The 67,798-nt window shown below is 42.3% G+C and overlaps 9 protein-coding genes across 13 annotated transcripts in view; 5 read left to right on the forward strand and 4 right to left on the reverse strand.

Annotated features, from left to right (window-relative positions):
• Positions 1-423: 423 nt before the first annotated feature.
• On the reverse strand, positions 424-12,011 carry larp4aa (La ribonucleoprotein 4Aa). Of its 3 annotated transcripts, none has more exons than XM_079171353.1 (17): positions 11,479-12,011; positions 9,033-9,150; positions 8,751-8,909; positions 7,817-7,904; positions 7,560-7,696; positions 7,364-7,467; positions 7,151-7,261; positions 7,003-7,056; positions 6,689-6,898; positions 6,237-6,340; positions 5,970-6,011; positions 4,327-4,542; positions 4,164-4,218; positions 3,904-4,062; positions 3,656-3,795; positions 3,290-3,542; positions 424-2,943 (listed from the first exon to the last, which is right to left on the reverse strand). In XM_079171353.1, exons 1-17 carry the CDS (start codon positions 11,593-11,595, stop codon positions 2,551-2,553), a joined length of 2,460 nt encoding a protein of 819 aa, XP_079027479.1. In that variant the 5' UTR covers positions 11,596-12,011; the 3' UTR covers positions 424-2,550. The 3 variants fall into 3 exon arrangements, with proteins under 3 accessions (XP_079027479.1, XP_079027481.1, XP_079027480.1); XM_079171355.1 differs by having other exon boundaries at positions 11,945-12,007; XM_079171354.1 differs by lacking the exon at positions 5,970-6,011.
• A 2,275-nt stretch (positions 12,012-14,286) lies between these two features.
• Positions 14,287-23,181, reverse strand: LOC306709186 (ATP-dependent 6-phosphofructokinase, muscle type-like). Its single transcript, XM_079177249.1, has 22 exons — positions 22,969-23,181; positions 21,898-21,971; positions 21,085-21,162; positions 19,943-20,132; positions 19,474-19,639; positions 19,164-19,208; positions 18,742-18,850; positions 18,543-18,638; positions 18,359-18,451; positions 18,129-18,254; positions 17,964-18,028; positions 17,464-17,527; positions 17,187-17,333; positions 16,909-16,979; positions 16,459-16,546; positions 16,205-16,357; positions 15,952-16,116; positions 15,792-15,853; positions 15,328-15,439; positions 15,135-15,234; positions 14,747-14,852; positions 14,287-14,656 (listed from the first exon to the last, which is right to left on the reverse strand). Exons 1-22 carry the CDS (start codon positions 23,057-23,059, stop codon positions 14,521-14,523), a joined length of 2,337 nt encoding a protein of 778 aa, XP_079033375.1. The 5' UTR covers positions 23,060-23,181; the 3' UTR covers positions 14,287-14,520.
• Positions 23,182-23,392: 211 nt separating this feature from the next.
• troap (trophinin associated protein) lies at positions 23,393-31,322 on the reverse strand. 2 transcript variants are annotated; one of them, XM_079177739.1, is made up of 14 exons: positions 31,164-31,322; positions 30,744-30,830; positions 30,124-30,361; positions 29,508-30,033; positions 28,784-28,887; positions 28,557-28,608; positions 27,649-27,794; positions 27,501-27,555; positions 27,312-27,388; positions 27,129-27,215; positions 26,213-26,311; positions 25,809-26,100; positions 25,497-25,699; positions 23,393-24,370 (listed from the first exon to the last, which is right to left on the reverse strand). In XM_079177739.1, the coding sequence occupies exons 2-14, from the start codon at positions 30,803-30,805 to the stop codon at positions 24,296-24,298; spliced, it is 2,016 nt and encodes a 671-aa protein (XP_079033865.1). In that variant the 5' UTR covers positions 30,806-30,830; positions 31,164-31,322; the 3' UTR covers positions 23,393-24,295. The 2 variants fall into 2 exon arrangements, with proteins under 2 accessions (XP_079033865.1, XP_079033864.1); XM_079177738.1 differs by having other exon boundaries at positions 26,213-26,314.
• Positions 31,323-32,878: 1,556 nt separating this feature from the next.
• Positions 32,879-41,985, forward strand: LOC306703365 (differentially expressed in FDCP 6 homolog). Of its 2 annotated transcripts, XM_079169312.1 has the most exons (12): positions 32,879-33,002; positions 34,481-34,621; positions 34,734-34,919; positions 35,909-36,136; positions 36,238-36,384; positions 37,637-37,696; positions 37,818-37,926; positions 38,226-38,524; positions 38,623-38,789; positions 39,255-39,453; positions 40,202-40,292; positions 41,187-41,985. In XM_079169312.1, the coding sequence occupies exons 1-12, from the start codon at positions 32,907-32,909 to the stop codon at positions 41,381-41,383; spliced, it is 1,920 nt and encodes a 639-aa protein (XP_079025438.1). In that variant the 5' UTR covers positions 32,879-32,906; the 3' UTR covers positions 41,384-41,985. The 2 variants fall into 2 exon arrangements, with proteins under 2 accessions (XP_079025438.1, XP_079025439.1); XM_079169313.1 differs by lacking the exon at positions 37,637-37,696.
• A 1,310-nt stretch (positions 41,986-43,295) lies between these two features.
• On the forward strand, positions 43,296-51,453 carry ppardb (peroxisome proliferator-activated receptor delta b). The gene is made up of 8 exons (XM_079179965.1): positions 43,296-43,644; positions 45,234-45,599; positions 46,161-46,312; positions 46,443-46,581; positions 47,129-47,331; positions 47,572-47,778; positions 47,882-48,125; positions 48,778-51,453. Exons 2-8 carry the CDS (start codon positions 45,293-45,295, stop codon positions 49,023-49,025), a joined length of 1,500 nt encoding a protein of 499 aa, XP_079036091.1. The 5' UTR covers positions 43,296-43,644; positions 45,234-45,292; the 3' UTR covers positions 49,026-51,453.
• A 591-nt stretch (positions 51,454-52,044) lies between these two features.
• On the forward strand, positions 52,045-54,166 carry mkrn4 (makorin, ring finger protein, 4; the record flags this gene model as incomplete). The annotated part of the gene is made up of 8 exons (XM_079176142.1): positions 52,045-52,064; positions 52,119-52,247; positions 52,351-52,592; positions 52,668-52,756; positions 52,858-53,108; positions 53,198-53,305; positions 53,807-53,906; positions 54,005-54,166. 8 exons carry the CDS (start codon positions 52,045-52,047, stop codon positions 54,164-54,166), a joined length of 1,101 nt encoding a protein of 366 aa, XP_079032268.1.
• A 903-nt stretch (positions 54,167-55,069) lies between these two features.
• On the forward strand, positions 55,070-58,655 carry fance (FA complementation group E). The gene is made up of 10 exons (XM_079167563.1): positions 55,070-55,303; positions 55,659-56,217; positions 56,348-56,392; positions 56,478-56,534; positions 56,936-57,079; positions 57,156-57,279; positions 57,481-57,556; positions 57,675-57,741; positions 57,849-57,974; positions 58,066-58,655. Exons 1-10 carry the CDS (start codon positions 55,104-55,106, stop codon positions 58,168-58,170), a joined length of 1,503 nt encoding a protein of 500 aa, XP_079023689.1. The 5' UTR covers positions 55,070-55,103; the 3' UTR covers positions 58,171-58,655.
• A 1,772-nt stretch (positions 58,656-60,427) lies between these two features.
• rpl10a (ribosomal protein L10a) lies at positions 60,428-62,574 on the forward strand. Its single transcript, XM_079174352.1, has 6 exons — positions 60,428-60,475; positions 60,892-60,963; positions 61,047-61,127; positions 61,784-61,932; positions 62,023-62,195; positions 62,357-62,574. The coding sequence occupies exons 1-6, from the start codon at positions 60,471-60,473 to the stop codon at positions 62,525-62,527; spliced, it is 651 nt and encodes a 216-aa protein (XP_079030478.1). The 5' UTR covers positions 60,428-60,470; the 3' UTR covers positions 62,528-62,574.
• A 4,988-nt stretch (positions 62,575-67,562) lies between these two features.
• inavaa (innate immunity activator a) overlaps positions 67,563-67,798 on the reverse strand; it is a 3,574-nt gene continuing 3,338 nt past the window's right edge. The window contains exon 9 of the mRNA XM_079183035.1: positions 67,563-67,798. This exon is cut by the window's right edge and continues 124 nt beyond it. The gene's annotated coding sequence lies outside the window, so the exon portion shown is untranslated.

Raw genomic sequence — 67,798 nt, forward strand, 5'->3', positions numbered from 1 at the left:
GTTGGACAGAACAAGCAGTTGGATATCACCACTGTGGAGTTTTTCCAATATTGCCTAACATCTTATAGCCCAAATTATTGATGTGTTGGGGCCAGGTATAAAACGGAGGCCCAACCCCAACTGGTTCTTTAGATGCAAAGCTACATTTTGCTTTATGTAATCCATGTTTACCTCACTTGTCTGCAGCGTTCCTGCAGGACTCACTGGTGTTATCTTGCAACATATAACAGATATCAAAACTTTAAAGGGGGCGAAGTAGTGCGCCGACGACCTCTTTGAATCCAGAAGTCCTGGATCTGTATAACAAATGTCTTCAAATACTTGTAACAGACTACACTGCTGACTAATTGGTATGTTACTCGTCAACCGTTGATGTGCACGTACGAAACACAAGACAGCAGAAAGAAGAGAGACACTAGAAAGCCAAATCAAAATAATTTATTTTTGGTGACATTTCATACAGTTGTAGGATTGTGTCTCAAACACTTGGTTGATCCATTACTATATTTCCTTTTGCCACCCCAACCCGAATTAATAGAAAATAACCCAAACATATGGAGGGGGGGGGTTTCTGAAGGTATTTGCAAGCCTGTTAACATCAACCATATTCTAAAATTATTTCACTTAAATGAGTAAGATTCTCTTTAAAAACAAGTTAGTGCATTTATTTAATTATACTAAATCACTAGCTGCTCGTACTCATTAATGAAAAAGAAACAGCCCCAGTGATTGGTTACTCGTCTTCCTGCATCACTAAACCCAAAGTCAATGCATCAAGTACTCTCCCTCAGCTGACATCTCCGACGGTTTATAAATGTCATGCGCATGATTTTATTTTGCCAATGCGATTTCACACAACTTTGGGGAAACCAGCCTACCAAGATTGGGAGAAAAGCGTTGTGCATCGGAATTTAAATAAATACAATTTAAAAAGCAATACATACAGTGAGTCAAACTTCAAATTCTAAGTCAATCTGTTTTTTCAAAAATTAAAAAAAAAGTAAAGAAAAACAAACCAGAAAACTCACCCTAAAAGCACAAAACAATCTGGTGGATACCTGCTGTCAAAAGCCTCCCTCTGTAAATTCAGAACTAGAACAATTACATTCTCCCACACACATTTCCTAGTGAAGGGTTATCACAACATAGCATAGGTAACTACACCTCTACAGCTTCTTCAAAATCCAGTTTCACTGGGCCAAAAGGTTCCCCAAGACTAAATCATTTATTTTGTGAATACAAATCAAAACTTTATTCTAGCACACTATGTTGGTAGGCAGCTGGCACATAGCACGGGAAAATGTTCAAATTTTCTTTATACCAACGACTTGGCTGCCAAATATCATGAAGCTATCATCCTCAGCTAACCGCACTCAGTCTATGTTTGACACTAAGCCATTGTTAAGAACCATTCACAGATATAAGCTTAACCTGGATATCCTGTGATGATGTAGAAAAACCAAACCTCACCTAAACTACCAGGTGCACTGAACAGTCAAATGTTATTATTAACCCTCTCTTTTCTTTTTTCTTTTCTCCCTTTTGGAAAACGGCACTCTACCAAATCAAACATGTAAACAGAGAACCTGACTGATAAACATGACAGTGTTCTGAAGCAATCAGAGTGGTTAGACCCGACACGGTTCAGATAAATGGAGATAAAACTTAACGTGAATAACTTTGGACCAGGCTAGCAGGTTCACCGTGGCCAACGGGGCCAGTGGGCGACCCAAAGTGGATTTCAGGTTCAAACTAAACCACGCGTCTGACTGCGGCGTACATCAACAGTTTCTGATATTCGACTGATAAATCTTAAGCCAATTAAGAACCAGGATCAAAATACCACCAGAGAACACATTTCATTAACATACATTAGAGGACCACACCGTCCGGTTTCAGGACAATGGTTCAGAGTCTCTGCTGTAAAAATCAAAAATCATCCATTTCATTACATCAATGCAACAGCACACTGTAGCACTTCAATCAAGTTGCTAAACAATCAATGCATACACAGACATCAGTCAACCCTTCAGTCATACTTGCAAACCTAAGCACACAAGAAAAAAACAAAAAACTGATGTCTCATTGCGTGTTAGTGATATCTTTGTATATGTACATGACATATATGCATGTTATTTTCTTCTTAGTGCATATTGTTCTTGCAGACATCTATTCTTTGAAATGAAAAAAAAAAAAGGTAGCAGGCCGATTACGCGGCCCGGCATCCCACCTCTCCCTAGCAGAGCCAAAATGAGACCGCCTCCAGATAAATCGCACTTAAATTCTTTTAAGCATAATGCTGGAGGCCAAAGCAAGATTTTTGTTTCCTTTTCAAATCAGTCATCAAAGTTCTTCACGTGTCAATTTGCCCATTTGTCCAGGACGTCCCGGTCTCATTGTCATTTTTAAAAGCTTTTCTTTGGACAAGTCCCAGCAGGGGGGGGGAAAGGCGGCTACCATAATGTTGTTGCTTTTATGTTATTCATTTTTATATAATTATATATATCCACGTATATATTCATAATCTTTTTTTCCATTCATATCAAGTTTTTACTTTGGCGATACTGGTGGGATGTTCTGCTCTTTGCCAGTGTGCCTGTAGCCTCCCTGCGGGGAGCTGCGTCGGGCCGGAGGCGGGCGCCTCTGGTCCCGGAACTTGAGGCCCCCGGCGCCTCTCGGGCCGTTGCTGCGGTAGTAGCCTTGAGAGTCGCGCTCACGTGTTGGTCGGCTCTCCTTGCACTCCCATCCCCCCTCCCTGTCGTGGCCTTTCTCTTGCTTGTCTCCAGAACCAGTGCTGGAGCCCGGCTCCTCAGCCTTGTTCACACGCAACTCACGTAACGGCTGGCCCGACGCGGTGCCCGTGGAAGCCGGGGCCGGGGCCGCAGGCGGAGGGTCCTTGGGTGGCCGTTGGCACACCTCGGCATAGCTGAGCTTACGTGGCTCCTGAACCAAGGCAGGGAGATGGCACAATATGAAAATAATTTTTAAAAAAAGGATGCAATACAGACTCGCATTTATACATTGATTTCACGATTTTCCTCGTCAAACCCTCAGATCTCATAATCTTAACGCTCATTGGGGTAGGAGTAGACGTCCTGGACATTTGGTGGGAAAGGGCAGAGAGAGAGAAAAGACAGAGACACTGAAGAAGAGCGACAGGTAGAGGAGGGAAAGAACCAAAGCCAGTCAGTCCACTACCTCACTTCCCTCTATGCGCAAAAAGATCTCATCATCGGGAAGACATCTACGCTCAAGTGCAGGCCGTCATTACAAAGAACCAGATTCTCACCTGTGCAGGGGTGGGAATAGTGGCTGTAGCAGGGGCCGGTGTGCTGGGAGTCGCTGGCGTGGAGGCGGCGGCGGCAGCAGCAGCAGCAGCAGCAGCAGCAGCAGCAGCAGCAGCAGAGGGCTGAGGCCTGGAGCTAGGCACAGGTTGTGTGGTGGTGGGCGGCGGGTTGACGGTAGTCTGAACAGGTGTGCGCGGAGCCGCTTTTGGAGCCGGAGGCTCTGCCCGTTCAACTCTCCTCTCCTGACGAGTGATACTGTCAGAACAAGAGTTTCAGACATTAAAGTTACCATTTTAGGTTTTAATACAGGTGTTCGAGTTCAAGCACCAAATATCTGGATTAAATTGTAATTGTCGAGACAGTCGTACCCAGGAGCTGAAGGTCCAACTGGTAGTGTAGCAGGTTTCGCTGCTGCCAGGGCTGGACTCGATACAGCCACAGCCTCCTCTGCGACTGGTGGTTGTCCTGAAGCTGGACTCACAGTGGGTTCTTTATTGGCTTGTTCGGTCTGTAAAAAAGAAAGGAGGCATGCACATCACACCTATGAAGTTCCCCTCTCAATGCTCTCAGTGCAGTTTATCAAAGAGATTTAGAAACTGTTAGAAACTCATCTTACCTTGTCCCTGTACAAACCGCGTACAACATCTGACATTCGGTTTTCCAGCACTGGCTCTCCCTGTGTACTGACCACGCAGCCAGGAAGAGGTGGGAAATTGGTAGCAGCCAAGTCAAACTTGGGTGGAGAAACCTTGACCTCTGCCAACGGAACAGGCCTCTGAGAAAGGAAATGGAGCAAACGAACGGAAAGATCACGAGCTGGTTCATGCTTTAAATACAACACAAGAGTTTAAAGACTAAATTAAAATTGGTATTTACAGCAATCCGGTCGTCTTCTCGCCTCCTCCGTGTTCCTCTGTAGGTTGTGCTCCGTCTGAAATGCAAATAAGTGATCTTTCAACAGGGACTCAATCGTCAAGTGTCACTGATCAAGTCATAGCCAATCAACAGCAGCCATTACAGTCAGCTAAAACTGCTTTACCTTCCACGTCCAGCCATGCCGCCGTCGTCACTGGGATCCGTAGAGGAGGAGAGATGTGAAAACGCTGAGCTCAGGTCGGAGGCCGTCTGGACTGGGGTGGTGGCGACAGGAGGTGGGGGCTGCGGACTGCGCAGTCCAGTCAAACTCTCCAAGGGGACGGGGGTTATAGTCGCTGAGGTCACCTCACCTGCCCTCACCTGGGGCTTCACGTGGTTTCTGTCGTAGAGGGGTAAAGGTGAAGGAGATCACGGTCAACATTCAAGCTAAAAACACTCTTAAGGCATACTGGTGACCAGTGTTTCCTTTACAGTTTGCAACCAGAGTGTTGAAAACCTTAAAGTACATTTATTAATGTTCAGGAATACTTAAATATGTGTGACGGTTATTAATATCTTAACGCCGTAATGAAAAATGTTCAGCAGCTCTAATTTAATGACATGTTGAACCACTGTATGGCGCTAGAATTGGAGCTTGTGTTAAGACATTAATTCTATCACATAAAGAAAACTAATCACAGTGGTTATGAGTTGGGGATTGGAACAGACAGCAATAGGCGCTATGTGTTGTGCGTCCATCAAAAACTTTTTTTAGACAACGGCCGCTGAAACATCTGAATGAGTTCAATGGAAACACTGGTGTTCAGTGTGCTGGAGGAATAAGACCGCATGCTGTGTCTTCAGGGTGGTTGTGTAGACATGCGGGGGAGGGGGGGGGGATTGAAGCTGTGGAGACTTTGATGGCAACATACTGAACGTGTGGAAATCTGCAACAAATCATAAACCTATTGAGAAGAGCTGGCAACGCCCGTGTAACCCTAACCCACCTAGACGGGCTACTAATATCTTAATGCAGCACTAATGCTTTGAGACGGATACGGTTTGAAGAAGCAGCGTGAGTCACATGGATTGTACTTCTCATGAGTCTTTGACCCTCAGATCTCATAATCTGAACGCTCATCGGGACAGGAGTGAAGCTCCCGACTTTGGAGGGGAAGGGTGAAGAGACAAGAGAACAGAAAGAGAACAGATGAAGCGGAGAAAGAGTGAACCAAAGCCAGTCACTCCACTCTCTGGTTTCCCTCTATGCGCATATTGATCTCATCATCGGGTCCGACTTGAGAAGAGTCCAGTGGAGCTGCTTTTTCTCTACATAAACAAATTTGTTGTAGATTTAAAGTGTGCGCTGTTAAAGCGCGACAGCTGCCTGACCTAGACTCAACTCCTTTCATTGTGTTTTAGCACATAACACGTGGTAATGCAATCAGTGACGGAGAAAGCAGCAGTAAAACTAAGAAAAAACAATGAGAAAGTAACACGGCTAGTTAGCTGTGATGGTGGGAAACTGCTGCATGTAATGCAAAGAGGAAATGTTGGAGCCATGGTGGCCATAACTGGAAAAGGCCAGTTTTGGAATCAGACAGCCGCTGCCATTCAGTAGGCAAGCCTACATTTAGGAAATGACACGACAAATTCTAGGACGTCTATTACCTGGCAACATCTACACACTGATGAAAAGGATCGTGGCCGTACAAATGGGACTGGCAGAAGGCATTGGCCCCGTTATGGATTTAGTAATTTGGCTGTTGCAGTATGATAAGAGATGACAGCAGCGATGAAGCTTATTGTACAGTATAACAGTGGTACCTGAAGGCATTTATTACATTCTTTCTTGAATAGAGGGGGACACTGTGGGGAAGAAGACAGGGAGTGAAGAACAGTTCCCTGGTGAGCACACACGCCATCTTTAGACAAAATGTAACTGCAGGTGATCCGACGTTCACGGTTTAACACATAATGACACAAGTGGTAAAGTATTCCAAATAGATTATGCTTATGGTAAAAACAGACTTAGGTTTAAGCCAAAACTAAAAGAAGAACATCACAGATGGCATTAGGAAAAGAAGTCCTTACCGGTTTCTGTTGAACGGGCGGGTCATATTTAGAGAGCTGGAGGCAGTTTTGTAGTGTCCGGCTGAGCCAAATCCATTCACAAAGCTACTGTTGGGAAACGGAGCCTGCACAAGGGGGAAAAACACAGTACTTAAAAACACATTCAATTTGTCCAGTTATATATTCAGTTGCTGCAAAAGGAGCTGAAAAATTGTACATTTTAACTCTTTATTACGCAAAATACTTTGTTTATGTCTACTGACAACTCAAATTGCAAGAGGGGAAAGTCTTATTTGACGTTGCAACAAAGGTGGACAACAGTTACTGCCGGCGCACAACTTGTGGCTTTCGAGGTTTATTATTTTAATCACATTTTATGATGATGACACACAAAAACAGAGTGAACATGGGGACTGAATGTTTTCCATTAAGGTGCGTGAAGGGTGAATTCCAGAGTAGTTGGCATGTCTCACCAGAGGAGTTTCAAAATACGGTGTGGGCGAAGGCGTCCAGGTGGGCGGTACGATGCCGTAGACTGGGTACTGCTGCTGGGGGTAGACGTGCTGCATGTAGAGCGGGGAGCTGTACTGCGACTGGCTCTGGGACTGCGGAGCGTACATGCTGTTGTCCACGCTACGGTAGCCATTCTTTGCAAAGAATGTGTTGATGGCCTTTATCCTGGCCTGTCAGCATGGAAAACCAGGAAAAGAGCAATGAGTGAAATAACTAAAAACAACTTCACAAAAAGGGTCTTTCCGAAATGGCAGGCAGATTTAATTTAGCTCACCATGATGGGTTTTCCCTGAAATGTTTTCACTTCCTCTCTCAAATACTTGTATGCCTAGGGGAGCATGAGGGAGAATCATGAGACAATTCAGCATGTCAACGGAATACTCCAGACACCGAAGAGAAAAGAGCCATTTGAGCTGCTTTACCTGTTGAGCATCAGTGTCTGATTGGAATGTGATGTACCAGTTGTTGTTGTGTGCGAACTCGACACTTATCACCTTTGGACAGTTGTCGTTTTTGAACAGTGCCTCTACTTCCTGTGAATTACAAACAAAGAATGGTCTCAAACTTCAGGTAAAACATCTACATCCTCACATAAAAAGAACTTCCAAAGACAGGCGGTGTATGCACAAGTTTACCTCAACGGGTGTGGTTTCAGGGACCTCCCTCAGGATGATAATGCACCGCTTGTGATTAGGACGCACTTTCTCTCCTTTCTCGTCCACTTGTACCATAGGAGAGGCTGAGGGGAAAATCAAGGTTTACAAATCTAGACACTCCACATGTATATATGCAGATCGTTTGAGCATACGTCATCTTAAAATCTCCGCTTACATCTCAACACATCCAAGATGAGTTCCATGTCAGTGGTGAGGACCTTGATGCCCTCCATGCTGGCTATAGTCCAAATAGGGACAAACTGGTCACTGTCCATCTGGGACATCAGGTACAAATCCTTTGAGAGGTTTTCTCTGAAACACAAAACAGGTCCATGTAGATGAGCCTTCTCTTGACTTAGAAATAACAAGTCCACTTTTCAAATTCTACAATATAGAAAAGGATAAACGGTGGTTTCAGTGCTCGTCTCTTACCTGGAGAAATAAAACTCGAGCTCCTTCTTCAGAGACTCTCGGAGATTCTCGGAGGAGATTTTAGATCGCTCTGCAGTTTTGGAATCCACTGAGAACCAAAAAACAAAATGTCAGCGGTAATACAATACCAGTGTTTTAACAGTCATGTTTTATAATTGACGGGGCTGTCATGTCCTGAGTCGATGCCAAGTCAGCACTTCAAACAATTATTAATGGCAGTGACGTCAAACCATCTCAAACTGATTCTGTTTCACTCAATCTCAAAAGACATGTTGAGCTACTTCATTACCTTTAATAAGTAGTGACATGCTAGTCATGTGAGTACTATTAAATAATGAGTACTGCTGAGCCTGTGAAAACAGGCATACGATGTGTTAATGGCTGTAGATATGCAACTCCAAACTCACTTTCCCATACAAGGAATGTCTAATAAAATATGTTTTGTTGCATTGTGGGTAGTGTAGGATCCAGTGTTTATAGAGTTTGACCTTTCCTAAGAACTAAAATTGTTAAAGTACCCCTTTAAGCAAATGGTCTCATGTGAGCGGTGACAACCAGTCCGAACAGGTCAAACTAGGGTTGAATGTATGTTAAACACCCCCAGAGTCAAACACATGATTTACACGTGAACATGGTGAATGAAAAACAAATAACTGCATGTTAGGTGTGGCCAAACCGCCTCTGTGTGTCAAATTTCACCTGGCTTCAAGACAAATATACCTTTGGGGACAATGAAGATAATTAAGAACCAGCAGTCTGCAGGTTTTCATTCATCTTACCCAAAGTCTATACCCACTGGTTAGCACTCAGTGACCTTATGACTTAGACCCCATCACATCCAAACTAAAAAGAGAATAAATATAATGAAAAAGGCTAACACTTGCAGTCACCGTTGGAGTATGGAGACGACTGCTAGTGATGTGACGTGACTGACCTGAGGTCCCTGTGGTGGGCTCAGCGGGGGAAAAGCCCAACTCTGGAGGGTCCATTCCATTTACTGCTATCTCAGCTGTTGCTGTGGAGCTGCCGTCATCCAGGGCCGTGAATCCCCCCGTGTACTGCTTCCCCCCAGCAGACGAGGGCTCAGAATAACCTGCGAACGAGGTAAAATGGTTTTAACCAAACAGAGCGCTATTGTTCAGGACTGCTTCCCCGCCCCCCGTCTATACATCTCCCAGTTCTGATATTTAATTAGGCTGATTGACGTGTAGCTCACCCTCACTGATGTCTGAGGGGGGCCAATGAGGGCTGTTGGTAACAGCTTCGCTGGGGGCCACAGGCATCTCCTGCCACACCTTGGCATTTGGGTTCAAACCGGCGCCCTTAGAGGTGACCTTCAAAGCAGGAATAGCAGGATCAGGCAAGTTCCATATTCATAAACATTAAAGCAGAATAAAGCGTAAGACATATTACACAGTCACAAAAACACAATGTAGACAATAGTGTGCATGCAAAGCTGACAATTATGAATATAAGACTGCTGCAATTTGACAGTTTGTTTATATTTGAACAGATTTGAATGTGACTTAGACTACGATGAGTCTGATCTAAGATTTGCCATCTTATCTGTGCTTGCTTGGCTTCATACTTTAACCGAGACTAAATCTTAGCTGTTCAAACTAACTCATCACATTTTCAGCACACTACAGTACTTAGTATGGTTTCTAACTATCCAGTCGAGCCAGTAAAACTTATTTGATTATCGATACAAACGCATTGAGTAACTTTTTATATCCGATATTGAGCATCTTCAATGCATTAAATAAACCTAATAGTGTAAGCTCCAATGTCCTTAATCTATGAGCGTCAAGGTGGAAATCTGGTGCGATGAGGATGACTTGATGGCATCATGGAAAAGATAAACGTAACAAACAATAAAACACTATTTGCCTTATGCCACCATTATGTTTCAACAGGCAAACAAAGCACTTAAGAACACCCCCAGAAAATAGATTAAAACGTGTTTGCAAGAAACTGAAATTAAAATGTACCTTTTGTTGTTTGGATAAACATTACATCTGTACTGATCTCTGACTCAAACAATTAGGCGGCAGCAACCACAAAGGAAACTTGCAGATTCAACAGAGAATCAAACTGGTCTTCATACTGGAGGACTGAGAGCATGCAGGCCACAGCCAACCATCACCACACCTGCAGTTGAGTCCACTAATTACTTTAACCTTGTTTTTGGGGGGGGGGGGGGGGGGGCAGTGCCACTAATGGAAATCACCTGGTGCAATCTTAGGATGGCGGTAACACCTGCATACCATTGGGCCTCTAATTGGGAACCAGAGAAGTGCGATGAAATATGCCACAGACGGCCTCATGATGCCCTGTAGACTAAAGAGGCTATTACCCCGTTAACCTCATGATTGCATGATGATTACCAAAGCTTTGAGTAACCACACAGAATGTGTAGAAATAAATGTTGATTAATCAACATAATGGGGAGAGTAAATTGTGTTACATTCACAAATATAATTATATTTTTGACGCACATTAAGGATTAGATGTGACTCTCCATATCAAAAGGCCTCTGGACTGGCAGGAGAAACCCTGAGCCTGCAAAAAGCTGTGGCCAAGAATAGATCCGTGCTGTACATATTAAGGCACACAGATATTGATGTGAACCAACTGTGAAATTTTGCTTTACTCCTATAAAAAAGGGGGTTGATGACACATGTACTCTGCCGTTGAAACGCCAGTGTCTGTCAAATTTACCAACTTCTTCTTTTTAACATTGTCACTTCCAAACAGACCCCCCACCCCCACCCCCCTGCAGCAAAAGCACTCGGCCTGACAAGTACAGCTGCCGGTACCATTATACATCAAGACGCTTCTCTCCAGTTTAGACGCGAATGGACGTGTCACAGGGTTTAGGCCTCCGTGTCATTTACAAGAACGCGAACATTTATGAGGCGTGCAACTTGACACATGGTTACAATGCATGCTTGTGTGTTACAGGCCGTGGCAAGCCAAAGCAATGTCAGCTGACTGAGCTGCGCAGCACGGGCCAGGTATTTGCAGCGCATGTCACCGCGCTAGCTCAGTTAGCTAGGAGCACGATTAGCTAACAGGTAACATTAGTGAAGGATCGTTTACCCTTCGTTTAATAATCGAGGCATCGATCACATAAATGACAAAAGTAACTCAATCGGTACCCTCCGCTCCCAATACCACTACCGCCACCATACAATGGTGTCGTTAACGTAACTTATAGGCTTATGATTACTCAGCAAACTACTTAATGAGCTTGCTCGTTACAGTGGCATAAGCTAGCATTAGCTAGCTAGCTACCAGTAGTGGCTGCAGTGGAGCGCAGCAGAACGATGAGTGAGTGAAATGACCCGCCTGCACCAGCTTCAAGTTAGTCACGTTAATTAGCCGTGCAAAGTGCGGCTGTATGTGTTGTGCCCGAGATTATTTTTCGCTTGATAATTATTGTAACCCTGCGATTAAACACTAAGACAGCGATCACCCAAATAGTGAGAAAGTCAAACTGAGAACGAGTATCTAAAAATGCATCTTGGTTGCGTTAATTTTAGCCGTTAATGAATGTCGCTCTTCGCACAGAGGGGGGCGTACTGGGCTAACAGGTCCCCAAAGAGCAGCAGTGTCTCAGCTAGCGTGCTAGCTCGCTAGCTAGAGAAGGCCTCACTCACCATGCCGCCTGACCCTCCCTCGCTCCCCAGCGGAGCCTCGTCCTTCCCACCAGTCTTTGGTGCGGGATCAGCCTCCTCCAGCAGCTGCGGCGGCTCTCCGCTCTGATCTGAACTCATCAGCCGCTCCTGACTCACTTCCACTCCGTCGCGTTCTCCCGGCCCCCGCCTGCCACCACCTCCTCCTTCCGAAATCTCGCCTGGGTTCAGCAGTCAGTCTGGATCTCTTCGACTGGCTTGGCAGCAGCACTCTGAAGCTAGCTTACTAGCTAGCTAGCCGGCTAGCAGGTGTGCTACAGGCTAAAGCTAGCGACCTAGCTTGATATGAATCAACGAAGCGAGCTAACGCCAGCTAGCTCAATGAATCAAACGTGCACGCTAAGATTGTAATGGAATAAGCGATGCAAAACCATGCCTCTTCTCAGACCACAGTCCCCGCTGGCGTTTCAACAAATATTTCACCACACACCGGCTTTGTGAGGCGCATTCCTAACCGGGCGACCGGAGCGGACACTGGGGACACGCACCCTTCCTCAGCTCAGGCACACAGTCCGCCGACGTCCCGGCGGCCACCGCGAGTTGTCGGTGACCTCTGCGGAAAACATTTCCTTTTCCTTTTCCGGATCCTCGCTGTAGTTTTTTTGTATTATTTTATTTTATTTTTTATTTTTACAGTATTTTGATGTAATAGAGACCTTATTATAATATGTATTTCCTGAGGAGTACCCCATTCAACAGTACATAAACGAAGACTAGCTTTATTTATTGGTCAATTCCACCTACTTTATTCTAAAATGTAATTATTAAAAGCAAAATTCAAGCCAGCCTGAGAGAAGACCACGAATGCCAACCTTTATTTAATTTCCTAATTTCAAACCACATTTGTGAAAAACAAAACTTGAAACAAGTACTTTTCCCCTTGTAGGCCTGAACATCCTTCCAAGTCAATTTCAATTAAAATTCAACAAGATCCAGTTCAAGATAATTTTCTCATGTAAAGGTCTGGAACATCACAATAATGTCTAATTTGCTATGATTTGGACCCATATTGTAGCCAACAGTTGAAATGAATGTCTGCATAGTATAGTCAACAACTGACTGTCATTACAAATATGGAGAGTTCAATTGAATAATAGCTCAACACTATTAATTATGCGTTTTCAAATTGAACTGGATTAATTATAAATAATACAACTCTAATAATAAATAAATTATCTCTAATTTCAAGTAAAATAAGGACTGGATTAAAAACAATACATAACAGAAAGCTTTTTTTAGAATGTGCATCTTAAAATAAAATATGATGCTCGAGCATCTGTATTTCTGGCTGACAGCGTCGGAGAAGCGTTGCACATTTTATGGCAAAGAATGCGTTTCATTTGTAACTGAGCTCTTGGTGTTTGGAGCTACGCTACACTAACCTGAGTTGGCTAACCAAGGCAGCAACACCACACTATAGCACGGCAGGACACTTACAACCTACGATGCTTTTTGAAAACTTTTGCTGAAACCCGAGTGGATCTACAACTCAACAAACACGTTCGCAGAAGGACCTCTGGCTGGAACTGAACCGCACCGATGTTCTGTACAACCGCGGTATTAAACTCTTCGTTATCAAAGAAAGGAGGATGGACTTTGTCTTTAAGTGAACAGCGGCTTTGGTATGTGAAGTGCTTTTGTGTTTTTACATCTGCAGTAGCGTTACTACTGTGTTAGATTTTCTATGGTGTCGTTTTTATGATATGGTTAATATTGTTCCCTCTGATGTGAATATTATTTGATTGGCCTGTGCTCTTTGGTGTGCAATGGAATAGGTGTTTTAGCGCCGCAGTCTTGTGAGTTTGTTCTTGTCAGTGTTAATTACGTTGATTTTTACTATATGCATTGTCCGTTGATGACGAAGCATCCCATCATGCGCGGGGTTAGGGTCGGACATTTGATTCTCTCTTTGGGGTTTTCTTTTCTTTTACAAAGCAAGAATTATGGTCTGGAGAAATGGGGATTGTGTGGCGATTGCTTTAGCCCAGTTTGAATCAGTAGGGAACAGCTAAACGCTGCGGGGAGAGTTTGCAGCGTGTGTGCTGCTGTTTTCCTGCTAAGCTAGTTTAGCATAGTGTGCCTCCCAGAACACACGCGCCTCACCAGAGTACGGTTTAATACGAATACGTGTATTGTTACACCCCTAGAAACAAATAATAACCGTAGCTTGCGCATCATAATGAGATTATTAGGAGGTGGTTCAACTGTAGTAGGACAGCACTAAAGGCCCAGGTATAAAATGCACAGACCGCCACTGGTTTGCACTCTGGTCAAAAGGGAACGTACGAGCACTCACATTTAGAATTTACAAATAAAAGGTTATAAATCAAATGTTAGCCATTCTGTTACTTGTTAACTAGAATCTGCCACATCCAGAGTGAGTAAACTTGAGCCAAAACATGTTTGTGTTAACCGAGTTAAATGCACACTGTTAACTCAGAAGTTATCATTCAGGCAGACTACTTGTAACACAATTCATATTTGCTGCAATGAACAGGAATAAATGGATACAAAAGATGGATTTTTGGATCGATATTCCCAGAATGTTTTCAGCTTTTGCAGAAAAACATCTGCTCTCACTGTATTTTGTCTGGTTGTTTGTCACACACATCTGTATGTGTCCTAAACACGGCAGCACGTTAAAAACCTGTATATGTGAGTAGTCTATTAGCATTCTTACTGTACATGTACTAGGATACTGTTTGAAAATTAATACGATTCTTATTTCTCCATTTCTCAGAACAATTCACATTCTGCTCCATTTATCAAAAAGGACACACAATTACATTTTTGTAACTACATCTTTAATTGGTTGCTTGATATCTGGTATCTGATTCATTGATAGTTTTGAGAGATGGGAGAGCTACAGAACATCACTGCAGATTGAGCCTTTTAACTGGACTTCAATGATGAGAAAGGATAAGACAGCAGCTCCTTTACCAAGGCATGTGGACGGGTACTGGAACATAGAAATTGCCTCGCTCTGTTTTTGGGCGCAGACTGAGTCTATTTCCCGAGAGGACTCTTGATCACATGCTCCATGTTGGCGTGTTCGGATGTGTCTAGTTCGATGTCGTACTTGGCCAGGATCTTCATGATGGGCCTAATCTTCATCCACCACTGTGTCTTGGGGATGCGGTGCCTGCAGCAGACAGAGGATTCCTCGTCATATAATAACCATTGAACATGTTACTAGCAGTACAGTAAAATATATATAAAACATGCATCTTACTCAAGATCCGTGCCTTCCTTCAGTTCAGAAAGAGGCTGGAAGGTGAGCTCCCTCTTCCTCATGCCCAGCACACAGGCAGAGTCTGGCATGTTGGCGAAGATGCGACCTAAAGGACACAGGAAGTGAAACAGTTCATTTAAATCGTGTTAATGGTGGAGACGGTATTCAGTGTTTTGTGTGTAAAAGCTTCATCTGCAAAGTAACCAGTAAGTAAAGCCGTCACATAAATGTAGTCGAGTAAAACAACAACATCTTCCGTTCAAGTAGGTACAAGTACGTTACAATTATACTTGCAGCGAATGTACTCAGTGACATTTCACCACTGCCTGTTGCGTATTATATATTCTCAAAACGTGTAACAGATACATTTGATTTTATGCTCACGTACCGTGCCTGTAACAGTCCTTGAGTTTCTCAGTGATCCACAGAACAGACTTGGCACCCATCTTTGTGCCAAAGTTTCTGTCAAAGGGTGTTGGAGTGCCCCCCTGTAAATAAAGGACAGACAGGTGTATCATCGACCATGTTGCAATTTAGCAATCTATTTCAAGTGGATCGGACGCTTTGCTGCATGAACAGACCTGCTGCATGTGTCCGAGGACATTCTTACGGCAGTCGAAGACGCCTTTGCCCTCCTCTGAGTAGAGGTTGAAGATGAAGTCAGTGGTGTAGTTGGCATTTGAGTTCTCGTTCCTATTGTAGAATGAAAAGTAGACTGTAATAGACTGTTTCCAGAATATGACATAAGTCACGAGGAGTTGTGTCTTGAAGGTACTAAATGTTTTTAAATCCTTTTAGGGAAGAAAACACCTTAGGAGGGGTTTAACTATGTGTGTAATTTGGTCAAAAGGGGAACGTGGAGGAACTCACATTTTGAATTCATGATTAAAATGTTATAAAGCAAATGTTAGCCATTCTGATGCCTGTTAAATACGCCCAGAGTGAGTAAACTGGAGTCAAAATGTGTGTTTTAAAAATATTGTTAACTCAGAATTAAGCATTCATATCTGCTGCACATTTAGTTCACACCCGACGGAAAACCAACCTGAGAATCAAACCTCTCTTCACTGTTGTCTTCATCTTGTTCAAAAGGTGCTCTACGTTCACCTACAGTCCACAGATCACAATCACAACACATCACTGTTTAAAGGTTCAGAGCGTCTTGCAACCGAAAACTGGATAAACAGGTCCGAACATCAACTCACCTCCAGGTCTTTAATGCTGAATTTCTCCTCATAGATGTAGGCGGCATCGGCCCCTGCAGCCAGACCGGCCATGGTGGCCAGGTAGCCACAGTATCCGCCCATAGTCTCAACGATGAACACGCGGCGCTTCGTCCCGGCTGCAGACTGCTTGATTCTGTCGCAAGTCTGCAGAAAAAAAAACATAGGAGGAATTAATTTAGCTGGGTTTTTACTTGTTTACATATGTGTGCATATTTGTTGTTGAGGCACTGACAGCGGTGATGGTGTTGAGGGCGGTGTCGGCGCCGATGCTGAAGTCAGAGCCGGGGACGTTGTTGGAGACGGTGGCGGGGATAACCACCATGGGAATGCACAACTCCTCGTATTTCTCTCTGGCCTGAACCAGCTCCAGGCCGCCCACATAGGCCTGCAGAGAGGGAGAAGATAAAGATGTTAGATAGATGCAGTGTATTTTTGTTGTTGATCAAACAACGCTGACATAACTTCTGGTTTTAAAAGTCTTTTTACCTCAAATCCACCGATGATCACTAAGGCGTGGATGTTGAACTTGGCAATATTCAGGCTGATTTCCTCCAATAATTTACCTGGCAGAGTTCTTTGAGAGACAGAAAGAAATTACACAGTGAAAGTGCTGTAGTGTTATTGAAAACTGTAAATGGTAAATTCTATTGTCACACAGCACAGCACTCAGTGAAATGTATTCTCTGCATTTAACCAATCCTAGTATTCAGAGCAGTGGGTAGTTTGCGGGTTTGGTGCCAAGAGCACCTCGGCAGTGCTCAGGCGACAAACTGGCTTCTCTCCCGCTAAAGTCCAAACTCCTCATTTTGGTCAGTGTGGGGACTTGAACCGGCAACCCTCCCAAGCCAAGTCTCCACCGACTGAACTACTGCTGCCTCTGCTCTGTTATGTCAAAAGCTTTACCACTTAAAGAAAGAGTAACAACTTATGTTTTACCTCTTGGTGCCCAACATTGAGCCTCCTTTTCCAGTCCAGCCAGTCACTGAAGTCCAGGTGATGGGTTCAATCTGTAGTGAGAAAGAAATACTGAGTACTGTACTTTATATAACAAATATTAAAACATGAACGTGTGTATATAAATATATATATATATATATATATATATATATATATATGACACTATTGGTAGAGTAGCATTTGTTTTAATATTTGTAAAAATTTCACCAAATCATACCACAAGGAGGTCTGGAGCAAAGAGGGAAATGTACACTGACCTGTCCGTGAGCCAGACCGTCAAAGCCGTCGTGGACAGCCAACATGTTGTGTCCCTGGATGAGGCCCATCCTCACTGCTGAACGGACGGCAGCATTCATACCGGCGCAGGGAGCGCCGATGTTCATGATGGCCACGTTGATGTTACTCTGGTCAGTAAGAAAGAGAGTGAGAGAGAGAAGAAGATGAGAAAATATGTTGGTATAAACATTCAAATAGTTAATTTTATGAACAATAAACTTTACTAAGAGTCTGGCTTAGAAAATGGACGGTCCTCACCTTAACATCTGGGGCGTTGATGTGAGCCAGCAGCTTGTATGTGTTCCAGTTGTTCTCAAAACTCCTGCACGACATAAATAAGGTTGATAGCTCAGAGAAATACACTTTTATTTTTTGAGTATTTGAATAGTGGTATCAATCAGTTATAAAAGTGACGTTTTTTAATCATTTTACTTTTTGCATGTTTTTTGTGTTTTTTTGTTTTTTGCTCGTACTTTATCCTCTACATTTTCTCTGTTCAATACATTGCTACTGCTTATATGAAGCCCAGAGTGCACCACATAATTATCATAGATTTTTACAGTATCTAATTATAATTGATTAATAAAGTCAACCAAATAAAAAAAAGTATATATTATAAATATGTTAAATATAAATGACGCATACAATTTGGTAATAATTCTGTCTGTCTACGGATTATGAATTAAAAATAACATTTAATGATGGATGAGTTGAATTGTTTATTATGATTGCAATCAATTTAAGAGCAAAATACTTACTTTCCTCTGAGCTTGATGGCATCCTCATATCTGCCCTCAGCCATGGCGTTAGTCACATCTTTGGTCTGTAGCAACGAGAGCGACAGAGAGTCAGTGAGAAATCCCTTACTGTAACGTCAGTGCACATGCACATCCTCCAAAACACAATTAGATATTTTCACTTACCACTTGCACACACTCCATGAGCGGCAGTCTGACTGCCTGGTTCCCCGACAGGCTGACGACACAAGCAGGAGTGTCTGGGGTGGCCTCCAGCAGCGCCATCACCGCCTCCACACCCATCCTGCTGCCCTGGACGACACACACACACACACACACACACACACATCATCATGAGGTGTGTGTGGGGGGGTGTACACTGATCTTTGTATTTGGTGCTTTAATGAGACACTAACCAGGATTCTGTCAAAGGCGGAGGGTGTTCCTCCTCGCTGCACGTGTCCAAGAACAGTGATGCGAGTATCAAAGCCGAGCCTGTCAGTCACCAGCTGGGGAAAAATGAGTCCATTGTTAGTATGGCCCGTTGTCTGAGCAACTTGGATTAATACTTTACTTTACATTGGGGGAAAAGGGGCTTGCCTTCTTGATCTGGTCAGATGTAATCGGCTTGCCATCTCTGGACATCGCACCTTCAGCCACAATGATCACATTCAGACGAGAACCTCTGGACCTTTGCTGGAAAAAAAACAGAGGAAAAGATATGCTGGTACATTCAGAATGACATTTTTGTAGTGTTTAGAGCAGGCATCCCCATCTGCAAATAAAGAGACACACATACGTCTGTCAGCCTCCTACACAGGTGGTTCTCCCAGTCCTCATCTGGTGGCATCTCTGGAATGAACACCCAGTCTGCACCGCAGGACAGAGCCGTCACCAGGGCCAGGTACCTGCAGCCGGACGTGCACACACACACACACACACGATAAAATCAATCAAAGACGTTGATATAAACCTAAAATACTTTTTTTCCTTGTGTATTGATAAATGTGTTTATTATAATATGGTTAACAGCGAACAAAGTGACAAATATTTTATTTTTATTGTGACTAAATATCTGTAGGTGAACGTGCTAAAGTAGATTGAGAGCAAACATATATTCAAACAGACGGACATATATTCTACTCTGGACCACTGTTTACTACATACATGCAGAACACACACCCACACACACATAATGAACCAAGCACACAAGGTACTGACCCACAGTGTCTGCCCATCACTTCCAGGATGAACGTCCTCTGGTGGCTGTGGAAGAGATGCATTTTGTACAAATGAGAAGAGGAATTGTCAATAATAGTCTGTATACACTTAAAGAAAAACGCAAATAACACATTCACCCTCCTTTACGCACTCAAGGGCAGTTATTTACTTGACCTGATGCAGCACTGTATTCTTTCCTGCATACTTCATGTGTACTGTTCTTTGCTGCTGCAATAATCTAATTGTATCCTTGTTGAATATCAAAGTGAATCACTGTGTGCCTGGAGGGAGGGTCACAGTGATGTCTGACCTCTGTGCGGTAGTGGTGATGGCGTCCACCACCTCGATGATGCGGTGAAGGGCGGAGTCAGTGCCGATGGTCATGTCGGTGCCACAGAAGTCGTTGTCGATGGAGCCCACCATGCCCACGATGTTCAGGTGGGAAGATTGCTTGGCTTGCGTGTCTGTAATCTTACCTGCATAAATAAAAAGTATTTCTTCCTTTACTCACAGGTGCCATCGCTGTTTTTACTGGAATAGCATTATTACTGAAGTGCGTTTTATTTACCTCGCTGTCAAAGAAGACATATCTGATTTTGGCATTTTTGGAAAATAATTGTATCTATGTGTGCATGGCTTATTTGTTTAGATACCTTCTAAAACAATTTGTTCCATCTGATGCATTAGGAGAGTACTGGCTGAGATTGTTGCACAGCTGAGGGGATGAGGCTGAAGGAGCCATTATTATTCTCGCAGCCACACTACGTTTGTCTCTTTACCATCTTGGACGAGGTCACTTAGCAGCCCGCTCCACTCAGTCCTGAACGAGTTGGCTCCAGTCAGACTGCCGTCTCCTCCGATCACACACAGGTTGGTGATGCCCAGCTTCACTAGGTTGCAAGCTGCCTTCATACGACCCTCTCTGGAGCGGAAGTCCTTGCAGCGGGCGCTGCCGATGACAGTACCTCCCTGACAAGTGAAGAGGAGAAGATACTGACACACAAACATTTTCTGGCTTTGAAGGAAGAAGAATGTAACAATGATTACTGACACAATATGTTTCCACCAAAGTTACCCAATGTTACCCCTTAAATAAGTATGAGCTGATGCTCATCAGGGTGGCTTTATAACACTGTGGAATTAGACTCATGAATGAGTCTTAGCATGTCATTCCCTCTCCACTTGCCAGGCCTCTTTATTTATACAACACAGATGATTGAAAGAAATGTGAATCACAGGCTTCACAGTAGTATTGCATCTCCATCATCTCTCAGTTACAGGGATGAGGAAGCCATTTAATATCATCACTCAAAAATCATATTTCTCGTGTTACCAGCGCTTCACAGCGGGAGATGTGGAGGGTGGTCTTGAGTCCAAGTGGAGTCAAAAGGTTAAAGGATCAGTTCACCCAAATTATCTTCTCTCTTATCAGTTGTAATGTCCAGCCAGGCTGATACGTTCACTTTTATCTAGTTTTTCACGCACCCGCCTTCTGCAGCCACTCGGATACAATGGAGGTGAATACGATTTTGTGCGATAAAGAAATACACCAGCGGTTCAGTACTTAGGCATATTGATGACTTCTTATGCAAACACAGCTGCTTGCAACAGTTTTAACTGTAAGTTTTCAGTGCCATGAGGAGCACAAACAAAATCCCATTCACCTTAAATATTGCTGTGGCAGAAGAAATCTCAAGATGGATATCTCAACCCCTGAACAAACTCAACCAAAACTATGATGTGACAAGTCTGAGAAACCTTTAAAATCTTTCTATAACTTAATTCAACTCTTTGCATTTTTCTCTCTGTGTGTCTTTGTTTCTGTTTTGTCTTGTTTTGTTATTACCGTATCGACAGCGGCAGTTTGTGTGCTGTGTAAGTGAACTGACCCTTTAAAACACTACACGTTGTATTCGCTCACCAGCTGAAGCATCATGGACACACTCTCCCATGTGGCGAGGCGAATGTTGTCTCCTCCGTCCACCAGACCCTGGTAGCCCTGCAGCACACGTTAAAGATACAGTTATTATGCCTGATGCACCGGTTAACCCTCACTGCTACAAACCCTTTTCTTTCTTTAGGGGAGACGACCCAGGTGAATAGGGTAAAAAAAGATGTGCTAATATGCATACATTTACAGTACAGAAATCCAAACATTTGATAAAACCAGGTTCAAAATTCTTGTTTCATTTTGTTAGCATCTTATATGCAAATGCTTTTACCAAGGGGGTTTTGGATATCTCTTTGTATCACTCCATAAATCACCATGTTTTCAGGTATTAAATGTTGGCTGTGAATGATGAACAAACCTGTAAAAACCTTCAGAATATAGATGGAGATAAAACTGGAAGGTTTGGTGAATGTAAGTGCTACTAAAGTGGACATTTCTGGCTCAGATTATGAGAAAAAAAACTTATTTTGAGAAAACAGCCTTTAAAAATATGTAATGTAAAATCCATATATTTGTATGACACTACAGGTGAACTAAAGGATATGTCCATGAAACTTCCCCAGTTTATTAATTACAGGAAGACAATTGTTCTTTGTATTACAAGTTCTCTGACATTCTATGTTTAAATGTGTAAATGAGGAATTATCCAATGCAAACTTTTGGTAAATTTAGGAGAAATCTCCAGACGTAACATAGACACCTAATGTGTATTTTGGATGTTTTTGACTAGTTTATCCTGGGGTGTCTCCGCTGAATGTACTGTAGCCTTTATGCAGTCCGTACCTCATGAACAAAGTAGACTTTGGCTCCGGTGTAGAGACCAACTCTGACTGTGGCTCTCACAGCAGCGTTCATACCTGAGACACACAAACGAACGAACGTGATGGCTGAGGTCACATCATAGGAGAATGTCTTACTCTCTTTAACACTTCCTGTCAAATATCAGCTGAAGTATTAACCTTTAAGTGACCTGTACATTGGCAACAGATGAGACAGAAATAGGTATATGGAAAGGACAGCAGGGGAATTTATGGGGCTCTATGTCTTGCGTACCATGCTGCCCCTGGATGTCCAGTACACTAAATGCCACAGTGTGATCTTGTGTTGTGGCAGCTTGGCATGATGCAGCTCTTGTTTCACCAGACAGCAGCTGTGTATGATGATGGGGGGGGGGGGGGGGGCATTTCTCTCCTCCATACCAGAAAAAGGTCAACGCCACTAAAATTAGCCCCAAAGATGTGAAAAAAGGGAACGCTTGGGCAGATAACACAAAGGCTTTGGAGTCAGGTTTGTAGAGAGCGATCACACAGGATTACCAGATAAATATGAGACATCGTTGATGGAGCAATTTCCTACAGGAGCTTTATGCCAGTTTTTAAGACAAAGCACAATGCAGCCTGTATGGATGATATCTTAACGAACTCTCAGTTTAAACTTGACTTATAAAGTGTATACTCTTATATGCACCACACAGTGTATTTTGTGCATTGTCCGTCACTTGTAAGGACATTTTAAGTTTTGCTGGATATACATCAAACACTGGTGGTGTTGTGAATCCGAGACGCAAACATCCATCAGCCTCCAGCAGCTGGCCTTCAACTGTGCCGCTCTGACATGTTGTGAAAATGCTGCTTGCCCTTTCTGTTCTTTGACTGCTGAACGTACTTCAGATGTCACGCGGCGCACTAACATGATACTTTATTGGCCCCAGTAAGATTGGAGGCTTCTTTCAGCTGGTTGGGATTCAGCGTTGTACTCAGACACATCAGCAGGGAAGATGCTTTCAGACGGATTCATTTTGCGTTTTGACAGTTCAATATGAAGCTGTGATAGAGCACTAGAGACTCTGCTTACCTTGGGCGTCTCCTCCCGACGTCAGCACGGCGATGGAGCGGCCGAGCCCCATCTTTGTGGGGTCGGTGGTTGGATGGAGACCGCTGGACATGATTCCAGAGGATCGGGCGCAGACAGCTGGACACGACGAAGGGAAAGAAAAGGAGAGAGAACAGAGCTGCTCGTCCTTCACTCTCTGCTCCTCAGGGAGGCACCAGCGACGGTTCAGGCTTTATAGACTACTGTCGCCAGAGCTCCCTCCCACTGACACCCTCCACCACTTACTAACAACTCTACTAAATATACCACCTGCAGGGGACACAGGGAAACACAATGGCACATGGCACTCATGTGGCAGAAAACAGTTTGAATGCATTTGAGATTAATTATTTCAAAATAATAAGAACAAAGTCACAAAATATGAAAAGGATTTTGAAACATTTTGGTTTATTTTGCCACATCTACACATGAAGTCAGCCATAAGCAGCACATGTACTGTACTGAATGTAGTATCAATACTGCCTTCTCTCTAAAATAGGATACCGTGTCGCATGACGCTGATATGTACACCTATGTGCACTCTGGAGAATGCAAGGCAACCTTTCATATCTTGTTTCATGCATTAAAGATGATCTTTTTTTTCCACATCTTTAATGCTGAGCATTACATAACACTTTCTAATAAAAGTAACATTATCAGGCAAAGAATGTGGGGATTTACAAGAGACTCTGAATATATCCTGAGTAGGAATGCAACTAACGATTTCATTATCATAATCAATGCCAATTACATGTTGTAAGAGCTCAAGGTAACATCATCAAGTTACACGTTTCAACAGTCCAAAATGTATTATGATTTAAAAGAGAGAAGACCAGTAAATCCTGATATTTCAGCTGCTTGAACCAACAAATATTTGATGCGTTTCCTTCATAAATGAATAAAAATAAACGATTACTTGATTATCAAAATGGTTGACAATTAATAAAAAACAGACAGTGTCATATATATATTTATTATAAACATTGTACATTGAGAACATGAATCATTTTCACTCCACACGATCCTAATCTAGATGTATACTAAAGCTATAACACTATTTAAGTCCAAAGTCTTTATTGACCTTTTAAGGCATTTGTTTTTCCAACATTTGTTTTTTTATTCATTTAATAAACATTGTTTCTAATAAGTGTGCATCGACTTTGTTAACATGGGTGTAAAAGATGCATTATTTAACAAAAATGGACAAACTACTTAAGTTCCATAAAAAGAGTCTCATTAGTGTATCAGAGTGAACTCATCCACTCCAGATATTAACAGCAACACAAATACTGTACGTATTAGTGCAAAGTCATCTCTCCTGCAGCGGAGAGCTTGGTGGAGAAAAACAGCCGGACGAGGGATCGAAACCAATCGGAACAAATGTCTGGAAAACAAAAGAATAAATAAATATTCATATTAACTCTGTCTGTGTTCATGTACAGAGAAGACATATGCTCATGTTTTAAAGTGTTCAGTGTTGGATGTCACTGTCAAACCAAAAGTGATAACTTTAGCGATGCACTGCGTTGGGTCATACAAACATACATATAACAGGAATAGTTTCATATTTTGAGAACAAAGCTAGTTTGCTTTCTTGCTTTCCAAGAGGGTGAATACGTTTTATAGGCGGTGTATGTGTGAATACTCAAAACACTCATCTTCTCAGATCAGGTTAAAGACAACAAACATCAACGTGTCGTTCCTTTAAAGATCACATGACATTTCCTCTGGCGCCACCATGAGGTTCACATTTGTGGTTTTCAGTTAAACGTCTCAAGAACTATTGGATGGTCATGATACAGACATTCAAGTTTCCCTCAGAACGAATTGTTATAGCTTTGATGTTCCCGCAACGTTTCATCGAGTCACACAATCAGGTCACGACTTCCCATCGGCCTCAGCGTTGCTTTGTGTTTCGTGCTAATGAGCAAACGTTAGCGTGCCAACACGCTAAACTAAGATGGTGAAAGTGGTAAACATGTATATCTTCTGAACATCAGCATGTTAGCATTCTGGTGTTAGCATTCAGCTCAAAGCTTTGCTGTGCCTTAGTACAGCCTCCGCTGTAAACATGGCAGCAGACTCTTTTTGTTGAGTCTTATAGCTTTTTGTAATATAATACTGTTTTATAACACTTTCCATATTGCATAGATATAGATTATTTAGTCAGTTAAATTAGCCATTGGAGCACATCATGGGTTAGACTTCTGCTGGTTTTGTCCTTTCATACACTTAATTAACTCAACGCTTGATCAAAATATGATCATTTAATCATTAAATAAAATTATTTCATGTAAAAAATGCTTCACATAGCACCGTTGATACTTCGTCTCTGAGCATGTATATTTCTTGTCACTTGTGATGTTCCTGTTTTTGTTACCTGCTTCGGGACTACGGAGGTAGATTAGCATTCTTGATAACCCCGGCATGTTTACACCTCGTATTTGACCCTGATGTCCCTATCAAATAAACAAATGAATAAATATGCACACTGTCAGCACTGTACTCACAAAGGCCTCTTCGGAGTGCAAGATGGAGGCCAGCGGGTTTCCACAGCGGGGCCGAGGGGGGAGAAAACCGGGAGCAGCCGGGACGGACCCTGAGGTGTAGGAGGCCACCTCCTCGTCCAAGCGAAGCTCCTCCAGAGGAGGGAAACGTTTACGCAGCATCGCCACGGCAAGACTCGGAGCACACATCTTCTGAACAACGAGCTCTGTAATCGTAAAAGAGTCACACTTCAAGACGATATCTGTATGTGTCACACTAAAAGTTACATATTTATATAATATAGTATAATAACTATTATGAGATGTCAGTGTTACCTCTGTGCAGACTTTTAACAGGAGGCTTGATCTCACAGGTTGGCACTGACACAGACGACGGCTCTTCATGCACCGGCAGCACCGGGCCATGCTGCTGGTGACGGGCGGAGCCTTCCTGCTTCTCAAAGCGCCGAGCTCTTAACAGCGTTTTGCCCGTTGAGAAAAAAATGACGGACTCTCTTTGCGGTGCCTGGAAGAACGGCTGTCCTCCCACAATCGCCTGCTGATCCTCCTCGACCTCGCTGCTACCGACCCTGCTGACCTCTACCTGTTCCCCACAGTGGGATGCAGTCTGGAAGAGTGAGGGACGACACCAAACATACAGGCATTCAACAATACATTTCAAATAAGAAACTGACAAGAACTTAATTATTAATTCTTAAGAACTTGAGTTCACTTCTTACAGTTGTGACTTGTCGCTCTGCTCGTGTCTCCGGATCTTTGTCTGTCACATTTGGGCTCACTTCGTCCTCTTGATCATCAAATAATCTCTGGACGATCTCCTGCTAACAAACAAGAAAGTCATATGAATTGTGACATGCATGTATATTTCTGTTTAAAGATATATGCTGTGATGGTAGTAGTAGTAACAGGCTCTGGATCAAAGCTACTGCATAATGTTATTCACGCTCTTGTTCCAGTTACTCCATATTAAACGGTCTCTTTTAATGCAACAGTGGTGTGGCGTTATCGCCACCAGCTTTTAAAATTTGCAATCCGTTCTTCAAATCCTGACCTTGGTTATTAAATAATTTGTTAACATCTTCAGCATCTAAAATCTTGAGGAGACATGAGGATGTTACTGTGACAAAAGGCTATTTGCACCAAAGCTATTCAATATCTTAGTCATCCAACCTCAACGTCAAGATATTTTACATTTTCTATGAAGGCATTACGTTTTGACAGGCAGATTATCTCGATAGTGAAACACAAATGTTATCAACTGAGACAAAATGTACAGAAAACCTTCTTTACAGAGATATATATATCCTGTAGTTTCCTCCCATTACATAAATGTACCAACAGCTGGTATATCTTAATCCAAAAAAGATATGCTGCTTTTAAAAACATCTTTACATTTCTGAAATGTTGCATCCATTATGTGTATCTAAATTGAAAATCAAAAAGTTGTTGTTGTAGCTGCCTTAAATTTCATAGAAAACCCTTCAAGAACACATTTTTGACTCGGTCTTTGACTGTGCCTGAAATCGTATCTGCACAAACAGATGTTCTCTATTTGTTTTGTGTTGGACTTTCGAACAGATTTGTATAAAAGCTCTGGAGACACATTATACAATTGACATGACTTCCTGCTCTCACCTCCTGGTGCGGCTGAAGGTCGGCTTTATAGCTCCGCAGCCCAGGAGTGCTGGCGTACGGTGACTGTTGTGTTGACAGATGCCATTTCTGCAAACAGCAGCATGGTGAGAGAAAGGAGCATCTGTGAGAAACACTGCGTACCTGAACAGACAGAGCATGAACATACTATACATGTAAACTGACCATAGCAGACATGGGCTGATGCCTGGTGTCGCGGACCCTCTGTGGAGTCCATTTATTCAGTGGAGTCTCTTTGACTGCTATTGCGGAGGATTAAAAAAAAGCGGCGTCACATCAGGGTACAGCGACAGAGACGTAAGGATGCATTAGGTTTCATGAGATAACAAAAAAAACAACGGTTCTACATCTTACCTACTGCTCCTCCGGTCGCCTCTGCACGATTCTTTCTGAGCGGCACTCTCTGAGCCTGAGAAAGGAAGCGGCGCACTAAATGTAACTGTGTTTGTGTTTCAAAAGCAATGTAATAGGTTAAAAAAAAACAAATTTTATGTATCCATACTGTGTAGATTGAAGTGCCTCTGCCTGATGGACAGGTGGAGTTTCGGGGTGTGGCACCAACGGGCCCTCCAGCCTTCACTCCCTCGTTCTGCAGGATACTTTGCAGTGCAGCACGGTCTGGGGAGAACTGCAGCGGCTTTATTAATCCTGTAAGAAGAGCACAAAGGGCACAGATATGATTGACATGCAAAGGCTGTCTTATTTACATTGTATTGTTTATGTACCGTTCAGTTCTACAAGAACTCAAATTGGCTCGCTTCTGTCCGTTTCTCGTCGACACGAGACATCACTTTGAAGTTAACTGCGAGCGTAAATATGAAGTGGGAGCCAGCTGCCAGGTAGCTTAGCTTAGCACAAAGACTGGAAACAGACAGAAATAGCAAGCCTGGCTCTGTGCAAAGATAACAAAACCGGCCTACTAGCACTTCTAAAGAGCACTCGTATTTAGTTTGGTTCATTCGTACAAAAACTAAACTGCAAGAACAACATGTTTTGTGTTTCATGGAGAATAAAGAGAGCCGGGATTTGGCGCCCAAAGAATATTTAAACATGGAGGTTATATATTTGCAAAACTTTCCAAGTCAATAAAGAAAATAATTGTGTGTTTATCCCGATGTGAAGTCTTTGGGCCGAGCAGGAACATTGGGCGGGACCCCAGTGGGAGGCTTTTCACCTCCAATCCTCATCAAACTCAGTGCAAGAAAGTGAATAAGTTTCACTCAAAATGTCAAACTATTTCTTTCATCAAATAAATAACGTATTAATATTACAAAGTAATACAAACGCATATATAAAGACAACATTTGACATGACATATCTGTCATTGTCAATGGGGTTAACAGCAAGGTTTATATCTCCTGTGATCACATACTGTATATTCAGGTTCACACGTGTTAAGCTTGTGCTCACCAGTAGTGGGTCCAGCTTTTTGTCGACTCTTCATGACAGACACTCGCTGGGGCTGCAAACAAGAGAATCACCAAATGACCATTAAACACATTTAAAAGATTTATAATAGCTGAACTCACTATTCAGATGAAACATACGCATTCAAAACCTCAATAATAACCAGAAAGTAAAAGAGGAGGGAACAAAAGACAGTAAAAGAAGGAAGTAAATGAAATTTGAAAACTCACCAGGTAGTGTGGAGCTGCAGATCCCGCATCTGTGGCTCTTACTCCTTCGTTCCGGAGGATAGTGAGCAAAGCTGCATGATCAGACTGGAAGTTCTCCAATTTGTCTGAAATACATTAGAAACACTGTTTACTGCAATTCACATGGCAAAATAAATGAGCAATGTAGTTATTAAAAGCACAACAAAAAGAAGAGAGGATGTAATCATGAAAATCCTCATGATTCTATCTAATTCATTATAAGATAGAATTGTATTGTTGTGCAGGTGAGATACATTCATCTCCATGGAGGAATGCAGTTGTTCTGGCAGTATTAAACATCTTCAATTAGTGTAGGAGAATAAAACTAAAGAATATAAGCAAGAGTATTATGTTGCTCCATTTATTAGCCTACCCTGATTGATATTACATGAGGTGGGACAATATAATAGAAACACCTGTCAGTATAACACAATATAAAACAGCACCACAAACTTCAAAATTACCCAAAAGTTGATTCAAAAGATGAACATTATAACCTCCATAAAGGTCGGGTTTATTATTAAAGGGCTGATCTATTGGACTGCAGTTTGAGCTAAATGTACACTGGCAACCGGGTACATAAACAAAGGAAACTACATGGATGCAAATATAAAAACGCAAATATATTCTGGAATATTGTGCAAAATACAAATGGAAGGGTACTGGGCAAAAAAGCAATAACAAGGCAACGACACATGTAACTCACCGGTGGAGCTTTTGGAAGAACTGCCCACTGTGGCCAGCTGCGTGTTCTGGCTAGCATGGGATGTCTTGGCTGGATCTTTGAGACTAAGAAGGCTCATGTTATCCAAACAGGCCTCTGCACTACAAGCAGGCTGTGCCGAAGAAGCAGCGCTGGTCTGATGCATAGCATTATTGGGAACGGACGATACAGGATTGGCTGAAGTCTTAAACGTGTTGGAAGGCCCAGATTGTCCTGAAATCTGTCCGTATGTATCGTCTTCAGCCTCTCCGTTAGATGGCCCTGTACCTTTAATTGAGCCCACATTGCGGTTTAACGTAACTGGCTGTTTCGGAGGTTTTGCATGAATGTTTTGGGTTTTTAAGCGAGCACTGCATACATTGTTATCAGGTTGGACAGCATGAGCGCCGGTCCTTGATTGAGAAACAGTGAGGGGTTGATGGTTTTCAGTGGCCCCTCTTGATACCTTGGGCTGAGACAGGTTGAAAGGTACAGGCCTGGTGCATGGCTTTTTCTTCCTAGTTTTCCCCTGTAGAAACATTTAAAGTATCAAGAACATACGATTAATCTGATTAAATAGGATGCATTTAAATCTGCAGGACATGAAGGAGTCACTTACAGCCAGAGGTTTCTCCTCCCACCTACAGTGAGTTTGACTGAAGTCGGACGGAGTCTGGAGACGAAGGGACTTCGCAAGCACTGGAAGCCGGCTAACACCCGGTCGCACGGGTGCCTTCCTACCTATTTCTGAGGTTCCTGGATCCTGGTTCTCAATATTCTTGTTGGAGAGGTGAGGTGTGGAGAGTAGTTTGGAAGGCTTTGGGTGCGCCGGCACTTTGTTATGTCCATTCTTCGTTCTGTGTGGAGAAAACCAGTCAAAGGAATAAATTCAATTAGAGTAAAACATTGTTTGATTTTATTTTTGAACACTACAGTGTTACCAACACAAACACACATTTTTGCTGCCTTACTTTGAGAAATATAAACGTATTTCTCTTGTTTTTTTTATTTTGTAAAGTTTGCAAATGTTAAATGGCTAAACACAAGACGAGAACAATAACTTTGCCTAATAAAATACATTCTAAAGCATCCACAGTTTAGATTTTAATAGGAGCGTATTGACCAAACAATAAGAGGACAGGATGACACATGATGCCAGAGGTTTTTCGTACCCTACCCTAAAGGCAGGAGAACATACAGTGAAACATTGTCTCTATAGTACTTTATAAACTGGTTTACCTCATGATGTCATGACGGATTTTGTTCTGACTTTGCTGACGAAGGACTGGTGAGGAGTCCATAATGAGAGCAAGGTGTGAAGAGCAACTAGAGGAGCAACACAAATGAGCAACCAAGCATGAAACTCTCTCAAGGCTAAACGCAAACAGTGAATACACATAGAGAAAATACATAAATCCTGCAAAAACATAAACAATAGACTACAATTATTTCCCAAACTTAACAATTCACAATTTTACCAAAGAAAAGAAGCAATTAAGAAAGCTAGAACTCCATGCAGCCACATGCCTCACCATCAGTGGCACAGTAAAAAAAACAAGTATTAAACCAGGTATTTAATAATTTAGCTGGTAAAACGTTATATCCTTTCTCGTTACACATTCTACATACGCACGTAGAGCCGTGTACATCGTTACATACTTGAAAAATAGAAAAGGGACCTCTGTTACTTCCTTCTGTGCTTCCAATAAAGTATTTCTGGTACAATTAGATCCAAATGTTTTGGTTTTGCAGCCGTTTTGTGCGGGTTTAAAGATCCCTTGTTACGTCCTTTCACACCGCAGTGGGGCTGTCAACTTCCTGGACTCGCACCCGTTTGTAAAAAGCGCGCTTCACCATTGGTCGCAATAGGAAGCCGTACCAGCCAATGACTGCACGCAGTTTGGTTATGACGATAACCTCGACCAATGAGCAGCGTGTTCGCATAAACAGCTCCATGGTAACGACGCCAAAGTTGTTTTGTCACGTGATTGCTTTTTGCCGCGGCCTGCGAGTATAATATAAGTTTATTGTCCATGAGAGCGGAAACCAAAACATAAAAGCAGCACAAGAACATACAACATATAAAACAAGTTACAGAAGAAATGTGGTAACAAGTACGTGTCGTACATTAGGAAAAAATGTATATATATATATATATATCACTTAAAGCTAAGCATATAACATGAAAACATAACATACTTGTATAAGCTATTATGTTGAGTTACGTTAAGAGCTCTCTGGGAAGCAGTGTTCCAGTGTATGTGTCTGGGGCTTTTATTGTGAAGGATGAAACAGAAAAATGAAACGAGGAAAAAGGTTATTGTGAAGTGTGTGAAGAGAAAATAAATGTAATGTAGCCGAGGGTTATGTTGCCTATACTTTATAATAGTAATACAATAATAAACACGGGGCTCTGTAGTCTGCACCAAGATGGCAGCAACTTTATTCTCTCTTCACTATTTTCCTTCTTCCGTTTCCTCCTTCACAATAAAAGCCCCAGACACATACACTGGAACGCTGCTTTCGAGAGAGTTCTTAACGTAACTCAACATAATAGCTTACACTATGAAGGTTTGTGGCTCATATTCTAAAATGTTTAAATACTGATTGATTCCGTTATTTGATACCACGATCATAACTACCCTATCACTAAATAGATAAATACTGAGACACTTGGATAATAATGCTGCATATATTGCCCTCTAAATAACGTTACTAATTCATTTAAGTTAATTCAACGTTACCCCCAAAAAGCCTCTAGGGGTCAGTGTTTGTCCTCCCAGTTTTGGAGTAAGCAGCAGCATCCTGATATCAATAGACATTTAGTCCAAGTTAACGTTACCACTTATTTTAATTAACCTCAAATTTATTTGAATATAATGCGATGTGGCTGTGGCTGTGTAGAGTCAAATAAATAAGAGAGTTAAATAGCCAGATAACTAAGTACAAATAAAAGTATAAGAGAAACCATAACTTGTTCACAAATAATACCATATCAATACAATTAATTAATACATTTGTGTCATACTATAATAACATAAAGCTATGATATAACACAACCATTTAAAGGTAGTCTTCTAAAGCATACTATTTACGAAGGACTTTTAATTGTAATGAAGTATTTCCATATTGCAGTATTTCTTCTTCTACTAAAGGATCTGAATACTTCTTTCCCCACTGCAGGATCAGATCATGTTGAAAACAATAAAGACCCTCCCTCTCCGTCAGTGGCTGTGGACGGCCTGCAGATGTCGCTACCAGCACCCCGGTGAAGCCCCATGCCTGCCCTGACGGAGTGACACAGTGTGGGTGTTTGCCTGTCACCCAGGGGCCCTGTGTCAACAGCAGAGGGAAGAAGAAGAGACATAGAGGAGGAAACCAGAAAGTAACTGTGCTGCAGACATGGACCTGCGGTCTGAGCTGCTCAAGTCCATCTGGTACGGTTTCACAGCCCTGGATCTGGAGAAGAGCGGTAAGGTGTCCAAGTCTCAGCTGAAGGTGAGTTGGGGGGGTCTTCTACCAAGAAAACAATACCTTTTTTGTCTGACAATTCACTTACTTTTTGATTCTGCTGCCTCATTTCCTACCACAATTCAAATTCTATCACGTGGGCTCGCTCTGAGAAGGATGAGGTGAAAACAATGTAAAATGCTCAGCAAACTAAATGTCTTAAATGCATTTGTTATTCGGTCTTAGTTAGATTTTATATTGTGCTTCAGGAACTAAGTGTGTATGCAATCTGATCATCTTGAATATTTCCTGTGCTTTTAAAACCACATGCTGTCCAACAAGGAACAAATTAGTTCTCTACGTTTCGCGTGAAACGCTTTCACCCCTGAAAGAGGGCACAATATGCACCTCTGTCTGGCAAGAGCACGAGAGTAACAGTTTGCTCTCAGTCTGTATATGAATGGGCGCCCTCATCTCCAAGCTGTGCTTACACACTGGGCCTCCATGTACCAGCTTATAGTGCAAAGGGTCCTCTGGCACTGGACCTGACCAGAGAACAGCAAGTTGAATAGACATGAGCCCGTGTACGTCAAAAGAACATTGTTAGAGTGAGAGCGAGGAGAAAGTGGAAACATGTTGGTGATTGTTGTCTCTCGCCACAGGGCATCAATGAAGCCACTGTATTTTTGTTGATCTCATTGTTATGTCACTTCTTGGTCTCGCTTTGGATCAGACTCCATTCACTGCCACCTCCACGTTCCTGCGATGAGCTGCCTGCCGCTGCTGGCTCACAGCGAGTCAGCCTCATGACTAGGCTTATCCCTTCCCGTGCATGCAGCCTGTGTACAGGCACCACGCTCTTTAGGCGCACTCAGAGGCAAGCAGTTTGCATGCCACGGCCTCAAAACCGACAGATGTTGTAGTGCGTTGCAGTCTAGAGACAGGATGTGGTTATGGCTCAACGCACGGAGGCTGGTTGTCTGATAACATGCAAAGGATATCTCAAGAAGTTGCATGCTCTCATTTGGAGAAATGTATTGCAGTAAAAGCAAAAGTAATACGAGTAGTAGTAGTACACTGATTGCATATAGTAGTTTATTTCAGTAGTCAATCTTGTGACTCTTTATTTTTTTACAAATAGTTTCCCATTGTTTCACTTTTAGTCTTTTTATTTTGTCAGTCAGCTGCAAAGCACTTTGAGCTGCACTAAATGTATGAAAACTGCTGCATTAATAGAATTTGATTTGATTTATTTTAAACCAGATAAAGAGTTTATTTTTTGCAATTCAAACAGTGTCTTAAAATGTTTAGCATGAAGTACAGTATGTCCTTGAAAATCACTCCAGGCACACTTTCTTTTTCTAGTTTTCACAGTGATGTATGTGCAAAAATTAATTTTAGACATACGATGCAGCAGAAATTCTAAATTTCAGTTCCCTAAAGATCAACATGACCATTTTCTCTGAATTTGTTGCCCTATATTTTCTGCGGGTGTGTACTAGATATACAGTATCTTAATTTTTCAGGTGCTGTCCCACAACCTGTGCACAGTCTTGTCTATCCCACATGATCCAATTGCTTTGGAGGAGCACTTCAGGGATGACGATGATGGTCCAGTTTCCAGTCAGGGTTATATGCCTTACCTCAACAAATACATCCTGGACAAGGTGATAACGCCACAACTATATGCTCTTTTTGTTTTGTCAAATAGTAATGCTGTGTAGTCAAGGATGCTGTTTCAGTTTTTTTTTTATCAATCTCTGTATTTTGTCATTTTAGGTTATTGAGGGCTCTTTTATTAAGGAAAACGTAGATGAGCTCTGTTGGACACTTACGGCAAAGAAAAACTACCAGACGGACAAAACCAGTAGCACTGTTTTGCCAGAGAAGGATGCTTTTCGGCTTTGGTGCCTTTTCAATTTTCTCTCTGAAGACAAGTACCCATTGGTTATGGTCCCTGACGAGGTAGGTTCACTGAGAGTATATTTAGATTCAAATTCATTTCTTCACACTCACTCATTACAATTTCTATCACAAAACATCACTTAAAAAATGTGCAATTTTCTTGATATTCAAAACATGATTGGACTTCAAAGAGCATGTTGTGTTGTTTGATTATTTAAGTAAACAAATACGCACAACTTGAAGTCATAGTTGGTTGTAGCAGCGTAGAATGATAGTGACCATTGTTTCTAAATTTAGCCACATGGATAATTCAAGTTATTGTGCTCTGTTGGTGAGTACAATTCAGAGACTGTAGTCAGTAATTTGTGACCTAAAAGTGGTGCTGGATCTTTAAAACCACTAAATACCTGCCTGAAACCCTGTTTCTTGCCATCATGGAACGCTGTGCACTTTTCATGCAGCGGTGTGGGCTTGTTTCTCACTTGCAGACTCTCGTTTTGGTTTCCTGTCAAGTGTTTTTCACAGCTGCTGCCAAGAGAAAGCCCTACATTTCAAGGGCAGAGCAGTTTCTATCATGCTGAGTTTAAGTAAACATTATCCAGTTTTATTTTAGTACTTGCTTCACACAAAAACCGCTGTGCAAAGAAATCTGTGGTGATATGAGTACTACAGCATAGTAAATACTATTACTAAAGCATGTTTAATTAATAACTAAAAGTTTCTCTTGAGAAAGGACATTGTTGGATGTGATCTTTACCGTGGTGTTGAAAGGTGCAAACTACAAAATAAAGTTCACAAAAAAAAAGGGTGCTCTGATAACCATTTATTGTGAATAGTTTCGCAACTGTACTGAAGTCAAAACAACCTTCAGAGTGAAGTCACTAAAATGCAACCAAAATTAAGCACAAAAAACATAACAAAAGGGTACTTGATTATAATAGAAGAAGATAGTAACTTCCTCCATTGAGTATAATGCAGCAAAGACGAATAATTCAAATGAACCACAATCATTTTCACTCTCAAAACCTTTGGTTTCTTTTCCTCTTCAGGTGGAATACCTCCTCAAGAAGATATGTATGGCTATGAGTATTGAGTTCAACTGTGTTGAATTAGAGGACTTCTTCTCCCAAGACTCAGTGCAGCAGAGCGGCATTACTGTTTGGGTTTTTCTGGAGATGATGAACTCTGGAAAGATGACCAGAGGAATTGATAAGAGCATAATCAGCATGGCTATAGAGGAAGTATACAGGGAGATAGTTGGTGATGTCCTCAAAGAGGTAGGAGAATCATCTGCATCCAGAAGTCCGTGCTTTGGTTCCCGACATGCTCTGCATTGTTTTGGTGACAATATATGTTTGTGTCTGTCGGGTGCATGCAGGGTTATTTGTGGAAGAAAGGCCAGCTGAGGAGAAACTGGAAGGAACGCTGGTTCACCTTAAGGCCGAGCAACTTGTCCTATTACACCGGGGAGGACCGCAAAGACTGTCAGGGCAACATAGTTCTGGATGGGAACTGCTGTGTGGAGGTAAGCAGCTGGAGCTGATCATCTTTAACTGCATCTAAACACTGCTAACGCTGGAGAACTGTGGATTTTAAAAGAAAAGAAATACATAGTTCTCATTTCCTTTATTTTGTACATTTGATTTGATTTCCCTCATCTTTGTTTTTTCTTGGGAATTACAATAAAATGCTACCACTTCAGGACAAAGAAAATAAATTTAAAAAACGCTTGTTGAATTGTTCTCAACCAATAGACATGTGCAACAAGATGCAAGGAGTTGCAGTGGATGCGAAAATGATCAGGGGTGAGGAAGGAAGAAAATGATGTCTCACTTTTCTAAAAACAAAAAAAAGCAAGGCCCTCCCCAGTGTTATTATAATTTGGACCATTTCCTTGAAAGGGCCCTTTCACACCTGTCTTGTGTGGTCCGTACTTTGATCTGAACCATCGCACAAAACCGCTGAACCGAGAGCCCGTTTACAAATCAATGTCAAGTAAAGTGAGACGCAGCTCATGTAGATGATGACGACAGGACGTATGTCATGTAGAGTTCTTTGGTCCGCAAAAACTAACCGTATCAAATGTATACAATCTTACCATAGAAACAGAATAGGAGTAGAACAGACGCAAACTGTTATCCGTGGTCCTTTGACTCATAAAAATTGACAAGTGAAGATTGTTGTTAGCCGTTGTGGTGGTGTAGCATTAAAGCATGGTGGAATTGTCAAGCTAGCTAGCTAACTAGCGTACAGCTAGCTAGTTAGCTAGCTTGCTGAACAAAGTTGTCACTCATCTGGCGATAGCAATGCGGTTTACTAATGTGACAAAAGTGTGTGAGCGAAGCATTAAGTTGCTAATCACTTAAGCCCCCCCTCCTAAAAATGTCAGCTTCCCTTCAGCAAGGAGAAAATGACATAACCCTCCCTCTTTTCTGAACCTCGCTACCCCCGATAACTTTTTCAAGTTTATAAGATAACTTTGGGTGGAAACTGATTGTTTCCAAATTCCTCACAAATCTGACAGATTTCAAATGAACTGAACTCAAGATTAGTGTTCGACTCTCACTCGAATGAATGACCCATTCTGACTATGAAGCCTGCAGTAGAGGAGCGATTGTTACCTGGGCTGTTCTGGTGATCACTGCCACACAGTACCACACTTAGTAATGACAAAGTATGGTCAAGCTCTGTTATTTTTTCAGCAAGACCCCTACACACTGCACCATGTTACTCCAAAGTAAGCAAAGCAATCATTCTAAAACCATGCTTTATTATAGGAAGTAGACCATCAAATATTGTTTGGTCATTCAAAATGGATCAAAAACATCTTTTACCCTGTGAGTTCACCTTTTTTTTCTCCTTAACACTGTTTATTTCCGAGACAGTCACAACAAATGTAAAAGACACGTGAAGAAGGAATTGTTATCCATTAAAAATAATGTGTTCCTTGTTGAACAGGTGCTACCAGACCGGGATGGGAAAAGGTGCATGTTTTGTCTGAAAACCCTCTCCAAGACTTATGAGATGAGCGCCTCAGACACCAAACAGAGACAGGAGTGGACTTCAGGTCAGAGGAGTAGGGCTGTCCTTGATTAGAGAAATTCTCAGTCGACTAACAATCGTACAGTTTTGTCGACACAACAAATCATGCATAAGTTTACCAGGGACGTGCCAGGGATGATTAGTTTCTTGGAACTAACTCATTCAGCACGAGAAAAGCTTTAAAAATGATTAATCGACGATAGAAATCTTAGTCAACTAAGACCAATGACCAGTTATAGAGGAGTCTTGATCACTAATAAGTTATGGATCAATCTTAAAAGCTTCATTTTCATATCAAGACATTAAATATGATCTTCTTTATAGCCATTCAAACAGCTATCAGGCTACACGTGGAGGGGAAAACATCCCTCCACAAAGATTTGAAGCTGAAGCGGCGTGAACAGCGGGAGCAGCGGGAGAAGAGACAGCAGTCCAAGGAGGAGGAGCTGCTGAGGTTGCGGGCCCTGCAGGAGGAACGGGAGCGTAAGCTGGCCGAGCTGGATCTCCTGAAAGAGGCGCAAAAGCAGGCTCAGGTCCTCCTGGCGCAGGACGAGCAGAGGAGGCGCCAGCAGCACGAACAGCTCCAGCGGGCACTGGAGGTCCAGCTGCAAGAGGCTGAGGAGGTGAGTGTGGAGGCAAAGAAGGGGAACAAAAAGGTTTTGAATTCAGTAGCAAAAAGATGTGAGTGTTAATTCCTTTGCTTGTTGCTGTACCTCTCAAGGCTCGGGTCAGTATGCAGGCAGAGATGGTTCTGAAAGAGGAGGAGGCGGAGCGGCAGAGGAAGAGGATCAAGGAGCTGGAGGAGATGCAGAAGCGTTTGGAAGAGGCGCTGCAGTTGGAGATCAAAGCCAGAATGGATGAGGAGGTCTTCCGCTATGCTCAAGCAGGGTAGAGTGTTTATGTACCCAACCATCTCTAAGACACGATTAGAGACATTTATACACCGTCATAGTACAATAAGATGTCATTTGTTTTGTCTGAGAGCCACCAAACAATAATCTGTGAGGCGCTCTCTGCAGACAGCAGATATCAAGTTCAGCTGCTGAAAGGAGTTCACGTTGCGTTATGTTCCTGAGGAAGTTGAGCCGCCAACAGAGGAAGTTGTTAAATGCTGCCATCAGTTAGATCTAGTGTCACTCTTTCTGTGCTCTTTCAACCTTTCCAAGTAAAAGTTTTCTGATTAATTGATCACATTAATCTGCAGCACATTAACAGCACGCATTAGTTTCTGTGCATCTTTGCTCATTACAATGTCTGAAACATTATGTAAATATTTGATCCTCTCAAACAGTGAGGATTCAATCATACATTCTTTTATGAAATGTTATTGTTTGTGTTCTCTGTTGTGTCCAGGTTACTGGCTGAGGAGGAGGAGAAAATGAAGGCCCTGATGTCCCTGCAGGAGGAACAGGAGGAGTACATCCTGAAGACACAGAGGGAGAAGCAGGAGCTCAAACAGGAAATGGAGGTCAAGTCACGATCCCTGGATGAGGCTCAGAGGCAGCTGGAGGAGGTCCGCGCCAACAGGCACAGGGTGGACCAGGATGTAGTGGTAAGAAGAACAAAATAAAAGCTTCACATGTAAATAAATAAGAGAAGAATCAAATCGATCTTGTATCTCTTAGAGGAAATGTTGTTTGTTGGGGTTCTGGTGTGATACCAGAATAAAACATTGAACCAATAGCAGCTGCTGTTTTGGCTCAAGTTTGCACTTGCACACCTGTTAAGTTGAATTTCAAGCCTATATGACCATTATTAATTCAATGTATTTATTTGTTAACCATCATTTAACCAGGTAAGAGCCTGTTGAGATTTTAGGATGACAGAGGCAAGACGACGGCATCTACATGTAGTTACAGACAGGGTGGCACATTACAGTGTGCAGTATAACACAGACATTAATGGAACGAAATACACAGCTGTTATGGCTTTTCCTTCAACTTATGAATTCAAAGTCCAACCAGAACTAAAGCGTTAAGGTGCAACTTACTCTCTCCTTTGGAGACTTCATGAGACTCGTTTTATGAATTGTATACTTGATGATGGTATCACTTGTGCACAGTCTTGTGTTCTTTCTGCTTTGCCAATCTCCCTCAAGAGAGTCAGCATTGTACATTCCTCGATGTTGCAACTGTCATTTTTTTCCGTTAGTGACAGAACTTTGTAACCTTGCTGTGAAAAGATACTTATTACAGATATGGTTGTATTAGTTGTAGTTGGTTGTAATGCTAACAGTAGTTTATTTCTTAATTGCTTATCGGTGTCAGGTGTTTTAACGAGCTGCTCTTTTTCTCTGACAGGCTGCCCAGCGGAAACTTCGCCAGGCGAGCACCAACGTCAAACACTGGAACGTCCAGATGAACAGACTGATGCGACCCATCGGACCAGGCGGTATGTGTCCCATCTGCCCGACGAGATGGTGCATCGTGTGACATGACAAACATACAGGATTTACAGCTTGATTTTTCAGCTTTCACACCAGCAGAGGAAAGGCAAACCTTTGACATCAGGCATATTTCACAGACAACATGTTGACACAGTAGGAAAAGCACAGCTATAAATGATACAAAAAATTACTTGACTAATGACTTCTATTTTGCTGCCTCAGTTTCAGGGTCATGGTTTTGTACATACTGGCTCATTGTCACACTTACTGGGACACGTGAATTGAATTTACAGATCAGCAAAATAAAATGCTATTAAATGCTTGTTTTCATCGACCAACACAACATTAGAAGTGTAGCAGATAAACAGCTGATTCTCCTGATGGGTGCCATTATACAACAGTGTTGTCATCGCTCCACACAGATGTGATGTTTTGAGTGTTTTCATCCAGCTGTTTTCATGGGCAAATGGAAAAAGTGAAAAAGTGTGAAAAAGGTCTGATTTCTGATAATAAAACTTTCTACTGTTTCAGTGGCAAAGAAGGAACCTCATATTATGTGGTGACAAGTGTGTGTTTGAAATAAGCATTTATGTCTTATGTTACAGCAGCATTTGAATTATTTCCACAGAGTGTACTGTAGGTTACTAGATGCCGCGCTGCGGTTGGGTTGACATTTAAATTTGCTTCATGTAAAGACTGGTGTGACACAGTTTTCTTAGATCAGAGATTGTATGTGAATAAATAAATGGTTGTTATATTTCATAGCCTGTTCTGTAAATATATTTACTGAAATTTCAGGGGAGGTTTGACCAGCAAATCCCTTCTCTATTTCAGCATCTTCATCTCCAAACCACTTGGTCTGATTTTACTCTGAAATCTTTTCTTTGTGCTGTTTTTAGAGAAGAGACCATCGTTAGGAAGCTCCTTCTCAAGCTTCCAGATCCCGACACAGAGAGATCCAGGGCTGCGTCTCAGAAGGAGATCAGGATCAGAGGAACAGGACGAGGAGAGCAAAGAAAATGTTGACAACCGAGCTGGATGTGATTTAGAAAAGCGCCACTCCCATGCCTCTAACGGAGACATGGACATCCCCTAAAAACACGAGTCAGAGAGGCTGCATACGTCACTTCTGTCACTTTCTGACAGACAGGGCAAGAGATGGTGCAACAGTTGAACGTCTACACTTAAAACTGAATTTACTACCAACAGTACTACCATTTCTATTAAATGTTGAATTACTGACCTCACGTCACAAACGGAAACAGCTTAAAATATTTTAATGAGAAGATGCATTTGCAGAATCAACTAATGCTTTGACTGCAGCCTGTGTGAGGCCTGTTCTGAACATAAACGATACCTCAGTGCAAAGAAAACGAGCTGTAAGCAAGATCCCCAAAGTGCAAAAGTAAGTTGAGATGTGTTAGACTAATATTTGCATACAATGCAAGGAAGCTCATTTGTTTAGCACTGTAATATAGACATATAACAATTTAATCTTTACATATGTATTTTTTTGGCCGGAGGGTGGCTTTTTTTTAACATAAAAAGTTGGTTCAGTATTAGAGTTTACAGCAGTTTCCTTAGAATAGTATCATTCCTGATAAACAGGAAAGAGAGAGAAACTCTCATTGAACTTCCTGTTTCTATTGTCAGTTAACGTAATTGTAAATAAAAGAGTGAATTGATGCCTTAACCTGATTTCTGCCTGTATCTTTCCTGTGTTAAATTATGTGCCCCCATATCAATTATTTGAAATAGGTAAGTGTATTAAGTTATAAGAAAGGTGACATTTTAATTACAAAGACCTCAGAATGGAGCACACTGAAACCCACACTGCTGAATTTTCAAACTGCACATCCGCTTTAGTTTGAAATTGAGTCCACGTCATTTGTTCTGGGTTAAAATGTGTCATCGATGATTAATTTGACGGCTCTCACAAACAGAAGTCGGCACGTATGAGTTAACAGGGACATCCGCTGACACACAGAGCAAACTACATGTCTTCTGGATTGATTTTTAGAATCCGTTAGTGTTTTTTTAAAGACGCGTTGTCAACATCTGTTTTACCTGCAAGCATTCACAGTTTTTTCCCCCTTTTTTTGGGGACTATTTTTGGCTCTGCTATACAATAATTCATATTATCCAGATTTAAGAGAGTTACAGTAAAACCAAATTCAAATGCATGGCCGGGTTAACCTGCCAGTGTGGCCAAGAGCAAAAAACAGCTGCTAAGCCCCCAATTTATTCCTATGATGGACCCCAGGATTACCGTGTAATGAATATATTAACCACAAATTAATTTAGGAAAAAATAGAAATATGCACAATGAAATAATAAAAGTCTGAAAACTGGATTTATTTCTCTTCATTACACGTAATGTATTGTTACCAGATCTCAGCAATACCTATTTTTAGTAAAATGTTATCATAACTGATAGAACTGGCCCGAGCAATGAAACTAAAACCCAAGTTTTCCTTTAATTCGCTTATTACGTCAATTTATACTTAAATTATGTTGACTTGCCAAGCAGTCAATATAATTAAACATAATGATATTAAGCTGCACAGTGTGCTTCTTGCTTTGCCTGGTTGGTATGTACAATTTGGCTGGAAAAATCATTAGATAAATACATTTTGTTTCTCATTTTGTGTTTTGTCTTGCAGTCCAATCCTATCTAATGAAGTCAATTGATTTCAAACCAAATCAACAATTGGCCCTAAAGGACTAGAACGTTTTATTTTTTGCAGAAATGATGAAGGCTTTTCAGTATCAGTGCGGATCCAAAATAAATGTCCACGTTACAGAAACAACAGCGCATAATTATAGGAGAGACCTTGACTCTCCAGAAAGCTGTTTGGTGGATCCAGCCTGGTGTGAGGGTTTGCGTGCGTGCGTGCGCGGGGGGGGGGGGGGGAGGTGTGCGCGTGCGTGTGGAGAGGAGGGGGGCGCTGTGTTGTCCTGGCATGTGACGATGGAGGAGGAGGAGAGAGGGGGGGAGTGAAGCAAAGCAAAGCTAGGAACAACAAGGAGTGTGTCGGGGAGGGATTATTAGTTCACTGTGCTTATCTGCATGTGATATGGTAGCGAACAAAAGTGTTAAAAGTGTTTTTTCTTTTCTTTTGAGCTCAGCGGTGTGTCGGCTACACGAAGGCCCGAGTCAATCTAAGTTTGTGTTAGCAGTCTGACGTTAGCTCCCGCGGCTAGCTCACTCCTGCTGCTGTGACTTCACACAACTTGTCAACAGCCGATCGATCCTGGATGGGACTGTAGCGACTGTTTTTCGCTCCATGTTTATTTTAGCCTGGCACATTTCTCGTAGCGTAAACATCCCCTGAACCAGCAGCAGTATTGGGAGAGGTAAGCTAACTTGGCAAGTCTGCTAACGTTATTTAAAGGCACACACGGGAATGTGGGTCAGCCACGCTAACAGCTAGTAGTAGTATTCAAGGTTAGTAGCTAACTAGCGCTAGCTAGGTTAGCTAGCCGTGCCGACTCTCCTCGACGGCTGACAGGCTATAGCAACCGATCTATCCGTATCGTATTGTTTTCACTCTTGAGTTAAAAAGTTTGACAGTAGCCATGTTTATAACTTTGCCGACTTTTCATTTCTCAAATGCTCGTATCCAGTTACAGTCCTGTCATTCACAGTAACGTGGGCAGATATTTCCGAGAACTAGTGTGACAGGTTGTCTGCTGGCCGACAGGTCTCAGCAGACAACCTGCGCTGTGTTGATCCCTAAACATTATGAAAACTTCGTGACGTTTTGGGCCATCAATGTAATGGCCATGTTTATTACAACAACATTAATACATCTGTAATAAGTACACACTGTGGGTGTTAGTCCCGGGGCACAGCTAATGTTACATTCATGCACGGATTAATCCACTAGGGGGCCGCGGGGCAAATATGTAAATTGAAGTATTCAACCCCACCATCAAAGCCCTCTCCCCTACTGCCCTCGACCTGCTCAATGTGTACATAGTGCATTCACCCTGTCCCCTTAAAGCACCCAAGTACACAGTGCACCCTACCATGGAAATGTACAAACAATAATACAGATGTCTCCCAGCTCCAGCAGAGACAAAGTTTACTTTTTAAGATAGCGGAGAACAGACTGAAATGTTTAGGACATGTAAATGTCAGGCCAGACGCTGTGGTTAAAGCAGGACTCTTGACCTGTGGGCCCTCTGTCTTCATGGGAATGGGGCCCTTATTTGTGTACAGGTCTGCGTTTTGTAATTTAGATTTTATCCTGATAAAAATGAGTAAGAAAGGGTGGCGGCTGTGCCTTTAACATCTCTGGTTGTGGAAGACCATTGTGGGCATGTTTCTAACCAATGACTGCTTTGTGGCTATATTAGATTTTGATGTGATCTTTAATGTGCCTTCATCTGTTCATTTTTAGATTTGCTGCATTTGCCATAAATATACATTCTTGACTGTCTATAATGATTATTTTTGACAGAGAATGTACTATATCATATCAATAACATGTACCATAATAGAGGATTTAATGGTTATCACCCACCCTTATCAAAATGTGCACTTTTAGGGCACTTAATAGCCAATAGCTTGGCTGTTCTACCTGGCTGCTCAAACACAACCAGTAGTAACGGACAGTCTCGGGGAAAATAAACACACTGTCAAAGAGTCACACTTATTTCAGCTGTAAGTGATTCACTAACCTAAAGCTAAATAACAAAACTAGATACGCATTATTACGAATGTGCTTATCTGAAAAACTTATCATTTTGGTGAGCATCTTTGCTCTGCAACATGTATTGACGAGCGTAAAGCTCGGTTGGGCTAGTGAGCGGTCACTGGTCTTGGACTGTTAACCACTCACATGCTGGATGAAATAGCAAAGTAGCGGTCAGAGTTGTTTTGTATGATATCCACATGTTATGTTCACATTATTCATTTTAAGTCTTTTATTCTTCAATAGTGGAACTATGATGACAACGTGACAGGAGGGGAGCCGCTGAGACAGCTTAAACTGCAACCATGGAAGGTACTAAGAAGCGCGAAAGGGTGAACGGCCACAGCAAGCCCACATCCCCCCAGGACTCGGCTGATGTCAGGTGGACGCCACCCGAGGGAGAGTTTGGAGGTTCAGACAGCTGTGGGGGGACAAGTGTGTCAGACCTGCAAGAGTTAAAGGCCAAGGAAAGCGATGATGAAGAGGAGAAGGAGGTAGTTCCTCCCGCTAAAGGCCTGAAAGGGGACCAGAAGAAAAAAGAGAAAGAGATTCTGGATCAGGAGGAAAACAATCACAGCAAGCAAAAAAGCAGTGCAGCTTCCACCTACACAGGTACGACCTCATGACTTGCTTCCTGGAAATTCGTTGGAAATGGTGCATGACATTCAAGTGGCAATCCTTAAAAGAGTTCCTGGTTAATTGAGAATTTAAATTTGTGCGGAAACAATGGGCTATAGGTTCATTTATTTTCATTTTACAAGTCCCATTTTGCTATGTAAGACAAACTATGTTATATGTGGAGGGTGGAGGATGAAGCTTCTGAGGAAAGAAGCTGCTCTGGAGTCTGGTGGCACAGCAGCGGATACTTCAGTAACGCTTGCCAGATGGCAGCAGGGTGAACAGGCTGTTCAAATTCAAATGATATACATAGTTCTTTTTTCTGTGTGTATACAATAGAGAAAGACTGTAATTCAGGAATGTCACCACAGACACCCAGCTTGTAATACTGTTATTATATACATCTTGTAATATTTTCAACAGTAGGCAATCGGCTCAATCATTGTTCTACCTCGTTCGGCGATAGATAATGACTTGACGGTCATTTGTTTCACGGAAAATCTTTGAGATTGCCGCGTCAGTATTCATGCTTTTCCCCCTTTTTTTTTTTCCCAGACCTGTCTCATACCTCGTCGCCCTCGCTGTCAGAACAGCTGCGTCTCGGCCAAAACGACAGCACAGGGTCTGGGATCAGCGTGGAGTGTAAGGTCTGCGGGGACAAGGCCTCTGGCTTTCACTACGGGGTGCATGCCTGCGAGGGTTGCAAGGTAATTGTGTGGGTGTGTGTGTGTGTGCCGTCACGGCAGAATAGCCAAGTGAGGTTACAAAACATCCATAACGGCAGTTTGGTGCCGTCTGATAGGAGTTGCTGAACCGGTTGCTTTGTTTCTCACTCAGGGCTTTTTCCGGCGCACCGTGCGAATGAAACTGGAATACGATCGCTGTGAGCGCGCCTGCAAGATTCAGAAGAAGAATCGTAACAAGTGCCAATACTGTCGCTTTCAGAAGTGCCTTTCTTTGGGAATGTCGCATGATGGTGAGAGCGAAAAATATTTTAGCAAATGAACCATGTCCATAATTTAAATGTTATTTAAAATAATTTTACAAATCCATGACTTGAAAGTCAAAGATTAGGGTTCAATCTATAGCGGGTAAGAAATCTGCTCAATTATTTCAATCCATTGCTAATCTCCTTTGGAATTTTTTCACATATTGTTTTGTTTGTTTGCGGGGGTGAAAGGGAACTTCCAGCTCCAGTGGATGTTAACTTGTTATTGATTTGCATTGATAAAGGCTTGAAGAGTGAAATGCGTTTGTGCACCCTGTCAGTTAGCAAGACAAAACAACAACCACGGTTTCTGTCATCTCATGCTCTTTTAAAACATGTTCCTCTGCTGTTATCGAGGTGATGGCTAATCAAGATTTCTTGCTAACTAAGAACCTGTAAAATAAGGTGTGTGTGTGTGTGTGTGTGTGTGTGTGTGTGTGTGTGTGTGTGTGTGTGTGTGTGTGTGTGTGTGTGTGTGTGTGTGTGTGTGTGTGTGTGTGTGTGTGTGTGTGTGTGTGTTCGTTCGTTTGCTCAGCGATCCGATATGGACGTATGCCTGAGGCGGAGAGGAAGAAGCTGGTGGCAGGCCTGCTTGCTGAAGAAGTGAACCTCAGCAAACCAGGTGGCTCAGACCTGAAGACCTTGGCCAAACAAGTCAACACCGCCTACCTGAAGAACCTCGTTATGACCAAGAAGAGGGCCCGCAGCATCCTGTCGGGCAAAACCAGCAGCACCTCGGTACGTTTCTAGCCTCAGAACGGCTTAGTACTGGTTTTACAGATATATTCATAAATGGAAATCGGGAACTGTGACACTGACCCTTAACTCCATACTATATTGTTTTAATCACTCTAACTTCTTCTGGTTTAGCTGTTGCTATATAATCCATTCTTGTGTTTTATGCCAATCCGTCAATCGTCAAGTCTTTAAAGTAACCGATGGTAATTTCCGATGAATATATTCTTGTCTCCCGTTCAGCCGTTCGTGATCTACGATATGGACACTCTCTGGAAGGCAGAAGGGGGTTTGGTGTGGAGCCAGTTAATTCAAGGTGCGCCCCTCACCAAGGAGATCGGGGTCCATGTGTTCTACCGCTGCCAATGCACCACCGTGGAGACCGTGCGAGAGCTCACTGAGTTTGCCAAGAGCATTCCAGGCTTTGTGGACCTCTACCTTAACGACCAGGTGAGTGACCGTCTGCTCTGCTCCACGGTAAGATGATGGATATGTGGCTGTTTTTTTTTTTTTTTTAGGCACTAATGTGCAATTGTCTGCGTGCTCTCTGCAGGTGACGTTGCTGAAGTATGGTGTGCATGAGGCTATATTTGCCATGCTGCCCTCTCTCATGAACAAAGATGGACTGTTGGTGGCCAATGGTAAAGGCTTTGTGACCAGGGAGTTCCTGCGCAGCTTAAGAAAGCCCTTCAGTGAGATCATGGAGCCCAAGTTTGAGTTTGCGGTCAAGTTTAACGCTCTGGAGCTGGATGACAGTGACCTGGCCCTGTTTGTTGCTGCCATTATTCTCTGTGGAGGTGAGATTGAAGGTTTTTCTAGTAAAGTATGAAGAGTGTCATATTTGCTTTTTGTGTTCAAGGTATCTGCAGGTCTTGAGAAGTCTTCAAAAGTATTTCATTAATAGTGTCCTCTGAAGAGGGTCTAAAACCACCTTACACTTTATATACAAACATCTTAAATACATTCTCAGTAATGTCAGTCATGACATGTGTAGTCAGAAAGCACCATAAGACCTGAAGCAAACACTCTCACTGCCAGGAAGCTGTTAGACTGTTAGACATCAACTTAAATGAATTCATCTTTTTTTTAATTGGTTAATCCAACCATTCATTTTTATGCCGCTTATTCTGGGTCCAGGTTGCATTAATTCTATGAATTATATCTTTAGAAATTAGTTCTATATTCTATATTAAATTTATTATCTCTTCCATTTTGTCCCTGCTGGTTTTCCATCATACTTTCATACTTTGGTCTGTCGGGTTTGAAACAGTTGTTAAATGTCTTTCTATGTGTCATTAGAAAGGAATAAAACATCTTAAATTTAACTTGGTGAACCCTGCAGAAACCCTGTATGTTTGCTTTGCGTAAAGTATGACTCATCATAAGGTGTCCCTTCTTCTTCTTCTTCTTCTTCTTCTTCTTCTTCTTCTTCTTCTTCTTCTTCTTCAGATCGTCCCGGGCTAATGAACGTGAAGCAGGTGGAGCAGAGTCAGGACAACATCCTCCAGGCCCTGGACCTCCACCTACAAGCAAACCATTCGGACTCAGCCTACCTCTTCCCCAAGCTGCTGCAGAAGATGGCCGACCTTCGTCAGCTAGTTACTGAGAACGTTCAGCTCGTCCAAAAGATCAAAAAGACTGAGTCGGAGACCTCGCTCCACCCTCTACTACAGGAGATCTACAAAGACATGTATTAGTATTCCCCAGCACAGACTTGCTGTTACAGACTGAATTAACCTTCATGATACTACACTGCATTCAGTACAAGCACTGTTCCACGTACGGGCATGGATTTTAACATGCAGATGAGGCAAAGTAACGTGGCAGGGCTAACACAATCAGGAAAGTCTTCTCAATGTCAGCATTACCCTCAGCACAGTTATGTGGGTGTGTAGGTGTGTAGGTGTGTGTGTGTGTGTGTGTGTGTGTGTGTGTGTGTGTGTGTGTGTGTGTGTGTGTGTGTGTGTGTGTGTGTGTGTGTGTGTGTGTGTGTGTGTGTGTGTGTGTGTGTGTGTGTGTGTGTGTGTGTGTGTGTAAGTAAGATGAGCATCTGGAATCATTTGCTGAAAGTCCTAGTTTCCCACAACGGTCACTTAACAGAGAGAGAGGGATTTTGTTTTCTCACCGAGGCTGCTCCTGTTACATTCTAATAGCAAAGCTGACCCCAGAGCAGTTTCTAGAGAGTTTCTCCTCACTCCCCCTCAGCTCTGTGTTTGTGAAGGGAGCTACTTTCGGGTTCTTCCACCAATGGCATAGTAGAACTAGAGAAGAGCCGTAACGTTTGTACCGTGCAAGAGTTTATTTTGATGCCGATGTCTTTGATAGAGTGATTGTTCTCAAGACTTTTGGTAAAGCTGAACGTGCACAAATTTGGTTTTTGTTTACATCATCATCATCATCATCATGACCGTCTTCAACGACCGCTACTTTGCCATTTGGTTAATAGAACACAAACTGGGCTGGCTCCAGCAGTGTAGAGCTCTCTCAAAGCAGCTGACTGTGCAATACCGTTTCATTTTTCAATAAATGCAGAGATCCAAGTCATAAAGGTTTTGTCCTAAAGCCATCTACCCAAGTGGTAACTAATGGACTATGCTGCATAGATTTAGTCTCTAAACTGACACTATAAACTCATAACCCATTGAAGTTCAAGGGACCGCATGTTCTGTTTTTTCTTTCTTCTTTTTTTAACATGCAAATGATCATGAATTTGCCATTTTAAGGTTTAGCATTTTAAGGGTAGTTTATGTAATTATGTTACCAATTATTTGTAATTGTTGAATCATATTTGTAAGGGCAAAACATGAATTATCATCTTGTTTTATGTATTAATAAGTACATGTGTTTTTTTCATGTTACATGCTTCCCTGTTTAGTTTAGGTTGCACCAAATATATTGTCGAGCATACCAACAAACGTTTCCTTGATAAGGAATTTGGATTTCACACCTTAGCGGGATTTACCTAAAACCAGCATACTGTACCACATTTGTCATTATTGGGAAAGTCTATGATAAGAAATCAGCATCCAGCGTATCATGTATTCACACAAGATAGAGCCACGGTCCTAGATCACCATCCTCTTTGTGTACAGTGTGATTTGTTAGGAGAGCCACAGAGTGTAACAGCCTTACAATACTGGAGCCAACAATCACAAGTCTCCAACTGTTTTTCTTCCCCTCCTATTCTGCAGGACTTCCCACCGTCTTGACTCTGAATGGACATCAGCATGTCAGCACCGGTGCACACACAGTCCTCCTTCAGAAATCTCCTCTCGTGCTCTTAATCTGTCTTGATCCCTATCTACCTCTAATGTATGATCTGTGACATTATTTCACTGTTTCCTCTGATCGCTGACATTTTTTTTTCTTTATTGTTGCCTTAATTCCTGCTATTGATACACGTGGCAAAAACAATTTGATATTATTGGCTGATGTGCTGGTGATCCAACATAGCAAAAAGGGTGTGGATGGATAAAGCGAGAAAGTACACCAAAAAAGTTGATGTAAGCTACCTCAATGCCTGTCTGAGTGATTGGGATTGACCTATTTGTTCACAAAATAAGACTTGAAATAATTTCGTCCTTATAGTCACATGTAAAATATCTGCAGATCTAGTTTAGTTACATCTCACTTATAAACTTGTATTAGAAATCACGCTCATGTTCTACTTATTTTTTTTTTAATAGAGAGACAGAGTCATGTCGAAGGCACGTGACTGGTATGATTACGTCACTAATTAAACGTTGGGCTCGTTCACACACATTAATTGGAATTTGGAATACGTCACGTCAACGTCTCGTTTCTATTGGCTCGTTGCTACGTTGATTGGTGCGAGGAGCCGGCTGGTGACTATTTAGGTATGGAGGGTGAGCAGTGGCATGCTCAAAACACACGGAGGATGGACTTGGTCCGTAATGCAAGTATCTGTAGGTAAGCGGAGGCTGATTGTATGATAATCAATGAAAGTGCACAAATAATGGGGAAGCAGTCGCTCTGATCTTCAGAAACGTTACGAAGACAACTTGTTCATGAGTTCCAACGACAAGCTGCGCTACTTTTGAAGTAGAAGAAAGTAGAAGGAAAAAGTGACTTTTCCCGATTTAAATTTTGTTAATAAAACAAGAAAAGTGTACTTTTTTAGTGGTTGTTTTGAGTGTTGGTGTGTAGAGTCATTTGAAAAGGAAACGTGTGTACAGGTTTAAAGGAAGCAGGTAAGCGTTGTTGACAGTTAAAATACCATGTCAGTTATTGGCAACCCCGTGCTTAACTTCATCTATCGCACACATTTAATATTAAAATCAATTGTCATTAAATTAAACTCTCCGGACATAACTTACTAAATTAACGGTAACTTGTGTGTGTATATAACGTTAGAGTCTCACTTCGTAGGACTATCGTTAACTGTAACGTTAAGTCAAACGGTCGGGTTAACGTTCACAGTTCTGTATTTCTAGTTCCACTAACTGGTCCTAACTAAATTTTTTTCCATTCGTTTAAGTTAACGTTACATGCTTATATTTTTTTATGTTATGCTTTTTGTAACTGCTTCTAAATATTTGCTATTACTGAACGGAGACTAGAGGATTTCACACAAAATGAAGACTTTAAAGTCAACTTCTCAGCTCTGTGACTTGACCGACTCGGGGCCATAAAGCAGAGCTCTCAGGTGTTGACACAGGTGAGGCTGAGATAGCCTCACACTCTGAATAATGAATGATGCCCATTGCCTCAGCCATGTAAGAAACCTGCTGCTTTTGGCAGAAGTTCACTCTCCTCCCTTTTCATCACAGGCGTTTCATCAATGGCTCTTGCAGATTTGGTCCAAGATGCAGTTACCGACATGAATGGCCAGTTATACCACCAGTCCAAATATGCAGGTACTTTCAGAAAGGTGGATGCTGGTATGGTGAATGCTGCAGGTACGCTCTTTTTATCCGCTCATCCCTCGGTTATATGTAATTAAATGAGAGAATATGTCATGCACACGGATTACCTTAGCGCTTGACTGTTTCCCACCGCTAGGTATCTCCATGTCCTACCTGAAGTTGTAGCAGCTGTTGCAGGTAGAAGAGGTTCAGTGCCTACGTTTTCCTCTAGTGTGGCTTACACTCCACCTGACAGAAGAGGATCAGAGCCGGCTCTCCTGCAGGCTGACGTGCTGTCCAGGCCGGCGTACAACAGACCACAGTTGGTGGTTAATATCCCAAATCCTCTGCACAACACTGGGCCCCTGGCTGCAGATATTGCTGAGGAACAATCACAAGGTATTAAATGTTTTCACGGACGACGCTGCCTTTAGTTAGCATTTCTCCATACTTTACTTATGCTTTTCTTGTCAGATGCCAACACTCCTCTCACTGCCTCGTGGGAATCGGTCCAGAGTTCAGAAGCTGCTCAAGCATGTGCATGTGAAGGAAGAAATGAGCAGGTTTGCTTGATTATAAGTGTTCTTTATACAGGGCATGTTGGTGAATCAAGCCAAAATTGAACCCAGGAGGCTGTTGCTGACTTTAAAGTTTCTGTGTCCAGGAGACTTCCAATGAGACAATAGAGGACGGTGCAGCTGCTGCGGCCTTTAGTACCCGAGGGAATACGGAGGAAATGGAGGCCTTCCTCCAGAGTCAAAATGTGACCTGTGGCATCTGCATGGACAAGGTGTATGAAAAGACGGATCCAAGAAACCATGTTTTTGGAATCTTGCCCAACTGCAATCACTCCTTCTGTTTACAATGCATCATGACCTGGAGGAAAACGAAAGACCTCGGGCCGGATGTGGTAAAGTAGGTTCAAGTCAAATATTTTAATATTTAACTGCATCTGACGCCGCGTGTAAAGGATTTGACGTCAGTGTTTAATTATTATTCCCAAGGAGCTGCCCACAGTGTCGCGTGAGATCTGCGTTTTATGTGCCAAACAAACACTGGGTTGAAGGACAAGCAAAGGAACGCCTAATTGCTGCCTTCAAAGAGAAATTCAGGTATGTTGTGAACATTTTGATAGCAGCACTAAACGCTACAGCCCGGCCGAAGGTCTAACCTGTTCTTCATACTGGACATGCCCCTCCAGCTGGACTCCTCATCTGAAGCCAGACACCGTTCTCACTATCCATAACGGGTAGCGAGCCTTCTTGAGGTGTAAAGCAACACGATGATCTGTCTTAACATGTTTTAACAGGAAGTGCTTCAGAGAGATGTGACACATTTCTCTGCGGCCTGTAAGACTTGCCCTGATTGGATTAAAATGTATTGTCACAGTAGAACTCTGTCTATTATGTATACTGAAGGTCCTACATTGGTAATGATTACAAAATGGGACTGCAATATAAAAACAAACATGTTAAGCCAACTTTCCTTTTTCCATGCAGTTTTGCCTTTTTAGTATTTGAAGTTATAGTTGATGCTGATCTTGCAATTTGTTTTGAGAAATGCCCACATGCGACTAAAACCCCTTCCTGTTCGGTCGTGTCTCATGACTCTAGTAAGAAAAGATGCAATTACTACACCCGATGCGGATACTGTCCCTTCAAGACGGAGTGCCTTTATCGGCATGATAAACGTGCACCTCGCAGGTCATTTCCGGTAAATATAATCCCTGTTATGTTATCCAGTTCTCACCACCACTGGTATGGGTGAGCTATGAGTTTACTCATCCTTTACATTTATTTCTTGCTCAACAGTATTATACAGAAGATGAAGACTACGATGGTGTAGATTTAATTAATCTTTTCGTAGCCATGACCGTTCTCGGGGACCACAACGCTGCTGATGATGATGATGAAGATGACATTGAAGACGGCGTTGGCTTTCCTTTTTACCTATCTGAGGAGTATGGTTTCTGAGCCTTTTCCATCTCGTCAGTGCCTGAAACCACTGAATGGGATCTTAGTTATTAAATTGCCCCCCGAAGAATATATGGCTGTGTTTTGACCGATCTGTCAGTATAGAAATCTTATCTTGAGAACTGTGATCAAGATTCAGGATGTCAACCCTGCACCATTGAGGGCCCTGTGTGTTAGTTTTAAATTACAGTCGCACTACAGCAGGTGATTTTACTGACTAGCAGCAAGCGCAGCCAGAGAGGAACTAACTTGTGAAGTCACCTGCTACAGTTTGTTAGGTAATGAGTAGGTGTACTCTTGGCTCTCTGTGGCACATGGTTATTTGCCCCTGTAACAGATGTGAGCATCCCAGATGTGATGCATCTGTCTAATGATATTGTGGCCTGTTTGTATTTCTTGATCTCCTGTGGCCATAGTGCTTCGAACATGTTGTTAATTTTCCCATGACCTCTAATTAATAGGAGTGCTCAATTCTGACTTCTCTCCTAGCAATTTGCACCATTTTGATATTTTTAAAGTGTGGATTGTAGTTTTAATTGTCTAGATAAAAAGTATGCTGTACCCCTTCTTGCTAATGTCCCCTACTGCCTCAAGTCATAAGACTCTTTTCCCCTAGATTTGGCAAGAATATGAAATGTAAGTTTTTATTTCTTTTTAAACAAGTTGTACTTGTACACAGAAAATAAAAAATGGCTTCACAAAATTTCTCACTGAAAAGGTGTTTCGTGCTCTTTCTTTTTATTTACGCGTTTGCAGGTATAAACGGGTGAGATTTACTTTGAGAGGATAGAACCTGTTGCTTCTGAGTTTCACCACTAGGTGGAGGTCTGGAGCACAAACTTCGTGAAGTGACACTCGCGAAGAAGACGTGTCAACAGAACCGGCGGGGCGGCTACTTTCACAGTTGCGGGCGCTGTGTAAAAGTTCACCCGGCAGCATGTTTGTGAGTCGCTTCGACGGGCAGTCTAAGCTGCTGGTTCGGTCGCTGCTGTGTGGAACCTCCGGTGCTCTCAGAGCTCTGGACGTCTTCCACAGGCAGCAGCGAGTCAACCCGGACATGTCCCTGTGTCCCTTCATGGAAACGCTGTGCCAAGACGAAGTAACATGTCCGCAGACTGAAGCCCAGCCGCTAACTGTGTGAGTAACCGCAGCAGGTTTCTGTCAAACACGTGTAACGTCTATTCGGGAGTGAGAAGAGGGGACGCAGGTTGTTATCCTCGAAACGGCTAACAAGTGTAGGAACCTTCAATGTAGAAATGAGTGCAGACATTTTAACTCGTCATAGCACGCAAATGTCAAAATAACATTCCACTGTTATATGTTGAATTAGTACTTAGAAATATGCCCCACCACTGTGAGCCTGTATGCAACTTTCTGTCTGAGAAGTCGTGCTTTGATCCTCTTAAGTGCCATAAGACAAATGGTGCACATCTACCGTATTACGTCACATCCCTATGCCTCACACCAATTCTTTCCCCCTCACCTGTTCTAGTGAACCCCTGGTATGCCTGTTCCCAGCATTATTTAAACACAACCTGCTCTCCTTCATCTATCTGGTCCACTCGGTTCTTCCTCGGCCCGCTGTGCTTCGTCTCCTCAAATGCCTCACCCAGGACCCTCATCCGAGCCCCTGGGTCATCGCTCTGGTTAGACAGCTGGAGAGAACCACTGGGACCCACCACGACCCCCCTCTGTGCACGCCACCGTGCAGCCAGAGGCTCAAGGAGCTGTCCCAGCGTTTGGTTGGTTTTGCTGGGACCGGAGGATGGGCCGCGTGCCTCAGCGGTCCAACGGTGAACTCTGATTCTCAACATGCATCTGGTTCATCAGAGCTGAGGACACAACGGAAAAGAAAGGGCAGCTTTGTCATGCTGGACTCAGATTGTGAGGAAACGGGACAGTGGAGTAAACGGCTGAAGATGGATGTCTGTGGTGATGAACGGAGTGCAAAAGAGCAAACATCAGAAAGTGCTGCTCCAGCAGAAACGCTTGATGAAGATCTGCAGCCAGCACCAGACGGTCCAGGTGACGCTCTGCCTGAACATATAAAGGTAGAGACCATACTTCTATCAGCAGGCTTAATCTATCCCTTCTTCACCAAAATGTACATCTATTTAACAATTACATTATTTATTCCATTAAGTTACCAAAACCTTTTCTATTTTTGTGGGGGTTTTTTAGGTCTCTGTTCTTCAAATAAAAGAATTACTGGAAAGTCAGACAGAGGTAAGAATATATCATCTTTCTTCTAGCCAGCACGGACAGAGTGACATTTGTTATTCTAATAATAATGATGATAATCTGTTTGCAGTGGGACCAGATCTCAATGGAGGTGTTCAAAGTGTTAAACGACTGTGACCCCAGCCAAGTATGTCAACATCTTTTAACCATGTTTAACCCCTGCATTAGAGTCTGTAGTGTAAACTGAACTATAAAGGTGAGGAAACAAATTATGATACATATTTTAATACACTGACACACACCAATACAAATAAAGGCTCAGAAATTGTGATCGAGTTGAGTCGACTAATCATTGAACATAAGTTTCACAAAGGTAGTAGGTATTTCAGACTTGGTATTACATTGTGCAGATGTCTCTGAATGTGTAACATCTGGAATATAAGAAACACATTGGAGAAACCGACTATAAACAGCGTTTGTACCACTGGTGACTTTAGCTTGTTGTGCTTTGCAGCTACACTCGACAGTCTTTTGCGTGCTGATGGGGTCTAAAAGGTCTAATTTCACATCTCGCCCTCTCCTGTTTAGGTGGAGGTGTTCTGCAGCATGCTGAGTTTTCCTGACTTGCCGGAGCAAACTCTGCCTAACCTGTGCAGCAGTATTTTGGCTCCTGCTCTTGACTTCAGCTACAGCACGGCAGCAACACTCATCAGGAGCCTCCTGCTGCAGAAGGTCCATCACTGGATATGCAAAGTATGGAAAATGTGTTGCTGCGTTTGAGACTGACGGGATATCATCTCTATCGCAGGTCCTGTCCCTGTCGGAACCGGCCTCCAGGTGTTTAGTCACTGCAGTGATGTCGCTGTGCAGCCGCTATCCCAGACCAGTGTGCCACGCTCTGATCGGACCAGTTCTAGAGGAAAAGAACATAGGTGAGGAAAGGGTTGAGCTACGACTGAGGGTTGTTAGCATTGCCTGTTGCAGGGGGCTCAGAGTCGGTAAGTTACAGAGCAGCTGGCATGGATTCAGTGTCCTGGTTGAAGTAAGTAGAAACAGAACAGATGCTTTGAAGGTATGACCTTGTTCCTCACCTCTTGGTCCAACTGATCCTCTGTTTTGAACTTTGTTTTCAGGGAACTCGCAGGCTGAGCTGCTGAACAGACTGATAGAAGGCTGTCTGGATTCCCATTACAGACTGCTGGTGCTTCAGTGAGATTAAACATTTAAATAATGTTTTTACAGCAGTAATAAGTCAAAGAAGCACAAAACGCAACAGACTCTTATGGTTGAGTGTTTATGCAGTCCTTTTTACCCCCCCCCCCTCCAGAATGATATTCAAAATATCTTGGAGTGAGGCTGTGCTCTCCGTTATCCACAGCTTGCTAGACTCCAAGGTAAGATGACTGGTTGTTTAATTCGTGGTGAAAGTGCTGCAAGGCCACGTAGTCCTAATATTCATTGTTATTGAGTTGCCGTTTTTTCTCTGTTTTCGTTTCTTCAGCCTGACTTCAGTGAAGAACTGTTCACACAGTTCAGCGAACAGCTCCTCAGCCAGGGTCCTCAATTCACGAAGTCTGTGAAGTTTGCAAAAATGATGCTAACGGTCCTCACCAAATACAACAGTCATGTAAGTTTGTACATGGTGTCATGCATAATGGCAGAGCAATACATGAAATGGTGTTTGTAACCTTTCTGCATGTGTATCCATGTTTCTCCAGGTGACGGCCGCTCACAAACACTCCCTGCAAGGTTGCCTGATGGTAAATGAGACCTTCCTGAAAAAGTCTCTCCAAGCTGCTTTGAAAAGAATCACACACACGTGAACTTTCTTCTGTCTTAATGTACGTTAATAAAACTGTTTGAATACGTTCTTGTCCATCTCTTGGCAATATTTGCTTGAAAATGAAGCGCCTCATTCCAACAGGTTGACACAGAAAATTATCACAACTCCCCCCTGAGTCAAGTCTTTAAGAAATATATTTATTCAACGACTGTACTTGCAAACATTGAGGTCCTTGTCCTGAATACTTACATTTAGTATTTTCTCCTGCGCTACATTTCAGTGGGAAATATTTAACCTTTTACTCCCAATACAATTATTTGAGAGCAACAGTAACTGGTTTGCCTGTAGATTCTGATTACATACAAAATGTCATAATCTTGTAAAATAAGATGCAGTATTATATATTATGTGATGAGAATTATCTTCACCTCGTCCATCTTAAACACTAAAATCCTGCTTGTATGTCAAGGCATCTGTATTACGTGATATACTATATGTAATAATACAAAACTGTCGAAGGCTATTCTGCTGCATGAATACTTTTAATTTTAGTACTTGAAGTAAATTGGTTTGGTTTGCTTCTGTACCGTTCTGTATGATTTTTAATAAAGGACTCTACCTTAAAATAGAGCATTTGTCTTTTGAGGTATTTCTTGTTCATGCATTTTTCAATGTTTTGTATTTTTATTAAAAAAAATGTAAATGAATAAATCCCACAAAAATCAATGCCCACAACCAAACATACACACACAACGGGGGGAATTCAAGTAACTGAGAAAAATGCATCTTAACCACGTGCCAAAGACACAAAAGAAATAAGTAAACTGCCAAAGCAGTCAAATTGAGTCCAGGTATTACAAAAAGGGACCCCAAGATTCTTCCCATTCCTGTTCATGCTTTTATTTCCAGTAGATTAGACTACTGTAATACTCTCTTCACAGATATTCAAAAGCAATCCATTGAAAAGCTATTAATTTGGAACTCAGCTGCAAGGTTTGAACTAGAACAAGAAAGAGAGCACTGCACCAGTTTGAACCTTCACTGGCTCCCAGTGTCTTATTGGATTCTTTTTAACATTCTTATGTTTGTTTATAATGATCCTAATGGTTTGGGAAGCGCCTACATTACTAATTCTTTGTTTTATAATCATTCGCAGCCTCTTAGATCCTCTGCTTTTAAAATACAAACTATCACACAAATAAAATCACTAGCTCTGCCTTTTTTCCTCTACCATGGAATTCTCTACCCAAGGATTTAAGAGACGTAAGTTGTGAACATCTCTAAATGACAATTGTAGAATGCATTTATTCAACATTGCCTTTTTTTAAGTTTGACTTTTATTTATTTTTTATTCTCTTTTTAGTTTTTTTTGTTTTAATATGCCCATTCTTGCTATTTGCTGCCTGTATTTTGTTCTTTTGATTGCTTTTTTTTTGCACATTATTTGTATTTCTTTGCCTTTTTTTATTTATTCTCTTGTTTCTTCACTTTATCGTTAAGCACTTTGAACTACGCCACCTGCATGAAAAGTTTTTATTATCTCCTTTTTGTCAATTTATTTTGTTGAGCACAGCACAATCAACTTTATTTTCATGTAATATTATTCACACAGCAAATATGTATTTAAAAATAGGATTACAAATATAACAGATATTATACAAAGTCATAATTTTTTAATATTTCAGATAGATGTATGTACTCGCCTGCTTAAGCTTATATAATTTCTTCCCAACTATAAACAGCAGATGTACTTTTTGTGAAAAGGGGAAATTATTGAACGTGTGTTAGATTGTTTTCATGCTATAGGCTATTTTGGGGGTTTATTTATAGACTAACTAATAAAAGAAAGAGAAAAATATATCAAACTTTCATGACAAAGATTGATGTATCACTCACTTTTAACAATTCTCATTTCTCTGCAGATAAAACTTAACTTGATTAATATAAGTAATCAATATAAGTATCTGACTATCCTAATATTAAAAACTTGAAACTCAAAACTGAGGAATTGACAAAAACTATACTATTTAGATATTTCAAATTAGTAGACCCTGAGGATTTTTTTTATTCTTCTTTTCTTTACCTAAAAAAAGGTTTTCTGTTGTACAATTTATTTTATTTATTTTGTATTATATCTATACTATTATGTATTTACGGCAACTCTTATAATTAAAAACAAACTGGAACATATATAATGAATTGAATTTTGTCAATAAAGTTGGGGGAAAAAACTTCTTCGCCGCGTTTTGATGACGTGCACACAATGGCGCCTTTATTTTGCGTAACTTCCCTCTGAACTTCCTTTTCAACGTAGCGAGTCGTGAGGGACCAGCCGCAAAAATGAGGTTAGACTCAGTTTAACTAATAAATGTCAAATAATAAGCTGTTTCTACATTTAAACCGAGCTGTATTACTCGTTTAAGTCTTACGTATTGTTATCGTGGGCGGCAGCTGTGTTATTTAGTACATTTATTCAGAATTAGGTGAAGCTAAATGTAACGTACGGAGCCGGCTCATCTGCGGTAACGTTAGGACACCAGATGCAATCCACCGTCATCCACACTTTTAAGATGTGTTTTACAAAACAATCATGCATCGGATGTATATATTGACTCTCCCAGATAATATTTATTAGAATCTTTTTGAACTTTTTACCCATTTTGTGATGATGTTTCCGCTGTAGACCAACGGATGTAACTGGGTCTATGGAGGTGTTCCGCCAATATTTGCCTTGATATCTTTTCTCATATGTTTCTTACAGTAAGGTCTCCAGGGATACGTTGTATGAAGCCGTGAAGGAGGTCCTGCAGGGCTCTCTGACCAAGTCAAGGAAGTGAGTCCATGTGTTAAACCTCTTGTGCCGCGAGATAAATGGCGTTAATGGCCGACGATGTGTAACTGTCTGTTTTTTTTTAGGTTCACGGAGTCTGTGGAGCTGCAGATCAGCTTGAAAAACTATGATCCCCAGAAGGACAAGCGTTTCTCCGGCACCGTCAGGTTCGACCTTTTACTGTTTCACCCGACCTTTTCCCTGTGTGCTTCCAGCCCTGTCTGAGGATACAAACAGCCTGTAAATATGGCTATTAGTTGCTGAAATCTTTTCAAAGTGAAAGCCAAAAATTCCAGACAGGCCAGGGGCAGACATGGAGAAGTACTCTGGGTAGTCTGACTGAGCTGACCCAGCGTTGCTGGTGGAGGTGAAGCAGACGGACCCCTACCCTGGGTCTTAAAACATGAGGGGAGGCTTTGAGTGACTGAGCTGCTAAGTTCATGTCCTCAAGCCGACCAATTATTACAGAGGTCAGCTGGACACCGGCCACAATGGTGGTATGGGTAAGATTTCTTCTATTACGTAGTAAAATGAAGGAGGTGTCATTTGGGGATGGCAGAGTATTTGTTTTTTAGAGAACATTATTCATCCCTAAGATTAATTGCGTGTAGTTTCCAGGTGATCTAGCTAGCCATGATTTAAAATGAATTGGCCTGTATGGCGTGATGTATGCGTTAGAGAAGGGCACGCGTGGGCTGTCATTTAAACCACCGTACTGCAGACTGTGCAGTCTGAACCGTACCCTGCCTTACTGCCAACTGATGCCCTTGTGCTTGGTGTGGGGTTGTGAGCAGCGTTTCTTACCTGCTTTGTAAATCTGCAGGCTGAAGAGTCTCCCCAGGCCCAAGTTCTCCGTGTGCGTCCTGGGAGACCAGCAGCACTGCGACGAGGCCAAAGTCGCTGAGCTGCCGCACATGGACATCGAGGCTCTCAAGAAGCTCAACAAGAACAAGAAGATGGTCAAGAAGCTCGGTACGAAGTTAGCCTCCTCACTCGCAGCAACACGCCTGATTTGTGATGATTTTTTTTTAACGTTGGTGTTTCTCACTCCCGCCTCTCTAGCCAAAAAGTACGATGCCTTCCTGGCCTCTGAGTCTCTGATCAAGCAGATCCCTCGTATCCTGGGTCCTGGGCTGAACAAGGCTGGCAAGTTCCCCTCCCTGCTCACCCACAATGAGAACCTGAACACCAAGGTGGATGAGGTCAAATCCACCATCAAGTTCCAGATGAAGAAGGTACGCTGCTAGTGGATCGGTACTCGGTATCTTCATCCGGACTGAAACAGATTGTTGCATCCCGACTTATTTTACTGTTCCGTTATGAATGTTGAGATTGTACTTAAGAAAGTGGTTGTTGGGTGACTGAATAATATATTGATCGTCACTCTATCCTGTAGGTGCTGTGTCTGGCTGTGGCTGTAGGACACGTGAAGATGACGGAGGATGAGCTTGTGTACAACATCCACCTCGCCGTCAACTTCCTCGTGTCTCTGCTGAAGAAGAACTGGCAGAACGTGCGTGCCCTCTACGTCAAGAGCACCATGGGCAAACCCCAACGCCTCTACTAAAGGACTGCTTTTCTATTAATAAACATGTGGAGAGTTCACTGTTCTGAGACTTTATTTTGTCCGTTTGTTTTTCAAAGTGTAAACATCACGGACGCCTATGAACTACTAGGTGTCTATTCTCAATGTATGGCCTCCTTTATTTTAACATATTTAATGAGCTTATGTAGGGACAAAACAAAGAAGCTGTTTCAGTCCTTTTGTCAATAGTTTAAAAAGAAAAAGTGATTAGAGCCGTAATGTGTTTTAACACTAAAGTAGTGATTGTGTTTATTGATCTCAGCAGCGTATGTATCTATGTACAGGGGAGAGAAACATGCCACGTCTACTCGAATATAGTTAAATTGCTGATGAATCATTTTCCATGGGGCATTTATGTTTACACATTTTAATGGATGTTGCTACTAAGCCTCTCGGGGCCCCTCCCTAGATGGTAATGTGAAGGTCAACCATGTTGAGTTTCCTCTGTGCTGTTAACACAGAATTATCCCTCAAACTAATACGTAATCATTTTATGTTTAATTACTGACTATCATAATTTTTTGGAGAAAAAGTAACTGGAATCAGCTGATCTTATCAGTGGGGCTCTTCAGCAGCCAGACAGTGTCATTTGTGGGTCATTATAATGAATATGTGCAGATCCATGAAACTGCACAATGAATATATTTTATGACTAACGTAAAACAGCATTGAGTGTTTTAAATAAGTAAAACAAAATAACAGTTGGGGCTTGTACACCACTGTGTTATATGTGTATAGTAAGGGTCCATGCATCCAATCAATTTAAGAACGGTTAAATAATCCCTTTGAAGTGTTTGGATTCAGTGAAGTTTATAGTTGGGACTCAAATATTTCCTTCACAGCACAGTGAGAGTGATAATTGGTTCATCACTTGGGTCAACACCAGCCTTTATTTACCAAAGATAAAAACACAGCAACAGGTACAACCAAGGCTACCCATGAGCCTCTTGGGGCGGTCTTCCTGCTCTGGTTTGACTGTGGATCTCTTAATAGGATTATCTATTCTCGGTACAGGAGAAAGGCAGAGGGAGAAATGAACAAAACACGGACGGGAACGTCCACGAATATCTTTGTGTTTCCAGCATCAATGAGAAACCCAGAGCTGACAGTGAAGAGGATTTTAATGATTTAATCTGTTTTCAACCCGAGGAAGACAATTGGATTATTCTCGAGAAGACAGAAGTTGATGTAGTGATGACCGCTCAGGTGAGGCACATCTACCAGCTGTCCTACCTGGTTACGGCCTTAAATGGGATGATTGTATCATTTGGTAATAGAGGAAATGTTTCTGAACTAATTTCAGCCTGATGCAGAGACAAACGACTACAGCCCGTCCACCATGCGGGACAGTGAGGACAGTGACGAAGGTAACGTCTTTAAAATGTTGGCACAAAGTCCAGGAACCAGTATCATGGCTGCACAATTAAACTGGGTCGTGTCTCAACAGAAACCAGTCAAGAGGAGCTGCCAATCACAAGCTGGAACGAGCTGTCCATCATAGAGCGTGTCGGCCTCGACAGGTGACCAGTGTGATGTTTATCTGCCACGCAGCCTGTCATACTAGACCTTTACTAACACGAGTTCATCTGACTTTTCGTCACACTGTCACTTGTCTTTGTTTGTGACAGTGTGGAGCTGTCAGAGAAAGATTTGGAGGTAAGGTCCCCATGATATGCCACACATCACATGCTGTTTCTTCCTCTTTTGGATCAGCCTACATGTGTATTTTTATGTACTTCATATATTACATGTGTGCATGTTTGTATGTTGCTTTTAAATGAACATGTTCTGCTTGTTATAATCATTCTTCCTGTTAAAAGATCTCTTCCTAAAGCTCTTTCAATATGTGAGTGATGACGGGGGACGAAACCTACAGTCCTCCTGTGCAAAAATGTATTCAAGTGTTTGTCTTTTAAACGCCTGTATGAACAGGAGAGATGATTACAACAACCAGGAACCTGTTTCAATGTTCATATGGGCAGGGGACTATTTCTTGGAGACGGACTTGAACACTTGTGATCCTTTAAATTTAAGTTTTAGAGGTCATCTTGCCTGTATGTGGATTTTAAAGAATGTACTTCTTCATTTTGTGCTAAATATCTAAGCAGCAGATCAAAATGTATTAATGTTACATCTGAAATGTAAGATGAATGTTGTTGCTCCCAGACGGCCTTCTGTCAGATCGCGCTGGCCTCCCGCTGTGATCAGTACACCCTGAAGCAGAGGCTGCAGGCGGAGGAGCACGCCCGCAACCTGGCTGAGGACAACATCCAGCTGGAGCTGACCAGAGGCAGGGAGACGCTGGAGGTGCAGTAAATGACTGATGATGATGTGAGATACGCTTTGATGACGCTACCATAGAGCAGGTGCACACGTGTGTGTGTGTGTGTGTGTGTGTGTGTGTGTGTGAGATTTCAGACGCTGAAGGGCCTGTGTCTGGACAGTAAGCGCAGTAAGATCCTGCAGAGGCTGGAGCTGTCTCTGGACATCCTCGGTGGGACCGTGGAACGAATCTCCAACACGGCGGAGGTGCTCGGCGCTGTGCACCAGGTACCGGATGGCTCAGTAACAATTAGGAACGTGGTTTCCGACCTGTGGGTCGGCGTCCCAAAAAAAAGGGCCCTAGAGTAACTGTGAGGGGGGGTCACAAAATGATTAGAGACATTTCTAAAAACGGAATACTTTCACCACTTTAACCTCAAGAAATCCTTCAAATAAAACAGTTTTTAGAGGGAAGAATCACCCATAAAAGATTAAATCTATATTCACTAAATAAGCAACAATCAAAGTGAAAGTTTGTGCACTGTTTCTACACTGTTTGCATACACAGCAACACAAAATCTCTCTATTTATGCATTACAGTTTCTTAATATTGATCTGTCACACATTATAATGCATGCACGGACATGAAAGCCATCAACAACAGGTGTGTTTGGTTTTGAATGATATTTTGTGTCTTTGATAGGAGGCTCGAGTGAGTCGAGCGGTGGAGCTCATGGTGGCTCATGTGGAGAACCTGAGGAGACAACATGACAGAAACGTGGCAGAGCTGGAGGAGGCCAAGAAGACGATCCAGCAGCAGAACTCGAGCATCGACCCCAGAGCGTCGCCAGGTCTCTGATGCTCTGTCTCGTGCTGTTCGTCTTGCTCTGTCGCCGTGTGCAATATTTGACTGAATTTCTCGTTGTAGATCCAGAGGAAAGTGACGGCAGAAGGAAAAACTCTCAGCAGGTATGCAGACGTTCGGCATATTGTACCATTTGATATGGGAACACTTTCCTTGTCATGACTTCAATCTGCCTTTTATTTGCGATCTTTCAGAGCAGCATTCGTCGCAGACTCAGCATATCACTAATTCCTAACCAAATCCAGGTAAGGAGGTTTCTTTAGTGAACTTTCTTTACAATTGTTATCATCCAGAAACCCAAACGAGTCGAGCGTCTTCGTCTCTACAGGAGAAGATAAAGCGAGACGTGAAGAAAAGAGCTCTTCCCGGAAGGTCCTTCAGCAAGGATTCCTTCCTCACCTGCTCGTCTCCCCCTTTGAAGTCCAGCTGCTCTGCCATGACCACGGATCACAGCCTCCCTGTGGATGACAGGTCAGCTAGAGACTCTGTATCTGGACCAAGTGATCAGCAAATGTGCATCACCCGATTTCCCTTTTCTATGTGTTCTTCAGGCCGCTGGATCCAGATGAAACTCTGCCAGAAGCTCCAGCTGCTGAGCTTCTTCCACCTCCGGTCCTCGGCCCCGAGTGCCTCCCAGCTAAACAACAGGCCACCAGAAAGTTACGCGACAAACAGTATGGAATCGCTGGTCACGGAAAAAAATAGCAGAAACACCACACAATGCTAATACCAGCAGTAAACATCAACCCTGCTGAAGCTCTGGATGTTTGTTTGATTAAAACTTGCTCTTTTTTTTGACAGCGCTGTAATTCATCGCCTTAATTAACAGCCATTGTTAATGTCAGTAGTAACACCTGCTCTTTTACTGCTGTGAACTCTGTGACCAAAAGACACTTTACACATTTAACACCAGTATAAAATATAGTTTTTTCTATTATTCCATCCTGCCTTTGTAACATTGCATTGACGCTGTATTTGGGAAAACTGTAATGTGACCGTCTTTGTTGCAGTTCCCCTCTGGATACTTTGCGTCAGAGACACAAGGGCAAAGCTGCGTTATCAAAGAAGAAAGCAGACAAGGATAAAAAGAGTACAAATACCTACCGGCGGCTTTCTGTGAGCACGTAAGTCAACATGTGTTTCAAAAGACGACTGTGGTGATTCTTTCCGGTGGATCTCTTGACTGACTGCTCTCCTCAGGTGTGGGTCCTTGTGGCGACATCGTCCTCTGGCTCACTGGTTGTACAGCTGTCGCTGGGCGCTGCTCTGCATGTACCTGTTTGTGCTTTTCTGTGTCGTCACGTTGACTTGCTTCTTGTGGAAGCTTCATGAAGAAGCGCCTGAGCCGTGAATGTACCATCAGGAGGTCGTCTATAGTCTGTAACTGGCTTGTAAATATCCAGTGTGTAGACCAGCTGAAACGTCTGTATCAGTCTTTGAATATTAAACTGTTCATGACTCTGTTTGTTCAATTTGTTCTTTTACCTTCTCGAAAACAAAGCCACAAACTTCACTTTCAGCTGTAATTTTTATTATAAATATACAAAACATATCAAAACTGATACAATCACTTTGTTAGTCAGAAAACACTGAAGTAATAACATTCCTCAAAGGCATCCGTGATTAATTATTAAGAGTTAACAGCAAACGTTAAGATTCAGCTCACTTCACTTCATGGCTAGATGTTACATTTTAACTATATAACATGTTAGTAATACATCTTCATGTCGCAAGGGGGAAACTCTCATTAAAAGATAAATATAGTGTAACATAAAACATTATATTAGGAATGGGGATACTTTTTCGAAAACTACTGTAGATGATTTTCATGTGCAAAATGTGTGCCAGACACAAAGAGGATTTCAGCATCTGTGTTTTAAATCGGTTTGGTCTGAACCTTAATTCACCTCAGAACTTTTAGAAGCATCTATTAGAAAGCAATTTCAAATAAATAAAACTGGCATACCACCTTACATTATGTTTTAAATTAAAAAGACGAGAGAAATGTGCTCAGCGGAGTCCCAAGAGGTCTGCGTTTTCGGCATCAAGTCAACATACAATCTCACAGAGAGTCCACAACCGTAATAAATACAGCAATAAATAGAGAGGGATAACACGCATCCTGC

This window comes from Pholis gunnellus (assembly GCF_910591455.1).
Source record: "Pholis gunnellus genome assembly, chromosome: 2".
NCBI lineage: Eukaryota > Metazoa > Chordata > Actinopteri > Perciformes > Pholidae > Pholis > Pholis gunnellus.

What these genes read in the sequence shown, in the direction of transcription:
- LOC306703365 (XM_079169312.1), top strand. Translation starts at nt 32,907, where the DNA reads ATGGACCTGCGGTCTGAGCTGCTCAAGTCCATCTGGTACGGTTTCACA. An exon ending in TGTCCAAGTCTCAGCTGAAG is followed by an intron (nt 33,003 to 34,480) that starts GTGAGTTGGGGG and finishes TTAATTTTTCAG; the next exon opens with GTGCTGTCCCACAACCTGTG. An exon ending in GAGACAGGAGTGGACTTCAG is followed by an intron (nt 37,927 to 38,225) that starts GTCAGAGGAGTA and finishes TCTTCTTTATAG; the next exon opens with CCATTCAAACAGCTATCAGG.
- ppardb (XM_079179965.1), top strand. Translation starts at nt 45,293, where the DNA reads ATGGAAGGTACTAAGAAGCGCGAAAGGGTGAACGGCCACAGCAAGCCC. An exon ending in GCAAAACCAGCAGCACCTCG is followed by an intron (nt 47,332 to 47,571) that starts GTACGTTTCTAG and finishes TCTCCCGTTCAG; the next exon opens with CCGTTCGTGATCTACGATAT. An exon ending in ACCTCTACCTTAACGACCAG is followed by an intron (nt 47,779 to 47,881) that starts GTGAGTGACCGT and finishes TGCTCTCTGCAG; the next exon opens with GTGACGTTGCTGAAGTATGG.
- fance (XM_079167563.1), top strand. Translation starts at nt 55,104, where the DNA reads ATGTTTGTGAGTCGCTTCGACGGGCAGTCTAAGCTGCTGGTTCGGTCG. An exon ending in ACGACTGTGACCCCAGCCAA is followed by an intron (nt 56,535 to 56,935) that starts GTATGTCAACAT and finishes TCTCCTGTTTAG; the next exon opens with GTGGAGGTGTTCTGCAGCAT. An exon ending in ACAGCTTGCTAGACTCCAAG is followed by an intron (nt 57,742 to 57,848) that starts GTAAGATGACTG and finishes TCGTTTCTTCAG; the next exon opens with CCTGACTTCAGTGAAGAACT.
- troap (XM_079177738.1), bottom strand. Translation starts at nt 30,805, where the DNA reads ATGGACTCCTCACCAGTCCTTCGTCAGCAAAGTCAGAACAAAATCCGT. An exon ending in CTGCAGCTCCACACTACCTG is followed by an intron (nt 28,609 to 28,783) that starts GTGAGTTTTCAA and finishes TCTTGTTTGCAG; the next exon opens with CCCCAGCGAGTGTCTGTCAT. An exon ending in ATCAGCCCATGTCTGCTATG is followed by an intron (nt 27,216 to 27,311) that starts GTCAGTTTACAT and finishes TGCTGTTTGCAG; the next exon opens with AAATGGCATCTGTCAACACA.
- rpl10a (XM_079174352.1), top strand. An exon ending in TCTCTGACCAAGTCAAGGAA is followed by an intron (nt 60,964 to 61,046) that starts GTGAGTCCATGT and finishes GTTTTTTTTTAG; the next exon opens with GTTCACGGAGTCTGTGGAGC. An exon ending in TCAAGTTCCAGATGAAGAAG is followed by an intron (nt 62,196 to 62,356) that starts GTACGCTGCTAG and finishes TCTATCCTGTAG; the next exon opens with GTGCTGTGTCTGGCTGTGGC.
- larp4aa (XM_079171353.1), bottom strand. Translation starts at nt 11,595, where the DNA reads ATGAGTTCAGATCAGAGCGGAGAGCCGCCGCAGCTGCTGGAGGAGGCT. An exon ending in CATCTTGGATGTGTTGAGAT is followed by an intron (nt 7,468 to 7,559) that starts GTAAGCGGAGAT and finishes TTTTCCCCTCAG; the next exon opens with CCTCTCCTATGGTACAAGTG. An exon ending in GCGGTTTGTACAGGGACAAG is followed by an intron (nt 3,796 to 3,903) that starts GTAAGATGAGTT and finishes TCTTTTTTACAG; the next exon opens with ACCGAACAAGCCAATAAAGA.
- LOC306709186 (XM_079177249.1), bottom strand. Translation starts at nt 23,059, where the DNA reads ATGTCCAGCGGTCTCCATCCAACCACCGACCCCACAAAGATGGGGCTC. An exon ending in TGATCATCGGTGGATTTGAG is followed by an intron (nt 16,358 to 16,458) that starts GTAAAAAGACTT and finishes CCCTCTCTGCAG; the next exon opens with GCCTATGTGGGCGGCCTGGA. An exon ending in TCCTCGGACACATGCAGCAG is followed by an intron (nt 15,235 to 15,327) that starts GTCTGTTCATGC and finishes CTTTATTTACAG; the next exon opens with GGGGGCACTCCAACACCCTT.